This window comes from Podarcis pityusensis (assembly GCF_964106645.2).
Source record: "Podarcis pityusensis genome assembly, chromosome: 11".
Classification (NCBI taxonomy): domain Eukaryota; kingdom Metazoa; phylum Chordata; class Lepidosauria; order Squamata; family Lacertidae; genus Podarcis; species Podarcis pityusensis.
Genome location: NC_138036.1, coordinates 34,447,047 through 34,519,135, shown reverse-complemented (window position 1 = coordinate 34,519,135; position 72,089 = coordinate 34,447,047).

Sequence of the window (72,089 nt, the reverse complement as noted above, 5' to 3'; positions counted from 1 at the left end):
TAAAAATTTAATAATAATAAAAAGTCAGTTTGTTTCTTTTAAGTTAAATAAAAAAATTCTAAACAATTTTTATTTGGTATATTCATTCTGGCCTGAGAGAAAATCTGTATGACTGTGGAATAGCTATCATAACTTGTCATAGAATGATATACCAGTGTGTGGACTGTTTCTACATCAAACTTCAACTAGCTCAGGGCCCCAAATATGTTATGTAAGTGAGGTTGTGATCCAGGAAACAGGGAATATCTGAGTTAGGAAGATAACAGGTAGGGCATCTTCTGTAGGCACTGAACCAGGAAGAGAGACTGTGATGAGGGATGTGTGCCCAAGCTGGGAACCCTTTTTCTTTTGTGAACTGGCATTCTGCATGGAAAAGATCATAACAAATTTCCAATGCTCTTATAGATAGCTGCTGGCATGTTGCAAACTTTAGGAATTTAAACAAGGTCACAGCCACACTGTATAGATAAAGCACATGTAAAGCACATACAAAACACATGTCTCCCCCCAAATAATGCTGGGAACTGTAGCTTTGTGAAGAATAAACTACAGTTCCCAAGACTCTTGGAGGGGGGGAGCTACACATAAGGTGTGGCTATGCCCCAATTTATGCTACTATTGCATGAACCCCTGGAACACCATAATGAGGGATGCTTGAGGAAATTATACTTTGCAAATTCGGATTTATTTATTTATTTATTTATTTATTTATTTATTTAAGACCTGATCTACACCGTTTGAACTGGTTTGTGGAAGGCAGTTTTCTTGCAGATTTCACACTTTTCTCAATTTTGCAATACAGTTCTCGGCTCAAAGAACACGTCAAAATGTACCAATTTTCTAAGCTGGAAAGAAAATAAATTTTAAAATGTTTTTTATGTGGATTTTTAAAATTTAAAAAAACCCTACAAATTAATATGCAAGTGGGATATAGTTGACTTATTTGTTAAGCTTACATGGACTGGAAAAAGACTAAACTGTCTATCCTTACCTGTATTGATGCCATTTCTACATTATGCCACCCTGGCTACCAGTACTGTCATCTCCTTGCTTCAATGCTTGCTCTGTCCTGGGTTAAATCTCCTCCACTCTAACAGGAGGTGTCGGGGGAAGTAGATTCCCTAAAATGATTCTAAATTATTTTACAAATCATACCTCATAGTGAGTCAATGCTTAGCTCAGGCATAGGTAATAATAATAATAATAATAATAATAATAATAATAATAATAATTTATACCCCGCCCATCTGGCTGGGTCTCCCCAGCCACCCTGGGCGGCTTCCAACAAAGTATTAAAATACAGTGGTCTGTTAAACATTAAAAGCTTCCCTAAACAGGGCTGCCTTCAGATGTCTTCTAACAGGACCAGTGGTCAGGGATGATGGGAAGTGTAGTCTCAAAACATCTAGAGGGCTGAGTTTGCCTATGCCTGGCTTAGCTGATTCTCTTATCAGTTTGTAAAGCAGTTCTATAAAATAGATGCTTTTTCCGCTCAGCAATTTATTTCCATGCTAAATGATTGTTCTTCAGGCACAGAAGCAGTCCTTTTGGAGCTGCCATCACATTTATGAAACTAGGGTTTTACGATCCCAACTTGTTTGGGAAAATGAATGTTCAGCTCATATGTGTCATTATTGTCAGAACACAGATTTCGAGAGTCACCATCTGTGAGTGTTCACACTTGGAGCCTGATTAGAATCAAATTTATTCGATCAAGGAATAGAAAGAATGTGATGTGACTGATGGGAATCAATCAAAATTCAGGGTCAAATGAGACGAGCCATGATTGTTCTCTTGATGTGCCATTTCTTTTCCTAAAGAAAGAAGCTTTGAAGGTATGATTGGATTGGCACATGGCACTGGGAAAAAGTAAAATAAGCACTTTGCCCCCCATTCCATTTCCCAACTGGAAGCCCACCCCCCCCCCCATTCCAAGCTGACATTAGCTCTTGAATGGGTGGCGGCGAACAGGTAAACAACATAGGGAAGGCTTAACCCACCTCTCCCTAGCACCCTGGTCCCAATTCAATTCAAACTCCAGAAGAAGTCAGTAACTGCCAAGTCCCCTTAAAAATCAATGGGTCAAGTTAGAAGTGACCAACTTAAATCCTGTTAATTTCAACAGGATTTAGGAACGGCTAGTATTCATTGGATCAGAGCTTAAGAAACTATTTCAAACAACTGTGCCACCACATTGAGAAGCATGTGGGCTTAGAACAGGGGTCAGCAAACTTTTTCAGCAGGGGGCTGGTCCACTGTCCTTCAGACCTTGTGGGGGACTGGACTATATTTTGAAGGAAAAGAAAGATGCAACAGCACCATGAGCCACGGTGGCTGCTTACCTGTGTCTTGCAAGCAGCAGGGGCTGGCGGCGGCAGTAGAGGGATGATGAACGGCGCACAAAGGGCTCCAGAGAGGGGCTGCTTAAAATGGCGGCCGCTCAAGCACTGCTGCTGCTGACACCAACAAAGCCCAGCCCCCTTCCTCCTCTAGGCAGGGCGGGGAGAAGCCAGGAGGAGGGAGGGAGGAGGTGTCGCCACCGCCATGTGAGGGAGAGGGAAAGAACTTGCGTGCTGGCGATCCGTGTGGCGATTCCCAGACCGTCCGCGGACCGGATCCAGAAGGCAACTGGGCCTGATCCGGCCCGCAGGCCTTAGTTTGCCTACCCATGGCTTAGAACATTGGAATGTGTTCAGTCGGATATGCTCATTCTGCATCACCACACTATTTACTTACAAAAGATCTAGGAAGAGAAAAAGAGTGGCAGTTCATTGTTTCTGAAAGTGTTGTGCATTTATTTTTGAATAGCAAGCATGTGTTGAAATGAGAGGTGGGTGCATGCTTAAGCAGTTCCGTTATCACATGGGGCATCAAAGTCAGCCCTCAATAGGTCAATTTTGCTTTGTGTTTCTAAGTAAATATTTCTGAACAAAAGTGTAGGTGCCACAGAGTAATACCTGGCATTTCTTAAACAGGTAGAACACAGAATTCCACAGGGGGCAACTCATTTGGAGTTTATACTATATTTTAGCCTATCAGGCAGCTGTTATGTGTGTCAATTCCACTCTTCCACTCTGTGTGAAAATGGTTTTTGTTGGCTCTTCTACCATCATCCCCTACCAAGGATTGAGCAAGACAATAATTGGTATGTGGTGAGTCTGAACAAGCCAAGCTGATAGGCATTCAGGTAGACAAATTACCTGAATGAGCAGTGATAAAATCAGGTAGGTTGTTCTACAAAACATATGCAGGGAATATGCTTCTCTCTCTAACAGCAGTGTTTGCCTCTTTGATATTTGTTCCAATGAAATTTCAAGAGCCTTCTATAGGTCAATATAATTCAAATGTTCAAGAATATGTGTTTATTTGCTCTAATTAGCTGGCAGCTTGAATTATCCGACACACTGTATCTAAACACCTGGAAATATAAAAGTAACCACCTCCAGCAACCTGTCTGGTTTTTTTTTACTACATGCAGTTTAATAAGTAACCTTGAAACCCAGTCCCCAGTCAATTTATAATTGCCAAGATGAAGCTACCCAGACAATATCTACACTGTTGTCCCTATTCTTTCGTATTCTAGCTGATGTCAGATTTTTATAAATCTGCCTGGATGAAGGAATTGCTGCAAACAGTTTTTAAAGTTGGAATATCTCCATCTCATTGATTACCTATGAACTGCGAGTAATGCAGATGCATTGCTTAAACCACAACCGTTTACTCAGACTTTCAGCTTTGTTGATGTGTTAATCTGATCTACCAATTTGTGGTGTATTTTGCATTTCTTTTGTGAGTGTAATTTTATTGTTGGTTAATTTTTTCTTAATGCTGGTGGTATAGGATTTTTTTGCAAATAGGTAAAATAAATAATTGCTAAACAGAGACTAACGGACATTGACTGATGAAAGCAAAATCACCATGGTAATTTTATATGCACGCAACCTTTCCACAAGGAGAATCATGCTCAAACCAAATCTCAAAATCAGCCATCACAACAATTTCATAAAAACATTTAAACAGCACAATAGCAACAACAACAACAACCCAAGTCAGTACAGTGGTACCTCGGGTTACATATGCTTCAGGTTACATACGCTTCAGGTTACAGACTCCGTTAACCCAGAAATATTACCTCGGGTTAAGAACTTTGCTTCATGATGAGAACAGAAATCGTGCTCCGGCGGCACAGCAGCCGCAGGAGGCCCCATTAGCTAAAGTGGTGCTTCAGGTTAAGAACAGTTTCAGGTTAAGAACGGACCTCCGGAACGAATTAAGTACTTAACTTGAGGTACCACTGTACTATAAATATACCATATTGGACCAAATATAAGTTGCACCCGAATATAAGCCGCACGTTTAAAATTCCGTAGGCACTCACACCCATTCCGTTTTACTGTACGTCTGTTTCAGCAGCGAAATCATAAAAGCCAATTTTTGTAAGGTCATGAATTTAAGCCGCACTTTAACTTTTCACGTTTGGAATTTGGGAGGAAAGTGAGGCTTATATCCAGGCCAATACGGTACTACACCAAGATGACATTAACAGCACCACACATGGCAGCAATAGCAAAAATAGCAAGGGAGCTTGAGAGTTCCACCTTGACCCCAGAAACACCCCTTCCATTATTTTGCTCACTGTCCCTCTCCTGCAGCAGCTTCTTATAGGCAGAGAGTGTTGAAAGGAGTGGTTTGACAACAGTGTTGCACCCACTTTTAAAGCCTTCTGTGTTGAATAGTATGTAGGCAGGCAGAAGTGGAATAGGTGAAGCTTTTCTCATTATTGCATTGCACCAAACTTGTTGAATGTTTGGCTGCCCTGTAGCCAGGAAAGGCACGGGAGCCCAGCTAGGGATAAACAGGAACAACTCCAACTTGATGACCTAATTGCCTTATTAGAAGGGAGTCTATAGTATGTCTTTTGGAGAATCTATGTTGGCTAGGCTATACAGATGAAGCACTAAAATACCATTTCCCATAGACATGAATAAATTGGATGTGAGGATTGTAAAAGGGTTGGGGAGGGGAAAATAAAATTGACAAGTGTTCTGTTCAAAAAAGGCCTCTGGCTGATTAATTTTCCATCTGGTGCTTGTCTGTGTTGGAATTGTTACTGGTTCTTTTGTCATTTTTTTATGATTGAGTTAAACTCGGGTTGTTTTTTCCCCCTTTTCCCTTTTTTGTATTTGAATATTCTGGTATTCTGATGTGTGAGACATCATGAGTTCCTCAGAAAGTCGACTGAATATAAGTTTTTAAAATAAGTACAAATTCTGAATAAGCCTCCACTCTCTCTGGAAAGCAGCAAAGGGGGAAGAGTTAATGCTCTGCTTGAGGTCTTCCCAGAGGCATTTGCTTGGTCACTGCAGAACATGGAGTGTTGTTTTGGGGGCACCACTGGCTGGATCTAGCAACATCTTCTTACATGCCCTGCATTTTTGTAGAACAAAGCATAAGCGTCAGAAGTGCACATATAGAATGTCCCAAAGTAAGCTAAATGCTAGCTAGCACTGCTGGCTTCTAACATGCTCTGGATTTTTGTAGAACAAGTGCATTACTTTAACAGTTCCAGTGACAGCCATTTGTCCTCCCTCCTTTGCTAAATGCTGGAGGATCCAAGACTATAGTTTTCCTGACCTAGAGCTGTTAAAGTAATGGACACTATCTCTAGATCAGGAGCTGCAATCCCTATCTGTTGAGCATGATTAGGGACAGGATGCTTGCTTTTAAAGCACTTACCAAGCATCATGCAAGCTTCTTGCGATCAAGAGTGGAAAAAATGACTGGAGCGGTCCCCTCCACCCTGCTTCAACAGATTCTGTGTTGGTCTGAAAGATAGTAGGTTCCTGGTTGTTTTCATTGTTGTTGATGGTGATATCATGTACAAAAATGTCATAAATCATATAAAAATAGAATATGCACTTGAAAGTCATCACAGTGTTGCTAGTTGACAAGGGAACAAAATCCTTTGGGCTATTCAAGTTTAGGGTTTTGTCTTTGGACAAAACTGACTTGCAGGCATTGTGCTTTAGGGAAAGATGTCAGGGGCAGAACCTTTGCTAGTTATCTGATCCTAGGATGTCCAAAACCATCCCACTTTTGTTTGCAAACACAGCTCAAGGAACTGACAGGTGAGCTGAAAGCTCTTATTTACCTGTCCAGCGACAGCCAACTGATTTTTCATGTTAAAAGAAAACCAACTTTCCCTTTTAATGTAGGCATTTTTTATTCTGTTTAACGCAGGCTCGAGTGCTTGTTCTTCTATACATTCTTCCATTTCAAACTGGAAAATACTCAAAATAGATCAATTATGTTGGAAACCATTTCACTCAATAATAGGCCTTTTATGGGCAGTGAATCTTTCAGAGAGACATCTACTTGTTATCTCTGAAACACATATTCAGCAGAGTGCAATTCATTGACTTCCAAGAAAAAAAGAGAGGCTACTTTGCTTCAGTAAACAGAAAAGCAACACTGGAAGAAGAAATACTGACAGAATGAAACCTATGCTACCTTTAATTTGTAAAATAAATAAAAAATTGAGGAGAAATGAGACCCAAAGCTAGTGTGGAACAATGAAGACAGGTGCTATTTTAAATTAGGGTGGTGTATATTATATTTGGAAATGTAAAATGCTAAATTCTAGAAGAGTTGTGTCAGGGCTGATTCAGATGCTAAAATGAGAATATTTTCTGAATCCTTCCTAATAAAGAGCACAATCCAGCCAAATATATGCACAATTAAATCTTATGTTCCTTAACATCTATATAAAGTCATCAGGGAGGTTAGGGAGCAATGCCATCAATATGTAGATGGCACCCGGATCTGTTTTCCCCTCTCATCTGAAGCAGGTAAGATTGTGCAAGTGTTAGGGAGCTGTCTGGAGGTAGTAATGGGCTGAAGGAAGGCCAATAAAATGAGTTGGAGTCCAAGAGGTGCTGGGAGTCTTGACACAGGGGTAGATAGCCTGTTCTGGATGGGATTCCAATCCCTGTGAAGGAAGAGGTGTGTAGCTTGGGAGAACTTCTTGATCTAGCTATGCACTAAAGGCCCAGTAGCCCAGAAAGCCTATTTTCAGCTTCAGTTGATTCACCGCCTACAACCATTTCTGGATAGAGATAGCCTTGCCGCAGTAACCCATGCTCAGGCAGGAATGAGCAGTGGAGAAGTGTGGTGCCACCTTCCTTGTCTCCTGGCAGTGCTGTCACTGCCATGTATGGAGGAAAGGTAATGAACATAATGAGTGAGGAAAGCCCACATCAGCCATCATCTCATCAGTATTTATAGGTATTGCATTTTTGGCCCTATGAATTAACATCAGTATACAAGTTTCTGAGCATTGAATGGGTTCTGCTTGACCATATCAGGGAGCGGAAGGTGTTAAGATGCTGTGACCATGGCATGTAGCCAAGGCAGAGACAAGATAGATATGCTATCTATGATTAGATTAGTTGGATTTTTACCCTTCCATTTCCCATGGGTTCAGGAAGATTGCAACATCTTTAAGGTCAAAAGATAAATGAAGCTGTTGAAGAAAATAAAATATATAAACTGTCAGAACAACACTCCAACCAGATTAAAATTACAAATTAACCTCCCTCTCCTTTCCCTTCTATGTAGCAGCCTGGTAATTGACACTGAAAGCCAGCCGAAAGAGGACAGATTTAGGGCTGATTCACACATTTATGTACCTTACTGAAATATGTCATGCTTGAGGTAATAATATGATGGCATTTGATTTTTGACAGCTGCTCACACATTCAAGATCTCCTGATGCTATAGGCCTGGTTATCACAAAAGGAAGATAAGAAAGTCAAGATCTTCCTGGCCTGCACTTCTTCACATAGGGCTCATACAAAAAAGTGAATTCCCCAATATACAAAGAATTGTGAGAAGTTCCCTTCGCTCACATCTACTATTAGTGAAAGGGTTTTTTCTTCACCATATGGGGGACCATTCAACTATAAACCCCTACACCACAGACTGAAATCAGTGACGAATATATGTATAGGCTAAGTAGGCTGAAACCCAGGGCCTCTAAATCTAGGGGGCCTCGCCAGCCTACCTGCTCCCCAGCAGGCAACCCCCACTCTCCCAAAATTGCAAACCCAAGTTGTCATGTGAGGGCAGGGCAACTCAGGCCCAGCAACTATGAGACTCAGGACTAGCCAGTGGGGCCCAATTTGAAGAAGTGGGGCCCAACTTTAGTGGTTGTTTTTTTGTATGGCCCCAGTTCACAGCCAAAGTCGGCAAAATCTTATAGATATAAATAAAATCCATCTGGATTGCCCTGGCGCAGGGGCCGTCTTAGGAACGGCCCGCGGGGCCCAATTTGGCCAAATTGCTCCAATTGCCTTAAGTTCAGCCCTGATGAGACTGTGCAGGGGTTGGACTGACAAGCCCTGCACCTTCTAGTTCCCTGGTGTCACCATTCAAAGTAAAGACTCAAGGACTTGTTATGGAAATAAGGGGGGGGCACTTATTGGAAATCAGTTTTGTCACCGATCACCCTCTAAACCCTGGGAGGATGAGCCCAGCCACCTTTTATTCACAGTCGCATAAGCACTACCCTAGACCATGGCCATAAACCTGTACATTCAACCACTGAAATATACACCCAATATTTAGAAATGGAGATTTATTTTACTGCTTTATGAATGAACACTATGCTTTATGAATGGACTCTGTATTTTGTGAATTACCTAAGAGCCACCAATAGGGAGGTCTAGAATCTGACAGTTAACCAATTGGGTACTACTAAACAGCGATCCCTATTACTGAAAGCAGGCAACCAGCAAGGAACGCTTCAGCTCAGCTTTTGCACTGCTGACTGAACACCCCCTGCTGTGCAGATAATGAAGAAAGCTCATACATTGTATCCCTTCTGGCATCCTGGCCAACTCTATTATGCTGGTGTAAACGCTGGTGCACCAGAAGCCCAGAATAGCAGCAAATAAAATCCACTCATACATCAGTGACTGATAAGACTTGTCAACCAGTTCTTCCAAAGTCTTCCTAAATTATAAAGCTTCAAATTACAGGCTAAAAGAGAGCAAGCCTGGGAAGAGCAAGGCACCAGCAGTGAAAAGGCCCTGCTCCGTGTAGCTCCTGCCTTGTCATTTGATAGGGTGCCCACTTGCCCTCCTTCTTGACATGGAATGCTCTCTGTTGGAGTCTCCAGGTCCAATATAAAGACCATAAGAAGGGAGAGCAGGGACCTTGACGTTCCCAACAGCTGTTAAGCAAGCAAGCAAGCAAGCAAGCACACAGGTCACCTTTGTCACAGGATGCCAATGTCCTGGCCAGGCCTGCACCCAATCTTGTTTTTGTACAATCCTGTTTGTTCTCAGTAATCAAAATTATATTATAAACACATACAAGCAGAAAAGTTGTTTTTCTTCATTTTCAAGGAATTGTATAAAACAAAGTGGCACCAATAAAGATAAGTTCCAGGGTGGCAACAGAAAGCAAACTAAAAATCCTTTTGCAGTTCATCTGAACTATCCAGCAATATCAAGTTATAGGAAAACTGGTGCTAATTCCCCCCCCCCCCCAAAGAGTTAAATGATACCTAATCAGAGGCAGCTACAATTGTAAGTGGAAACAAAATATCTGTGAAAGGAAGAGGAGCAGGTTGGCTTGTGTGTTGCAGATAGAAATAGTGTTTGTAATGAAGTGAGAGCTGTAGTTGCTCACATTAACAAATAAGAAAGTTTTGAGAATTTGCATGCTAGATTAAAATTAATTCATTGAGAATGGGAGTGTAAGAAAAACACTGGGGCATAATTTGAATAATAGAGTGCCTGGTATCTGGTGGGCAATCTCCTCCTTTATTTCCACTCTGTGGCTGCAGACCAAATCACCTGTCAGGAGAGCTATGAGATTCAGGTAAGGGTCATATGCCTGGTCAATCCCAGCAGGTATTTAACAGGAAGACCAAGCCTGTGGCCTGTCCAGCATTCTGTGCATTGAAAGTGACAAACTTAGACAAACAAATTGTGATGAAGTTTTGGATGCTTTTGCTATGAGGAAGGCTAGGGGGGAAATATTTTAGCATTACTGTATTTGATGGTTGTAATTTACTTCTTAATATGTATTTTAAAACTGACTTTTTAATTACAACATAAAGTGGATTCTAAAAGTGCCACACTGTCAGGTAATCAGGATCATATTATTTATACTTTCCAGGCTATATAATTTGTAAACTCAATGTTGTTGTTTTTTAAAAGAATAACATTACAACTTCGTTTTTCTAAGAAATAATGCTTATTCCACAAAAGGTTTACAAACTTCAACACTGCAAAAGTTTTTCAGTGTTAATTTTATACATTTAAAAAAATCACCATGGTATTTAACAATAACATCTTATGTCCTTTACAGAAGAAATTGTCAATTGCAGAATTTTACATACCCATCATCATCCTTGGCTTCACTCAGTTTTGTTTATAACACTCTTCCATTTTCTTCTAGTCGTGAGGGTGGGGAATGGGGAGGGGCCTCACAAGTGGAGAAGCTTAGGCCCTCTCTTCATCTAAATCCGGCCCTGACTGAAATGGTACAGCACAGGAATAGGTTTTACCCCATTGTCTGTTCAAGAAAACCAGGCCCCAGTTATTGAGTGATGCATCATTGATAGGGATGTAAGATGGCTTCTCATTCCATTCTGGCACCTGTGGGAACATTGGCCTGATGCAGTGGGCTCAGCCTAAGTGGTTATGTTCCTCTCTAGGTTTCTGATTGGATCCATACCTGCTTAGCTTCTGACAATGCTTTAGCATTGGATTCTCCCACTGCATTTCCCCCCTCCAAAATTGATTCGAGAGAGAACATAAGATGAGACATAATTTTGATTTAGAAGAACTATCAGATTTAGAAATTGGAGTAGCTTGCATAAAAGGCCTTCAATGCCATCAATAATACACAGCGGTGGCTCCTGACGTAATGTTACTTTATCCTAGTTTGGGACCTGAGCCAATGCTGAGTTCTTATTGCACAAAACAAATTGTTCCATTATGAGTAAGCAAGACAGAGTCCATTTAACAACAAGCGCTGAATACCAATGCTCTCACTCGGAAACATTTTTGCCTTAAAAAGAAAGAAAACCAGCTTGAAGAAGACTTCTGTGTAGCTCAAAAGTTGGCATACTGTTTGTGACCATTGGTTGATCAGAACAAAGACATTGCTTTACTCTCCCTATGACTGCTATATAATCTGTAAAATCAATATTTGTTGCCATCAGAGTGGTTGTATAAACATTTGAAGGCTTCCTCCAGCGCCTAAAGAAATCAATAGAAATATCTCACTGAAGCTGTGGGCCTTGGCTCAAGCATTATCTATGTCCTCTGAGTCTCCTTTCTCTTTCCCTCTCTTGTTCCTCTGTCCCATTGTTTCAAATTCATTTATAACAACTCTGCTCTAATTAGATTATTAATCCTTAGTTAAGTGTCAAAGCAGTCACACTGCAGTGTGGGAGGGTTCCTCTTTCTGAGAACTGTCTGTGGATCAAACTGTGTTGTCACCAGATTCGAGTCTTCCAAGTTCTTTAAGCAACTGTCTATGACTCGCAGCTACATTACTTTAAAAGGTGTGATAAATTTATTTCAACACCAGTGTGGAAACAACTACAAGTTGTATAGAAGTTAGGCAGTCTAAATGCAAAGGGGGTATATAGTTACGGAAATGTGTTTAATTAAAATTTTAACCAGACAAGCAAGGAAGTGTTTAGATTGTATATAAGCTTTTAAAAAAGAGGGAATATTTCTACATAGCTTTCTGTATAATCAGTACAAGCAATGACTTCTTTATATAGCACCACAAATTTACATAGTGCTGTTTGAGTTTTAAGCAAATGCTTTAAAAACTCTCTTTTATAAGGCTGGCCTTGAATGATAGACATAAAATACCAAGCAGTCATTCAAATAATTCTTCCCTACAGAGCCTCAAAAATGTCATGAATCAATCATCTCTTTCCTATCCTGCTTATCAAGAAGATGTCTAAAATATAAGAAAATTGGATTACCTTAGATGGCATGGCACTGATTGAAGCTCATTACAGTCTAATATGAATGCTAATCTTAAAACAGTCAAATTTACTTTCCTGATTATGAAGACTTTCGATTAGAAGTTAGCTTCCATAAAATGGGAACATCAGATTTCAAAACACATTTGGATACATGTAAATTGGTACATTCGTATCTGAAAACTTTCTGATTCTGGTTCTTTAAATTTATATGCCACCCTTCATCAAAAGACCATGGGGCAGTTGAAGGCATTGAAGACAGATGTGATGTTACATGACACATAAACAGAAACACAGTCTGGTTTACTCTGGCATGCTTCCATTTGTATGTCCCTGGAAACTTTCCCCTAATCATCCACACACCATTTATTAACTTTGTCTGTTTCAAATGGTAATAGCAGTACAGTGGTACCTCGGTTTACGACTAGTCCAGTTTATGAATTTTTCGGTTTACAAACTTCACAAACCTGGAAATAGTGTCCCTGTTTGCGAACTTTACCTCTGTCTACGACTGGAATCTGAATGCTGGAAGGGCACTGGCAGCGGGAGGCCACTTTGGGGAAAGCGCGCCTTGGTTTACGACCGGTTTTGGTTTACGACCGGACTTCCGGAATGGATTAAGGTCATAAACTGTGGTACCACTGTATTGTTTAGTTTAGTGCATTGCCCAATAGTTCTCCTGTGGACCAGAAGAGAAATCACTGTTGAGATGAGTGCAGAGAGAAGAAACACCATGGTGCATCTGTATTAGTGAAACCAGACACCTCCATCTGCCCCAACTGCAATGAAGCATGTTTCTCCTGGGGGGGGAGAGGTGCTGCGTTCAAAACAGTGTGAAAAGGAAGAAAACAATCAGCAAAATGATCATAGGTTGTTGCAGCATTTACCTTGTTTTCAGAGTGGCCATTGGGCATTTGTGAGCATCATTCCTTTCATCACTCAAATCAACTCACCCGTAGTCTGTATTCTGAAATTTCCTGGGTGCTTGTGTTTCCTGGAAAGCAAACAAACCATTACATCCTCAGCTGTAAACACAGGAAGACAGGGCTGGCCCCAGGATCAATAGCACCCTGGATGAGGAGTGCCTTTGGCGTTCTTTGTAGTCATCTTTGTAGTCATCTTTGCAGGTCCATCTAAAGGGTTTATGGGGCCTGATGCAGGTGTGATGATGGAGGCCCTGCTACTGTTTCCTTACAAGGACCTATGCATGTGTGTACCAAGCTAAAAGACACTTGTGAGAATCAATCGCATGCATGGATTACATGTGAGGATTTTTGCCTACGCCTCCTCCCAACCTTGGGATCAGGCAGAATTACAGATACTTCTCTGGAGCATTGCCTCCAAATACCAACCACTTCAGACCATCCAATTGTCCCTATTTTCCAGGGACATTCCCACATTCACAGAAGCCGTCCTGGTTTCTGATTTGATCCTGGAATGTCCCACTATCCCATGTTGTTTAGTCACTTAGTCGTGTCTGACTCTTCGTGACCTTATGGACCAGAGCACGCCAGTACTCCTGTCTTCTACTGCCTCCCGCAGTTTGGTCAAAGTCATGCTAGTAGCTTCGAGAACACTGTCCAACCATCTCATCCTCTGTTGTCCCCTTCTCCTTGTGCCCTCAATCTATCCCAACATCAGGGTCTTTTCCAGGGAGTCTTCTCTTCTCATGAGGTGGCCATTGTACCAGCCTACCAATTGTACATGGATCTTACATTCCAGGTTCCTATGCAATATTTTTCTTTACAGCATTGGACTTTCCTTTCACTTCCAGGCACATACTCAACTGAGCGACATTTCAGCTTTGGCCCAGCTGCTTCATCAGCTCTGAATCTACTTGTACTTGTCCTCCGCTCTTCCTCAGTAGCATGTTGGACGCCTTCTGACCTGAGGGGCTCATCTTCCAGCGTCATAACTTTTATGTGCCTGTTGTTTTTGTCCATGGAGTTTTCTTGGCAGGGATACTGGAGTGGCTTGCCGGTTCCTGCTCTAGGTAGATCACGTTTAGTCAAAATCTCCAATATGACCTGTCCATCTTGGGTGGCCCTGCACAGCGTAGCTCATAGGGTCTCTGAGTTATTCAAGCCCCTTCACCACAACAAGGCAGTGATCCATGAAGGAGCACTTTCCCATAGGAAATAACAGTCTTTATAGCTCTTGATTCCAAGGAATCGCATGTGCATCTTTGAAAATTGTATAAAGTAAGAGACCAGACATTAGAATGAAAGACTCAAATAGTTCTGGAAGGGCATCAGGGACAATCTGCCTTGGGCTTCATGTATCGGAAAGCCCTCAGTGGTACCAAGGTGACAAATTGCAGCCAAACCTCTAAGATTATTCCTCCATTGCACAATGTGCCCTTCGCCTTGTGTGACTCCTCTTCCTGATTACTTGTCAGCTGCTGCAAAGAGTTCCGGTTAAAGTTCATTGCAAATAAATTCTTGCTTCTAATTTCTGGGTAGTGGTGTGTACGCTTGACATTTCTGAACACAACACTCCCATTTTGTAGCTTGGCTCTTTGGGACCCAGTTGCCGTATTAGCAAATATTCAACAAATATTTGTAAATAAGACACCCAGAGCACTTTATCTCCTAAATATGATCTGAAATGATATCTCAATAGAGGGTTTTCTTTTCTTTTCTTTTTTTAAAAAAGCCCACAACAATCATCACCCAGTTTGGCTAGCGCTCTCCTCCTTAGAAGTGAGACTGCTGTGAAATGTGAGGATAGCACTTGATGTGTTACTATTTGTTGTGAAGTGATTTAATAAATGTTTAAACAAGTCAATGCTGCTGTGACAGCATTTCTTCGTGAGAAGCTGTAGCTTAGATATTTGTCATGTGTGTGGTCCTGGAACGCCCCTCCCCCTTTTAACGTGTAGCAATGCAGTGTTCCACTCCAACAATAGTTTTTTCTGAGTTTATATTCAATTTTACTGTCAGAACAAAGGACCAAACCAGAAAAGGAATATCCAAATCAGTTTAAGGGACTTACCAAGAATCTCTGGAGCACCGTGTTTCTGTTAGTTGTGACATACTATCCATATATATTGTATTTTTTTCTTGATTTTCTTGAGGCTTTTCTTAAACTCAAGAGGTGTATAAATTTCATAAAACAAATAAAAATGTACGAGTGAGGTTTGCCATTTGATTTTAAACTTGAATTCAGGGCTTCTTTTCAGGGGGAACTCACAGGAACTCAGTTCTGGCACCTCTCAGGTGGGCACCATTGCCGTTCTAAGAGAACGAGGGAAGTGTTCATGGTGAGTTCCAGCACCTCTTTTTCTAGAAAAATAGTACTTGCTTGAGTCTTTTTTAAACAACAACAACAACTTGGATTTTTATATACTTTCTCCATCTGAGGGCCCTGTACTTGAAAGTACTCAGATCCTTTTCACCTGCCTACAGGGCAATTCTATGCATGTTGTTTTTTAAAGGAAAGCCCATTGTGTTCAGTGCCACTTAATTCCCAGGTTAATATGTTGCATTAGATCGCAACATATCAGTTCATAACCCTCGATGGCTTTCATCTCTTGATGTTTCCTGCTACAACTGGTGCAAAGAGGAGCGAAAGATATCAGAGTTTGGAATAAACAGCTACTGGAATCAGTGGAATGGAATATCAGAAAGGCCTCCCCGATTTGGCTCTTACAATAGCTTGAACAATATTAAATAAATAAATAAATAAATAAATCAGGTTTCTTATTTGAGAGATGGGATATTGGACGGAAGCAATAGACAATGCTTTCAAAAGATTATACCTGAATGAAGGGTATGTGATTCATTCAAGACGATCTAATTAATTTGCATCTATATGACTGGAAATCATGTGGAATATGGACACACACACACACACACACACACGTGTATAGTGTTATGTTCTACCCAGGGCCGGATTTAGGTTTGATGAGGCCCTAAGCTACTGAAGGTAATGGGGCCCTTTATGTGTCCAGCTGTCCTTTGTCAACAACAAATTGCCGCTATTTTTTGTGTTGAATATTTGTTATATGGTAATATATGGACCTATCAGGTATCTAAAGCCATTTGAACATGCAGAATGTAGGCACCCTATATATAGAAATGAACAAACCAGTGATATTTTAAGGAGCAGGCTAGCAGGCGGGGCCCATTACTTACATCAAAGGATCCTACACAACACAAAACACTGTTGCTGTATGTAGGTCTTATTTCATTTGTTTTTTTATCTTTTATTTTGGAAATGTACATCCAGTTTTTTTCTTTAAATTTTTTTGGGGGCCCCCAAGAGAGTGGGGCCCTAAGCTATAGCTTGTTTAGCTTATACGTAAATCTGGCACTGGTTCTACCCCAGTCTCTGAGCAGCAAAAGACTGGACTTCCCAGGGTTTGGTTTCCTTGCAGTGGGAACTGTGTTGTCTTTAGCATATGTAGTTTTATTTACACATATACACAACCCAAGCATACGATGAAGGAGCTCACAACATCAATACCCCAGCAGATCTTGCTTCTCAATTAGATTTTTCCAAAGTGCAGCACAGAGCAAACATGTCTCTGTGTGTCTCCAGCGTCCTGTACTCAGGTTCCTGCTTTTTCTCACTATGGGCTGTAGCCAAGGTATGAGCTATGGTTTACTGCTTCTGCTTTGTCCGGAAGAGCCCGGGTTCATAAATCAGTAAGCCAAGCACTGGCTGAATTCATAGCATCATGGTAGCAGTAGGACCAGAGGAAGAGTAAAATGACCACAGTCTTCTCATCAGAAGCCCAGGCGGTTGTTTGTTTGCAAGTTATGATTTGGCTTGGCATTAAGTGTGAACCATGCCACAGTCACATCAGATTAAATTTACTTCAAAAAGATCTCACTCTGCTGGCTATGCTGTGACAGGCCAGCTTCACCGTCAGGACTGCTCTCCCCATAACTGTTGTCTGGGAGAAGCTATTCCTCCAGACGCCTCAGTGGGAGAGATAGGAAGCAGGGCTCATTTCATCAGCTTTGCTATAGGTCCAGCTGCCCCTGAATACCTCCTGTCCCTGAACTGTGTCAATTGGCCACCACAGGAACAATTGTTTATAAATTGGTGCCTGAGTTTTGATTTTGATTTTCCTCTTCCCCCACTGTGTCTTTTTTTTTTTTTTTTTTTTTTTAAGAAGATTGTAAGTCTTTTTTTGGTAGGGACTTGTTTGTAGATTCAGGAAGGTAGCCGTGTTGGTCTGACGCAGTTGAAATAAATTAAAATATTAAAAAATTGTCCAGTAGCACCTTAGAGACCAACCCAGAACAAACTTGGTTGGTCTCTAAGGTGCTACTAGACAATTTTTTAATTTTTTTGTTTTGTTTGTATGCTCTGGGAACCTTTTTGGCTGAAGAGCAAGGTACCAATGCTCTAAATAAATAAATATTAATAAATCTATGCTGCCATCATGTTTCTTTCGCTTCAACCAGTACCTTTCAAAGTGTTGGGACTGCAGGGAGAATAAATAATTATTTCTTTCTTTTAATTTTTTTAGGCAAGGACTTTTATTTATTTTGATGTCTTGCTAATTAAAACAAAGTTTAGAAACAGTGAACAGGAGAAACTTGACAAGATTCCTCGTGGCCTCTGACAAGGTTCTTTATGATCTCCATTCATCCACATGACTTCAGGGCAGCCGTTTTCATCATTTCATCTCTGCTGCTTGGCAACAGAACTGGAAATTAGTAGTATAATACCTCTCAAAATAGGGGAGGGGGTAAGAGGATGACATACCTCAGAAATAATAAGCCAAAAATAATTATTTGTTTGCTGTTGAGGTGGTGCTTTTGCAGAATCCCGCAAGCTTTACCAGTACAGAACTCCCATTAAATTAAAAGGGTGGCTCTTATTTCTTATAAAACTGAACCCATTATATGGCTTGCTGAAAGCTAGATATGTTGACTTGAGGCAGAACATGAGAGAACCCTGCTGGATCAGGCCAGTGACCCATGTAGTTCAGCATCCTGTTCTTACAGCGGTCACACAGATGACTGTAGGACCTCAGCACAAGAGCACTCCCATTTCCAGCAACTGGTATTCAAAAGCAATACTTCCTCTGATTGGTTCTGACACTGCAGGGTGGTCAGCTGCACCAATGGAAAAAGAGAGTACCCCTACTCTAAGAGCAGAAAGCCACTGGGCATGTCTACAGTAGGAAAACAGGAAAAGGCCTTATATGGAATCAGATGAGTAGCCCAACTCTGTTTACACCAGAGGTCACCGAGCTTTTTAGGGTCATGGACATATTTGGGTTCTCTTTCCTCTCCCCTGAACCAGCTCCCCCAACACACAGAGAGAAAGAAAACACACTTTGCTTTTCCAAGAGATCTGGGTAAAATAATTCATCTGTGTCTTGAAATGCTCATAGAGATTAAGGAAGAAGTGGGAAAGCGTGTTGCACTTCCAACTTCTTTCTTCACATTTATGTATTTTTTTCCTGGGAGAAAACAACCACACTAACCATTGCATGATGAAGTGGGAGAATATAAGAGGGGAGGTTAAGATGAATTCTGAACATTAGAAGAAGACCTCAGGACTGAGTGCCATTTATGGTCTACACTGATTCACAGCAGTGCTGTAGGTTTTCAGACAGAAATCTTTCTCAGCTTAGCCTGGAGATCCCAGGGATTGAACCTGGGACCATTTAGAGTGATCCTAGAAGTGTTTGCTAAAATATGGGAACGAGATTCTGTGTGATGGTGGATGGGTAGAGGAAGAGAGATGCAGCCTTTAGAATCATGGCTGCCAAAACTGTCAGGTATTTTCAGAGCCACTCAGTCCACAGAGCACAGAAGGAGAGTTGCTGCAATCCTTTTGGAATGCAAAATGATCTTCTTTGATTGGTCTTCTATATTATTCTAATTTTCCTCCTTTCCTCCTTTCCCTATCCTTCACTCATTCCCCCACAAAAACAACAATGAAACAACCTGAAAACAATGGCTGATTCTGGAGAAAATTAAGTAATTAATTAACAAACAGCACTACCAAGTTGGGTAAAGCAAGTTTTGTGGAATTTCAACTGCTGGTTTTCTTAGTACACTGACCATAATTTGCATAGTTTGGGGGATTTTGAATATAACATTCTAAAGACTACACACACACACACACACACACACACACTTTTTTTAAGGCTGCAGCATGTACTGTATGTTTTTCAAGACTGACACAGGGTTGTAGTGTTGAGCCAGCTGTTGACCTCCCTTGCACTACTGAAAGTGAGTGGGTAGGATGGGGGAAGCTTTCTGCCAGGCCTAAGCGATCATATTTCCCGAGGATGTGAGCTCCGTCTTTTGCATGTGCAAAGAGAGCAGAGAAGCTCAGAGCAGCACCAAAATGGCATCTGTTCTTTATACGAAAATGAAGAAGCTGCAGAAGGTTTGTGGAAACTTGCTGAGGCTTGTTGTCACTTAGCAGGAAGTGTTTAGGAGTTTGTGAAGAACAAAATTACAATTTGTCAAATGTTGCAAACCTCAGAGTGCTCACACAGCCTCTGATTTCACTGTTTCTATAAATAGGAATTCACTTGACATGATTTCAAGATGACCAACTTTTCGCTTACTGGTAACGCTCGGTTCTGTTCTTCTAACTTTTAGACAGAAAGTCCATACAAACAGAAAATGATGTTTAACAGCAGCATGTGTAATTTGTCCAGCCATTCCTAGGGAACTGTATCAAGGGGGACGGAATCACTTTTCTTTGTGCAGATTCAAACATGGTGTGCTCTGAAATTCATATGAATAAAACCAGGCCTTTTTTTTCAGCCGGAACTTGCCGGAACTCAGTTTTGGCACCTCTCTGGTGGGTGCCATTGCCATTCTAAGAGAAGAAGGGAGGCATTCATAGTGAATGCCAGCACTTCTGTCCTTGTTTGTAAAGTTCCTTTTATACTGCAGTGCCTGTTCTGTTATGGGACTGTGGCTTCTTGATCAATATATTGTCACGACGCGCTAAATTTTTAATGGCGGGAAACAACTGTATGCTGGGATGCGACCCAGATCAGATTCTCAGATTCTTAAACCTTTATTGGCATATATACAGAATGGGATGCCACCCTAAATGTCATCACATGAACTTCCAGTGCAAAACTTGTGGATTATTTTTTTCCTGGAAACAACATGGAAATGACCTTTAAACTTTCCACTAGATTCCACTAGATTGCCAGAAGTGCCTTTTACATCATATGAATGATCACATAATATGCAGAAATTATTAGGTAAGGAAATGTCAGGGAAATAGAATAAGGTGCTGTTTGAATCCAGCTTTAATTGGTGTCAGTTTTATCATGGGGAAAAAGATGTGTTTCCATTGCAAATGCACTGCCACAATACAGCTTATAGAAATGGTGCTTTATTTAACTGGAGACTATGGCAGTGTTCAGATTATCGGGGAGAATAGGAACCACCTAATGAAATCTATAAGGCCTGGCCCATGAATCACCTCAGTTTTAGCAAAATTCTGCCCACTTCCCTATCACTTTCTAAAGATAGTCAGTAAGAGGGCTGTCAGAAAAGTTAAGGAAATTATCAAAACATGGAGTCTCCTTATAAACTGCTGGAATTTGAAATGTCAATTTAATATGACCTGAAGTTATGATAATTTCCGGACTTCCGGGTTGGCGCCTCTGGCAATGGCGGATTTCCTCCGATCGGGAGGAATCCGCTCCGTGGAAAACAGGGTCTGAACTGCCACGGCGAGGCGGAGACCCATCAAAAACCACAGGCGGGAGAAGCCTGTGGACGTGGGATTCGGCTGGCACCTTTGCGCCCCCCCTACTTGCGGGGAAACCCTGTTTTGGGGATCCGGAGCGACGTGGGGTGAGTGGCGCGGTGCTTTGAATCGACTGCTTCTTTCACGGAGTGAAGCCACATTGCTGTTGCCGGAGAGCGCTGACTTTTTCCTGTGGACAATTGGATTTTAAACAACTGCCCGTGAGTAGAACGGAAAATTGGACTATGAAATTTCTTAATTAGGCACCGAAAGCGGGAAGGTCTAAACAGGAAGTCCGCCTTCCACTTTTGTAGATAGATTGAAGCAAAGACACGGCAAGCTAGAGTTTAGAAAGTCGTTTGTAAAGGATTAAATTTTCATCATTTAGAATTACTGAACCCCCCTTGGAAGCAGGAGAAGAGGGGGAAACCTTTTTTAGACTGTTTAAACCTGCAGAAGAGAGAGTAAAGAAAGGCAATTTTCCACCATCTTGAACCTGGGAGCGGGGTGTCAGGACAGACGTTTTGGGGAAGTTCATTGACTATGGACAAACGTTTTTGACAAATAGTTAAAAGAAGAGAAACATATTGATTCCATTGTTCCCTTTCGCATTTAAAAGGAACAAAATATCGACAAAATATCCGAAAAAGGAAAACTTTGTTGCTAGAGCTGCTTTTTTTTTTTTTTAAAAAAAAGATGGATACAAATAGAAATTGTTTCCCCTAGAGGGAGCTTGTGAAACTGTTATTAAAGTCGAACTGGGGAGCTTTGCAGCTGTAAAGATTAAAGATCGTGGGACCAGATTTCGACCTTGAACAAGAATGTGCTCAGAGGCTCTGGTGCTTGCCTTTTGCAAGACAAGTGCTTTATTGGAACAGTTACATGAGAAGATGGATTTGATGACTGTTGCGATCGGAAATTTTGGACAGGCAGTGGGTACCTATATAGAACCCACTCAGGAATTAATCCAGGAATGTGCTTTGACAGATCAGATGAGGGAGGAGGTTGTTGCTGGACCTCGGGTGGCAGAGATGGAGGGAGCTGTGGCCCAGCAGGAACATGAGTTGTTGGATTTGACGAATGAACCTGGAAAAAGTCAGATTTGGAGAGATGGAGTTCTGTTTGGCTTGGAGATGGGGGGCTGGATGGACCCCCCTATGCAGGGATGTTTTGACCTTTCAAGTCTGGCTTTGGGCCGGGGGGAGCTCGGAGTTGTGGGGGCCCTCAACTTTGGAGGGACCTTGAAACATGCCTTTAAATACCACATGGATTTCAGTGTTGACTATGGAAAAGGGGCTGACTTGTCGAGAAGGGACAAAAATATTGTCAAGCTGGAGTCTCCCCGAGTGAAAGGAGCAGAAGACAAAGTAAAGTACAGGTATAAACATGAAGAAGACCTGCGGAAGGGACATGGAAAAGACTTAAGAGCCTAGGATATAAGGTCACCAGGTTGATGGACTAGATGGATGGGATAGAAAGGACTGACAAAACCCGAGACCAGGAAGAAGAGACGATGGATGAAGATTGGAAGAAAGTTTTAAAAATTTATTTAGAAAAGTATCGTAAAATTAATGAGTATTAGAAAAATGTTGGAATGAAATTATTTGGCTTTAGCAGAAATGTTAAAAAGAATTATGTAAGAATATGTTATGGTTAAAAGAATTTGGTATAAATAAGATTTAAGTTTTAAGTTTTAGGGTTTTTTTATGGTAAGATAAGGTTAAAATAGATTAAGGTAATTTAATGACAGAATATTGTGAAAAATGGAAAGGATTTGCTGAGATAATTAACAATTAGAATACAAAAAAGGGAGGTGTGAGGAGGTCGATGAAATAAGTTAATGAAAGTTAAGGATCTGGGAATATTGGATTTGTTTTTAAATTTTTTGTTTATTTTTGCTTTTTGCTTTTGATTTATTGTGTGTTTTGTTTTTTTCTTTTTGATTTTGGTTTTTATTGATTTGTATTGTTTAATTGTTACTTTTATCTACTTTTTTCTTTCTTTTTCTCTTTCTCTTGTTTTTTCCTTCTTTTTTCTTTGTAACTTTAAAATTCTCAATAAATATTATTTTTTAAAAAATGAAGTTATGATAATTTCTTGATGTCTTCCTTGTTTCTTCATTATTTAAAATAATATATGAAATAATCATTATATAGGGAAACATCTGATGATTTTATGTACAAAAAGCAATTGTTTTGCATTTTCTTTTTTTCTTTTTTTACAAAAGTAAGGGAGCCAGTCCCCTTCTAATTGCCTTGTAAGTCAAGCACTGAGCATGGCTGATGACAGGGAATGAGGTGGCTGAGAGAAACAGAACAGTTTAATTACAATAATGGAAATAATGCCATTTTCATGGAAAAATGAGTATTCTGAAGGACACACATTCATCAGAGCTGTATTAAAAGGAAAGTAAATGTATGAGGAGATGCAAAGCATTCCGCAAAACACAAAAGAGCGAATCACATTTCAAAGATTGTTGTGATTTTCTCACACTGGGCAGGAACAAGGCTATTGTTATGCCACTTCAAAATTTTCTAAAGCATCACTTGAGGCAGTGTGTGAAATCAAGAGTTGGGTTCATAGCAGAGTGCCCATACAATTGCTTCATCATGTTCACCAGTTGCCAAATAATCTCCAAAAGTATGAGTCCCCTTTAGCCTTAGAAACTATGAGAATTTTCTTATATGGAGACAGCCTTGGCAATAAACTGTTGAACTTGCTTACATTCCACACACACACCAACCAGTTCACCTAAGACATTTTCTCCTTGTCAGCATTGGGGAACAACATGGGGAAAATATATCATAGTTATCCATGAGGAAGACCTTTTCTGTGGTGTTTTTAAACCTGCTGTTTAACTCCTGCTTTTATACCCTGCCATTCTATTGGTTCTTCCTTCCTTTTTCTTTCATTGGTTTTTCATGTTATTGTGTCTTACCAAATCTCACCAAAAACATTTTTTGCTCCAGGGTAGCCATTTTGCAAATGGATAGTGTAATTCCATTTGTGGGAAGACTAGCAATTCAGTGGAATCTTCCATTTAGGGAAGGAGAGGGGAGGAGAGTCAGGCTTTGCCAATTTCCCTTCCCCCTGTAAACTCATGCACTTCACTCTTGTGCTGTTCTGGAGCAGATTGAGGGGGTGATAGCCTGCAAGGGAAAGGGGGAATAATAGAAAATTGTTTCCAGCCTTCCATAAGTTGGAGGTTCCATGAGTTGAACTATTTTTTCAAGTTAACATACAGAATGTAATCCGTTCCAGAAGACCATTCAAGTTCCGAAACATTCAAGAACCAAGGCGCAAAGGACAGAGTGCAAATTCAATAGAGAAAATGGGAAAACATGCAGCAAAAGCCATTCAGATTCCAAGGCGCATTCGAAAATGGAAGCATTTACTTCCCGGGTTCCGAAACATTCATCAACGGAGACTTTTGAGAACCCAGGTGTTAATAGCTCCAAGAAGGTATTTGAACCTTCAAGCTTCCAAGAGATCCCAGGCTTTGGATTCAAAGGATGCTGAGCCATGGTTAACTGCCATGAAGGCTGAGCTTGATTCCTTAGAGAGGAACAAAACATGGGAGCTAGTTCCGACAGTTCCAGGGATGAAAGTGCTTGACAGCAAATGGGTCTTCAAAGCGAAGACAGATCAAAATGGCAAGATAGTCAGACACAAAGCCAGATTGGTAGCCAGAGATTGGTAGCCAGAGCCACTGTAATTTGTTCAAATATAGATTTTGATAGCCAAGCATTCTTGAAAAATTATGAAAAAATCTCACAAGTGCATGGAACACTTCAGGGAACATAAACTATAGGAAGTAGAATATGTCCATTTGCCAAATCTTACACCTTAAATTGATGGGCTTGATCAGGCCTCATTAAAAAGAGGGAAAGTGCCTCTGCTGTGTTACCTCTTAAAAATTGGCATGCCTGAAAAAGACAAATGTTGTCCTAAACAAGAGATTTTGTTTGCATTTACATGATCCCCACTTCCTTATGTGATGAGTCGTTCCTGGGAAATTGCTACAGGGCTTAATTTCTTCTTTCATCAATAGAGAACAGGAGAGTTATAGTGTCTTTGTAATATTTATTTTATTTCTAACTATATGCAGAGCACAGTGGATGCAAATATGTCTTGAAACTTTCCTAATTCTGTCATATAGCCAAGGACTCATTCTGTGGACAGCACAGACAATAATCCTACATTAGATCTCCAAAGAGAGCATCTCTACCCTATATTGATCCCCAGGTGAGGCTGGTGTCCCTCTTGTCATGGCCCACAGTGGCCCTTGATGCCCTGACTGGTGACAGAGGCTGGACCAGGGGCTACCAACATGGTGCCTTCCAGATTTTGTTGGTCTGCAGCTTCCACAATCCCTTTCCATTGGCCATGCTAGCTGGGCATGATAGGAGTTGTAGTCACACAGCAACTGGAGGACATCACATAGGCTACCTCAGGCCAGAGTATATTACCCTTTGACTGAGCAACAGTTCACAGCTTGTCCACCACCATCAATTCAAAACTGGAACCTTTCAACTTCTTTGTCTGCTCTGTTTCACAACTGAAGAGTGTGGTGGTTATTACATCTCAAACGCAGGAGAGATTCCCATGTCTAAAGAGAATGTCTTTTGACATTAGCTTCCATGAAGGAAACATCAGCTATCATTATCCAGGCCAGAGCCTGACAAAGGATGGTCTTAATTTACCATGTGAGGAATTTCCAATTCGTTAGATCTTTGTAGTATACAAAATAAGAGACGGTGTGGATGTTTCTTTATAAAAGCCACAGCGGATTCTCACCAAGTCAGTAAATGAACTTTTAAAAGCTGGAGAGAGAGAGAGAGAGAGAGAGAGAGAGAGAGAGAGAGAGGTGTATCTTATGAAATTATGCAACCTGAACAGTAAAGAAGCAGGTGCTGCCTGAGTCTCTGTGATATGTATGGCAGCTACCTGGGTTGCAAAATGATTGGTTGTCAAGGTTAGGACTTAAAGCCAAAGAATTAGCAGCTGCGGTTTACAAAAAAAAAGAAAAAAAGAAGTTTCAATTCATCAGTGGGAAAAAGAAAGAAGGAAGAGTTTATCCTGCTGCTAAGCAGGAATATGTCATTCGATAATAAAAAGGTATGGAACATTGAAAGGGGAAGGAAGGCATGTGTATCCCCTGGCTTGAGTCAAGTCAACATAAACCGTTTTTGGCTGAACAACCCTCGCTCGAGCCAATATAAACCATTTAAAGTTTCAGTCAGCCTTTCCCTTGGCAACGGGAAGGAAATCAGGATGGGGAACTGTTTGCTGTATGAGCTAAGCCAAAGCTTTGTGAGAGGAAGGACTTCCTAATTGATCGAGCTTCCCCTCCCGTCTAGTCTGGGCATGTTGAAAGACCATTCAGATCTTGGTAAAGCCAACACCTTGTGCTGCAGTAATGGTTAGGCAGGGAAAGTCGCTCAAAGCTGCTGCAGTCTATTTGCAGTCCCAGGACTTGTTCTTTATCTTATCTGTTGTTCATGCCAATGTGCCAACAATATGCCAGGTGCCTTGCAGACACCAGCGCTCATTCAGAGACAGAGCTTGGCACAGTTTTGCTCTAAAGCCTGCTTTCAGTGCCAGGAGTCAATCGTGAGATGTGAGAAGTAATAACTGCAAGAAAGGAATGCCTTCTGGAAGCAAAATAGTGGCCTCTACAGAAAATGGTGGTCACTTCGTGTTAAGGAATCCCTTTTCTTCTCTTGAAATTATGTCACTGTGGCTCATATTCTGTGGAGTGTCTCCTTACTCCAAGGAGTGCGGAGAGCTGGGTGCACCTAACATAGTGTCTGGATTTCAGGGTATATTCAGTCTATCTTGGGCCACATACTAGTACATTCTGGCAGACAGTTTGGGAATTGCTAAAATTGGAGTTTAGGCTTCAATCAATTTGTCTGCAAATAGCCAGTTTATAATGCGAATGCAAAAGCTACACTGGCTAGAAGCAGTGCCAGATTTATGTATAGGCTAAGTAGGCTGAAGCCTAGGGCATCTAAATCTAGGGGATCTCTCCAGCCCACCCGCTCCCCAGTGGGCAGTCTCCCCTCTCCCAAAATTGCAAACCCAAGACTTTATGCAAGGGCGGGGCAACTCGGGCCTCTAAATATAGGGGGCCTCGCCAGCCTGCCCTCTCCCCAGTGCCGCAGTCTCCCCTCTCCCAGAATTGCAAACCCAAGACTTCATGCAAGGGCAGGGCAACTCAGGCCCAGCAACTATGAGGTTCAGGGCTAGCCAGTGGGGTCCAATCTGAAGCAGTGGGGTGCAACTTGATTTTTTTTTTTTTTGGTAGGGCCCCAGTTCACAGCCAAAGTCAGCAAAAAAAAAAAAAAAAAGTCTTAGGAACGGCCCGCGGGGCCCAATTTGGCCAAATTGCTCCAATTGCCTTAAGGTCAGCCCTGATGAGACTGTGCAGGGGTTGGACTGACAAGCCCTGCAACTTTTATGTCCCTGCTGTCACTATTCCGAGTACAGACTCAAGGATTTGTTATGGAAATAAAGGGGGGCACTTATTGGAAATCAGTTTTGTCACCTCTTCCCCCTCCAAAACCCTGAGACAATGAGCCCAGCCACCTTTTATTCACGGTCTCATAAGCACTACACTACAGCATGGCCATAAACTTGTACGTTCAACTGCTGAAATATACACCCAATATTTAGCAATGGAGATTTATGTTACTGCTTTATGAATGAACACTGTGTTTTATGAATGGACTCTGTATTTTGTGAATTACCTAAGAACCACCAATAGGGGGCTCTAGAATCTGACAACTAACCAATTGGGTACTACCAAACAGTGACCCCTATTCCTGAAAGCAGGTAACCAGCAAGGAACTCTTCAGCTCAGCCTTTGCACTGCTGACGAAACACCCTCTGCTGTGCAGATAATGGAGAAAGCTTGTAAATTGTATCCCTTTTGGCATCCTGGCCAACTCAATTACGCTGGTGTAAACCCTGGTGCACTAGAAGCCCAGAATAGCAGCAAATAAAATCCACTCATATGTCAGCGACTGATAAGACTTGTCAACCAGTTCTTCCAAAGTCTTCCTAAATTATAAAGCTCCAAAATACAGGCCAAAAGAGCACAGGTCTGGGAAGAGCGAAGCATACAATGGGCACCACCAGTGAAAAGGCCCTGCTCCGTGTAGCTCCCACCCTGTCATTTGATAGGGTGCCCACTTGCCCTCCTTCTTGACATGGAATGCTCTCTATTGGAGTCTCCAGGTCCAGTACAAAGACCATAAGACAGGAGAAGTTCCCAACAGCTGTTAATCAAGCAAGCAAGCACACAGGTCACCTTTGTCACAGTCAGGACGCTTATGTCCTGGCCAGGCCTGCGCCCAAATTTGTTTTTGTACAATCTTGTTTGTTCTCAGTAACCAAAATTATATTATCAACACATACAAGCAGAAAAGTTGTTTTCCTTCATTTGCAAGGAATCGTACAAAACAAAGTGGCACTAATAAAGAAAAGTTCCAGGGTGGCAATAGAAAGCAAACTAAAAATACTTTTGCACTTCATCAAAACTATCCACCAAAATCATGTTATAGGAAAACTGGTGGTATTAACAATAATCCTTCTAGTTCGTTAATTGGTTCGGCAACTTCCATGAACATGATGTGTGGTGCTAATTATTTCCCCAAAGAGTTAAATCATAACTGATCAGAGGCAGCTACATTTGCAAGTGGAAGCAAAATATCTGAAAGGAAGAGGAGCAGGTTTGCTCAAGTGTGTTGCAGGTAGAAATACTGTTTGTAATGAAGTGAGTAGTTTACTTGCTCAAATTAACAAATAAGAAAGTTTTGAGAATTTAATTTCTAGATTAAAATTGATTACTTCAAAAACACTGGGGCCTAATTTGAATAGTAGAGTGCCTGGTATCTGGTGGGCAATCTCATCCTTTATTTCCACACTGTGGCTGCAGACCAAATCACTTGTTAGGAGAGTTATGAGATTCGCCCTTAGACTACTGCAATCCATCAGAGGGAAGACCAGTGAGGAAGAAGGCGCAACAGGCAATATTTCAGCTTTCTGCACTCATCTCCATAGGGCAGAGGTTTTCAACCTTTTTGAATCCACAGCTCCCTTGACCAACTACATTCTTTCTGTGGCACTCAGGAGCCCAGAAATGTCACCCCTTGCCTGCAGAGCTGGCAGCCTCACCCTTTTCCAAACACCCTCCCTTGTAGAGTGTTCCCTCAGCCTCCTCCTCTCCTCTCCCCCTCCTTGGGAGTCCTCTGGGTAGCTGCAGCAGCTGTGCCATCTCTGAGCTGCCCCACCCCACCCCAAAGAGAAGTACCTCCTCACAGAGGGGCCTGGGAAGCCCTCCTGCCCCTGGCCAGCCCCAGAGGCACCATTCGCCTGGGGAGCTTGTAGCCAAGGCTGCTGCAACAAACAGCTGTGCAAGCCTTTGGGAGGCAGAGATGCAAGAGGGCATCAGAGGAGTGAGAAAGGAAAGAGAGAAAGACACCCCAGGTTGTCACGGCACACTAGTTGAAAACCACTGCCAATATGGCATAGTGGTGCTTTGCTTCCTTTTTTTAGTTGAGTCCCAGTTTGCTTTTGGAATGTGAAACTCAGCTGATTCTCATACGCTGTGCCTCCTAAGGAGCCATTGTCATCCATTGTTTCAGTGAGCTGAAAATAATGGGAATGTCTCATTGATGTCGATAATGGCTTTCAAGGAAACAATTCTGCTTAAATTGTGTGGCACCTGTGGAAAACTATAGAGCTGCGGTGGTAAAGATGTTCTGTACTTTCACTGAGCTCCTTTGAGGCCGTTATGATAATGCATGAGGAACATTAACAGTGTGTTAACAGTGTATGTCATCTTTTGCCTACAGTGGTAAAAAAGAATCACACATGAAACCTGAACAGTTGTATAAAGGGGGGGGGGAATATGAAACTCTTATCATACACACATCCTGAGTATATATAATGCCTCATTTGCAAGAAGGCTGTTTTTTTCATATTCTGAAATAATTAAAATTAGTCTCCCTCAAGAACTCTGCTCATAATCACTGACATGGGCTATAATTTCCATTCTCCCCAAAAGCATTTTTTGAAAGAATGGAGAAATCAGCTGCCATTCTACAGCCAGTATAATTGTGGGTATGAGGGTCAGGATTCAGCTTTCATTTATTGGTCCCCATCAAGCTCATCATGGCCTCCAAACACTGATCCAGCACCTGCACAGCCTCTCCTGGGTCAGATGCAATTGAGAGGTAAAGCGGAGCGGCATCCGCGTATCGATGGTATTGTGCTCCAAATGCCCATATAGCTCCCACTGGCTTCATATAGGTATTAAAAATCCTAGGGGACAACATAGATATCTGAGGGGCCCCACAGCACAAATGCCCTGGGCCCAGTCTTCTTGTGCTACTCTCTGGCAGCAATCTAGATAGGAGGCAGTAGGTGCCCAGGAGAGGCCATTTGGCAACAGAACAAAATGGCTGGGAAACCTAAGGCGAACAGCTGTGAGATTGCTGCCACCCATCATCTGTGGTGGTCACATGATTCTTCCCAATTATAGGGCCATCCCTGAGCATGGGCAAGTGCTATTAGACATTTGCCCATGGAAGTTATGTGCAAATTCAAACCCAAATTAGCACTGGATATAGCCATTGACCAAAGAGACTATGAACAGCCACCATACGTCGCCTAAATCTTCCTCATGAATCTGTGTTGCAAGGGCTCGTCTAACTCTCATCCTCTGAAATTAATGTGAGTGTTTTATTAGATCCCTTAGATTTATTTGTTTAGGTCAGGCCACTAGTCCTTAACTGAGACCACATTTTGGCTATGCATTGTTTATGGACGTATAATTGCTGTACATAACGGAAATGAGTTCATGGCAAATAAAAAGCTTTAGCTTAATTTTCTGGCCACTGTCAGCCCCATCAAGGCTATTTTGTCTTCTTTTTTTATTTATGGCTCTTGGTGATATGAGTGTTAAATAAAATATACGTCTGCCTACAGTGAATTAAGGGCCTAACAGGTGAATGAATCCTTGCCAAGATAATGCTGTGCTTGTCACTGCTTGTGCACTTGTAAGTGGTACATTGGAGAACATTCTGATTGTATCAACATTCTATAAATAGGCACAGGTTAAGAGCTCATTCATACTGTCAAATTCCTCCATAAGGTTATGTACACACAGGTATGTAACTAAGGACGGATAGTGCACTGAGCTACTACACATGATCACAACTTCACTTTCCCCCATCGAGCTGCCTCCCCACATTCAATACCTGAATTCCTTTAGCTTTTCTCTGCATAGACAGGTATAGGAATTTGACCGTCAGAATGGGCCCTATACTGTATATTCTTGCCCTCATTGGGTAAATGATTACAGATGATAACGTGCTTGAATGTAGGGATCCTCTAGTTCTCCCTTGGGTCTAATATGTTGCCTCCTATGCGTGCCCCTGACACTGGGGGGCATGAGGCCACCCAGTGCAACAATATATGCCCTAGACTCAATTGTGCTAAGGTTTTACAGTGCTCTGATGCATAAGCACGAGGTTAGTGACATGCTATGTGGGTATAAAGTTCTCTCTCTCTCTCTCTCTCTGAAATATTTTTTATTTGGTTTTACAAATACAAAGTTATAAACATCCAAATGTATATCCATATACTGAGATTACTCCAAATCTTGGGACTTCCCTCCATGGGGTCCCATATTAAACATGTAAAACTGCATATTCATCCAAACTCTAACTTTTATATCAATCCATATTATCCATGGTAATTGTTACGCTACAAGTGAAATTAAAATCCTGCCAATGTTTCCATCTGCTTACAGTGGTCTTCTAGATAACATAAATTTCCCCCATTCTTTTACAAAGTTTTTGTCCTCTTGGTTTCTGAGTTTTCCAGTCAGCTTTGCCACTTCTGCATAGTCCATCAGCTTGGTTTGCCATTCCTCTCTGGTAGGGACCTTAAGTACTATAATTTTTTTACACCTAAATGAGAAAATATGCTGGGGGAGGAGGAAAAGAAAGCATATATTTTGAAATTAATGAAATTGTATTTGGGGAAGCTTCACCTGCTGAACACCTTATTTTTTGAAGACACTCCAAGTATTTTTGAAGAGTAAAGATGTTCTATCATTATATGTTCACTAGAATATTTGTAGCGAATCTTTCAACTTGAAAGTCCCTAAGGTATCTCCAAATTAAGCACCTTGTGGTCTAAATTACGCAGAATATCTTTGCTTGTTTTTTTAAAAAAATTGGCCTTCATGTGGGTTTTGCATTCTAGCAGACATTCTGTTGAGAAAAGGCCCTTCCATCTCCCCATCAACATCCATGCCTGTGCAAAAAGCTTCTTAAATACCATATTTGAATACTGAGACTTAAAAAGCTTCTTTGGCGCATTCAAACATTTTGCATATGCATGGATGTTGATGGGGAGATGGTGGGGCTTTTTTCAAAACACTAAAAACAAGCAAGTATCGGTTTTATTATGGCAAATACATTGAGGATTCCCCCCTCCACAAAGAAAGAGAAAACACCAACCCGGAAACCATGTTTCAACCTGAAACTAGACCTTGGCGAAATCTCAGAACAAACATGTTTCTTTTTTATTTTATTTGTACAACTGTATTAAGAAGTTGAGCAGATGTGCATGAACTTATTTTTGCTTAATGTCATTTTACCATATTCAAGTTACAGTGAAGGCTATGAACAGAACGAGGGGAAATAAAGCTTTTAAAGTAATGCTTATAACCCAATCCTGTTCATGCTCACTTAATTCAGTGGGATTTATTTCCAAGTAAATGTATATAGGATTGTGGGCTTAAAATAAAAATGCCTGGAAACTACCACATATGATTGTTCCATTCATTCCTTGCATAACAAATCAAAACCCTTCTATATTTATTAAGTTTAATTGTATTCTTTCTGCCACCGTAGACAAGAGGCCCAGGATGGGTCACAGTAATACAGTTCTCTCACACACACTATGGCTGGATCTAGATGCATCAAAGAAGCATTTCCATATAAAGCGTTGTAAATTTAAACAGGGAAAACAGGTAGAGGAAAAATGGGACTCCATGTTGCCATCTGGTGGCACAATGTTATATTGCACATACGACGCATATAATTGGGAGATGTTGGGGTTTGAACCTGGAACCTTAAGTGTGCAGAGCTGATCATATGCATTGTCACTGCATGATGGCCTGTCTGTGTCAAACAGTAGAATCATAGAATCATAGAGTTGGAAGAGACCACAAGGGCCATCGAGTCCAACCCCCTGCCAAGCAGGAAACACCATCAGAGCACTCCTGACATATGGTTGTCAAGCCTCTGCTTAAAGACCTGCAAAGAAGGAGACTCCACCACACTCCTTGGCAGCAAATTCCACTGTCGAACAGCTCTTACTGTCATGAAGTTCTTCCTAATGTTTAGGTGGAATCTTCTTTCTTGTAGTTTGGATCCATTGCTCCGTGTCTGCTTCTCTGGAGCAGCAGAAAACAACCTTTCTCCCTCCTCTATGTGACATCCTTTTATATCTTTGAACATGGCTATCATATCACCCCTTAACCTCCTCTTCTCCAGGCTAAACATGCCCAGCTCCCTTAGCCGTTCCTCATAAGGCATCGTTTCCAGGCCTTTGACCATTTTGGTTGCCCTCCTCTGGACACGTTCCAGTTTGTCAGTGTCCTTCTTGAACTGTGGTGCCCAGAACTGGACACAGTACTCCAGGTGAGGTCTGACCAGAGCAGAATACAGTGGCAGAATACAGTAGAGCAAGGCTGGAGGATGTGTGGCTCTCCAGAAGCTGCTGGACTACAAATCCTATCACCCCAAACCATTGGCTGTGTTAGCTGAGGCTGATGGGAACTGTAGTCCAACAATGCCTGGCAAGCCATAGGTTCCCCATCCCTGGAGTATGGAGAGGCGCAGAAATTTGGGGAGACAGATTTGTGGCTAAACTATCGCTGCATAGCTCCTCATGAAGACTCCAACATCATTCTTGGACGTGTAGTTGGAACTCAGCAGTGTACTTTTGCACAGCTGCCCAAGATTTTCCACAGCGCTTGTAGGAAAAGTACCTTTCAAGCAAGTTGAGCCAGCTTCAGAAAGGAATCCCTAAGTTTTCATGCATGTTGATGGAAAGGGAAGTGTTAGCACTAAACAAGCTGAAAGATACTAATGCTTTGCCCAGTGATTTTAAAACGATTCCTGCGGTGTGTTGTAACTTAACAACTGCTGACCAAAATCATTGATTGGTTTAAACCAGCGACTCCGTCCAGTTTTCCAAAATGATTTTCCAGATAATTCCATTGCTCACACACATCTATTCAAGTTCCTAGCATTTACCTCAAGTGAACCAAGACTGGGACAAAGATAGTAGAAAAAGGCTCCTCTTGTACTTCTGTGAATCCCTTTCCAGACTGTTTTAAGTTCATTACCTGAGACCCACTTTCCTACCCAGGAATATAATGCTAGAATGTTATTTTCTCATTTTGTTCTTCAAAAAAAAAGGGGAAGTTGGAAAAAGGGATGAGACGAGATTCAGAAGAACAGTAAGGCCTGTGTAGATTTTAGTTGTTTAGTTGTTTAGTTGATAGGAGTTGTAGTCGCACAGCAACTGGAGGACATCACATAGGCTACCTCAGGCCAGAGTATATTAATTACCCTTGACTGAGCAACAGTTTACAGCTTGTCCACCACCACCAATTTAAGACTGGAACCTTTCAGCTTCTTTGTCTGCTCTGTTTCACAACTGAAGAGTGTGATGGTTGTTGTTTTGTTTAGTCGTTTAGTCGTGTCCGACTCTTCATGACCCCATGGACCAGAGCACTCCAGGCACTCCTGTCTTCCACTGCCTCCTGCAGTTTGGTCAGACTCATGTTTGTAGCTTCGAGAACACTGTCCAACCATCTCGTCCTCTGTCGTCCCCTTCTCCTTGTGCCCTCCATCTTTCCCAACATCAGGGTCTTTTCCAGGGAGTCTTCTCTTCTCACGAGGTGGCCAAAGTATTGGAGCCTCAGCTTCACGATCTGTCCTTCCAGTGAGCACTCAGGGCTGATTTCCTTAAGAATGGATAGGTTTGATCTTCTTGCAGTCCATGGGACTCTCAAGAGTCTCCTCCAGCACCATAATTCAAAAGCATCAATTCTTCAGCAATCAGCCTTCTTTATGGTCCAGCTCTCACTTCCATACATCACTACTGGGAAAACCATAGCTTTAACTATACGGACCTTTGTTGGCAAGGTGATGTCTCTGCTTTTTAAGATGCTGTCTTGGTTTGTCATTGCTTTTCTCCCAAGAAGCAGGTGTCTTTTTATTTCGTGGAAATGAAGCCTAAGCACACCTAAATACATTTGCACAGCCTTCCTTCCTTTTGTTGTCTCTTCCAAGAACTAACTTTAGCTTGTGAGCTCTGTAGTGCAGAGACCTGTCTTTTGCTTATTCTTTTCTATAAAGTTCATCAGAAGATACTAACATAATAAAGCTCACCATCACGAAGTTCACAATTCTCATCAAGAACAAGGCTTTTTCTACCAAGAAAGTTCATGGAGGAGCTGGCTAGCATGCCACTGAAGAGAAGATTATCAGATGTGATGATTGCACTGAGTTTATATGTACACATGAAGTTATCACATGTGACAAAGTATATGACAGATGCATGCTATTTCTTTCACACGAATGCCCATTATGCAGCAATTTTGTCAGTTTTGAAGTGGCTTACTGAAGGCAATTTGCTCATCAATCATGTTTGGGGACTCTTATTTTAACCTGGTGTAATTTGCATGATTAAAATTGTTGATACCCTTTTCAACTCTTCTTCTAGTGTTTCCTTTCCTTTCCTTTTTTGTTCTCTTCTGTCATATTTTCTCACTTTGTTGCGCTTCAGAAAACTTCACTGAACTTGTTCTTTTAAAAAGCCTGATGAAAAAATTATAGCCTTATTCCTGAGAAGAATGAAAGCTCTCCCCCATTATACAGCCTATTTCAATAAAGCTCTTTGGTGATATGACCAACTGTTGTCCTGGTATGATGGTAGTAAATATTTATCACTTCATTGAATAGATCTGATGAATGTTGACGGGTTTCCTACCACATTTACTATAGCTGGACTCTGATGTCTAATCACAACAGCAAAGTACGACAACATAATTCAGTTTATCCATAATACATGCTACACCAGTTGTCATGGATGAGTTTAAGATAGAACTTTCCCACTTTTTCCCTTTTTCATCCAAAGCATTTGAGTTGATTTGCTATCTATACAAGAAAACAAAAGCACCATGGATGCCAAAGTGACTAAGAGCTTCATCTGACCAACCATGTGCTCAGCAGTGAAGCAAGTATGCCTATTTTCAACTAACACCCTGATAGGAGTAGCCTTGATGAAGCAGCAAGTGCTGCAGAAGCTTCATTAACATCTGTCATGCTGATATCTGGGCAGGTTTGCTCAGCTATACTCCATATCAGGGACAGTTCTTTGCTGCTTCTTGGCCACTGCCTCAACATTGTGATCTAGAGTTTAGTATTGTGGTGTCCAAATGCCACCCCCCTCCCTGTCACTAATAATTTCAGCCTTGATGTGGTCTGCCTGTACATTAAGATCTTCACATGACTCCCTTCTCCAAGTGGGCGAAGCACATTTTTTCACCACATTGTAAAGACTTATTTTGTTATTTTCCAAGGCAAGTTTATTGGTTTCTTATGGTTTCTGTTTGCTTCCTAGTTTGGGATTTTGTTGCATCTTACTTGTATTGTTGTATTGTGCTGTTTCATTATATTGTATTTATATTCTTGCACGCTGCCTTGGAATCTAATGGATGAAAAGCAGTATATATGTTTTTAAAATAAAGAAATAAAGAAATAAAATAATTTCAATGCCACTTAATGACATTGGAGAAGACTACTTACCACTACAAATTTTCTAGAGATGGTGGTTGCTTTTTTATTTGACTCTGAAGAAGAAACCTTGCTGTAGTGGACCCACTGAATAAAGGAACACAAAAACCACACATGCAACAAACTTTCTATTCTGGTCAACAGTTTTCAATATAGTGGCTTGTGTGATGTAACATTTTTACTCAAGGCTTTACACTAAAGCAGGGATCAGCAAACTTTTTCAGCGGGTGGCCAGTCCACTGTCCCTCAGACCTTGTGGGGGGCCAGACGATATTTTGGAAAATATATATGGATGAATTCCCCACTCATAACCCAAAGATGCATTTTAAATAAAAGCACACATTTTACTCATGTAAAAACACCTGACAGGCCCCACAAATAACCCAGAGGTGCATTTTAAATAAAAGGACACATTCTACTCATGTAAAAACACTCTGATTCCCAGACCATCCGTGGGCCGGATTGAGAAGGCGATTGGGCCGGATCCGACCCCTGGGTCTTAGTTTGCCTACCCATGCACTAAAGCCTTGTGGCTAAGTGTCTCTTGCACAGCACCAGCAACTGCTGCCTCTCCTGTACTCTGCTTCCTAAGGCCCCAATGAGGCTCCTGGGTCAAGGCATGGGAAGGTGGCAGTGGAGGGTATTCTCTGCGCCCTGGGGAGGGTCGATCCTCACTTGGGATGGGTCTGGACCTACCAGTCCCAGAATCACCTATGGGAAACTGATGCTATTTGTGTCTTTTCTGCCAAAGAGAAAGACCCACCACCACAAGACCAGTCCGATCCTCAACTGTAGGCCCAGTCCCAACCATAGAGAAACAACATCCTCTTCTGGGGCCTGAGGGGTGCCAGTCCCTGCCACCCCCTTCTGTGCCTTGCCCCAAGCAGTTACACAACCCATGGAAAGCAGGGGAAAGGGGAGGTGGCAATAGTGGCTGCAGAATGGAGGCAAGGAGGGCCCTGTGGCTGCCTTTTCTCCTACATAGCCGAATGTTATCTACACTAGCTTTGGCTTTCTAAGGTTTCAGCCTGGTGACCTTGTGCATGCAAACTCTGAGTTGTACTACAAAGCTATGGTCCTTCCTCAATAGCTTCACCCATTTTGAAGCTCTCGAATCACCAAATCCCCACCCCCACCCCATCCAGTTCAGTATTCTAATAGCGTCATAACATAATGATCGTAAATCCTTTCAGTTATCTCTCCCACACTGCTGCATACAAATCCACATGACAATCAATGTCACACATTCTTTCTTTGTGGATTATTCTCCTTGTTAATTTCACACATTTCACCCTAAGCAATAATAAAAAAAAAGTCAGCTCTTCTTGCCTCTCAACAGATGCGAGCACACAATCCCCTCAATTCTAGTTTGAGCACACGGTAAATATTGAATATAAATGGGCATAAAATCTTTTTTTCCTTAATAAAAAAACCCAAAGAAACAAGTAAATTTGGAGAATCAACAGACATCCTAATCGCTATCATGCTCAAATCAATCAAGGGGTGCTGGAAAGGCTGTTCAAAACAGAACACAAATGCTAGGCATTGTTCAGTCAGATGAGTTAATATATTCAGGAATGCTATAGTGACAGCCTTGCCTCAGTATACTTATTTTTTTAATAAAAAAATAGAATTCCCCCCACCCCTTTAGCTCCTAATACAAAGAGATTATGGCTCATTAAAATAATAATAATATTAATAGGTAAGACGGGTTCTTTGTATTCCACAAGTATTGTCAAATTAGTTAGTTTCTAAAGCAAGGGTAGGCATTGTGGTGCTCTCCTCAGATTGTTGGACTTCAATTCCCATCAGTCCCAGCCAGCATGGCTGATGGCCAGGGATTATGGGAGTTGTAGTTCAACACATGGAGTTGGCTATCCCTGTTCTATAGAGGAAAGTGACAGGATTTGGTTTCACTCTTGCCCAAAAGCCATGCATGGAGACTTGGAATCTCTGTTCCCTAATCCAAAATGTTTGGGGTCTAGCTCTGAAAGGAGAAAAGCAACTTGCATATGTTGAGAGGCATTTTGTTGCACCTATTCCAGGGCCGGGTGCTGTTGACAATCAACACAGCCCTAGCCATATTGACAGTTTGATTCACAGAGTAAAGAGTTAGACACCACTTCCTTTCCCATATAGTGTATCACAGGAGGAGGAGCAGGACCACATCTGCTCCTGAACTGACCCCAGGTGCTCATGGCATCTAGGCAGACAGAACCTACCCATGTACAAGTTGAATGTGCATTGGCTTTTCCTCTCCAGCATAGGCTGTTGAGATCACTGCCCCTCTCAGCTGGTGCTTACTTTGGTGGCCCGCTGGGTATTTTAAGCCTGTGTGTTTCATAACCCAGGAACACTCGAGCTTTTGGCTTGAAACTCTCACTAACCAGTGGATGAACTTTGTTTCTGGGAGGCCTCCGATTAATACCCTTTGAAAATTTATGAAGTGAGAAGAATGACTTAGCGCTAGGGAAGGTCTTCTGTGTGTGCCGTAAGCGTGCCAGAAGCAAAAATCTGGTGAAGCGCTAATGCTCTGGCACAAGGCACTGCATGTCCTCTGATTCAGTGTTCAGACCCTGGCTAACCTATTTCGAGACAGGCTTGCATGGTAATTTTCATGTCATCTGCCCTCATAAAATATAGATCTCACCATCATATTCTGGGTTCTTAGTGCCCAGGTTGTGGAGAAGTAATTTTGCAGCTCCCAAAAAGAAGATCTGTTTGAATGGAGAATATATATATATATATATATATATTCAGATCTTTCATTGCCATGGCACTGCAGCTGCTGTAGGTCAGAATGAGATGGTGCATGACGCTCACTAGCAGCAGGGGGGAAGCCTTGAGGCCTTCGCTCCATTTTACTTACAATTTATTCCAGGAAAACATGAACTGAAGTCCATCAGATGTCAGAGCTAAATAGAGAATGTAATGATCTTAGCATCTGATGTTAAATGTGCACCATTCCTATGTAGAAAATGCTGGTCTCCTCAATTAGGTTTGGAAGGCATTTTTCATGTTCTATGTACGGCTGCTAATATTCTGCAGCGATGAAAGCTGGGTCTGTCTTGATACATTGGCTTTGGGAACAGGCAGCTAATAAAATGGAGTCTGAGAATCATATGCAGAATTTTGATGAAGGCCTTTTCTACATATGTGAGAGTGGGAGGTATTCTAAGGTGTCTTCTTTGGAAAAATTCTTATTGAGAAACAAGGTCTGCCTAGCTATGCAGCTACTTTAGACACCTGCACAAAGTTGTTGTTGTTTAAGTACAATTTATACACCATACACTTTGGGGTGTATGAAGAAGAAGAAGAGTTTGGATTTGATATCCCGCCTTTCACTCCCCTTCAGGAGTCTCAAAGCGGCTAACAATCTCCTTTCCCTTCCTCCCCCACAACAAACACTCTGTGAGGTGAGTGGGGCTGAGAGACTTCAAAGAAGTGTGACTGGCCCAAGGTCACCCAGCAGCTGCATGTGGAGGAGCGGAGACACGAACCCGGTTCCCCAGATTACATGACTACCACTCTTAACCACTACACCACACTGAGGTGTTAGGGGAAGGGTAGTGCTATGTATTCAGTGGTCTGTGTTTGCTTGAGCTTGAGTCTGGACTAAGGATTCTGAGCCCCTGTGTTCTGATTTGACACATGATATCCAATCACAGAACATTTCAGGATTTGGGACTCTGACATTGGCCCTTAAACTCTGACTTATGATTCGCAGCTTGGAAGTTTAGACAGCCAATCACGTTGTAAGTGGGTGTGGCCCAGGCCTCCAGAAATGTATATAAGCAGTTGCTTTGCCCCTGTTGTCCAGTTATGTAGTTCAATAAAGGTTATTGCTATTATCACTGTATCTTGCCTTGTGGGAGCCCCTTCAGGTAGCACCTCTGGTGGGGGAAACGTCATGCTCCTTCTGGAGTAGTTTGTCCACCTTTGGGCCTCACCCTTCACTCATCTCTCACTTGTGACTCCTAGAAGCTGTCAGCATGCAACAGCAGCCACACCCCGGAAATGGCTTCAACTGGCCAGCTAAACCAGGTGAGGGTAGCCGATGAGTTTCAAACCCTCAGTGAGTTAGGGACTTCTCCTGTATGCAAATACAGGCTCTAGCAGCAGACAAGACATTGGGTCCAATGGTCGAGATGGCAGCTTCTGCCTAAGCTGTAGAGGAAAATGAGGGGTTGATGAGGTTCATTAACTTATGAAGGTAGCCCATCTATGCAGGCTATTATGGGTCCATAGAAGGGGACGACAGAGGACGAGATGGTTGGATAGTGTTCTTGAAGCTACCAGCATGAGTTTGACCAATCTGCGGGAGGCGGTGGGAGACAGGAGTGCCTGGCGTGCTCTGGTCCATAGGGTCACGAAGAGTCGGACACGACTAAACAACAACAACAAAAATAAGCTGGAGCAGCTGTGTGGTGGATCATTTACACCTGAAGAAATTGCACAGCCAGAGTTTCTGAACAGGGAAAACATGAGAGGAGTATGTTTTGATCACCAGGTAATGCAAATGCCCCATTAAAAAGTGAATAAATGAAGTGTACCTGTACCATGATCAATACCCAATGTGGAAGCTGCCTGAATTTGATTTGTGCACCTTAGCTTAGAAAATAGAGGCAAAGGATAATATCTTACTACTTATTTATAGATTAGTTGTAGAACTGCCAGACAAACTCTAACAAACTATGCAAGCTACCTTGGACGGCAATATTAAAATGTTCAGTGACAGAAGATGCTGAAGACTGAGAAAGAGACAGGTTTATCTATGTTCAACAAACAATCAGGCAGAGGACCACCCGCTGAAGTGGTAGGGATCAGGAGAGCTGAAAAGTCTTTTCCATTCAGCCTTCAGTGGGAAACAGGTGAGTAATGTTAAAGTAACAGTTGACAGTCACCCTTCATTCCTGGAAAAATTCACGGCAGTATCACCCCAAATTCATCCTCTATTTTCAAAGTTCCATTTTCATTATAATTTCTTTTTAAAGGGAACCCCATTTGTAAACATAATTAGATCAACCAATCATACAACTTATGCATTACTTAATTACACAATTACTCCCATAAGTATACCTAATTACAATCAATTTCTTAATAGTGCAGTCAGTTCCAAAATGGGACTAGCTAAGTGTTATGTCTTCCAAAATGTTCCACAGATACCTTTTGTCTTAATTTGAGCTAGGAAACATTGTTACAAGGAGCTAGCTGTTACAATTTTGCTAACACTCAGTGATCCAGTTCACACAAAAAGCTAAGTTGGACCATGGCTTAGAGCATGGGTAGGCAAACTAAGGCCCGGGGGCCGGATCGGGCCCAATCGCCTTCTCTATCCGGCTCGCGGACGGTCCGGGAATCAGCGTGTTTTTACATGAGTAGAATGTGTGCTTTTATTTAAAATGCATCTCTGGGTTATTTGTGGGGCATAGGAATTTCTTCATTCCCCCACCCCAAAAAATAGTCTGGCTCCCCACAAGGTCTGAGGGACAGTGAAAAAGTTTCCTGACCCCTGGCTTAGAGGGAGCACCCAAGTGTGTGGGTCTGTGGAGAGGAGATTGTGGCTGCTTTGCTCTTCTTCCAGTTCTGCTGCTGATGCACCATGGTTTGACTTAGTGTTTACCTCACTCCTGAGAAACCATGAGCTGCAATCAAGGTTGTTTCTTGATTACATCAGCCCCTTTCTCTTACCAGATCCCTTTCACAGAACAAACTTCTAGACCTGTGTTTCTTAAACTTTGTTAACCTGGGCCCCCTTTTGGTTAATATAAACGCCCCCATGTCTCCAGGCTCCTCTAATTATTTTATTGGAATTTTGAAAAAGGATTGAAATATCACTACTTTTAATCACAAGTAATATTTTTGGACTTAGTAATAAAAATGCATCACCTCCCAAATTATTTCCCCCCATAATAATAAAAAAAATCCACATGAAATTTCAAGGATCGAACCATCAGTGATAAAATATAAGGCACCTGAAAGAACATAACGAGAGCCTGCGGATCAGGTCAATGACCCATCTAGTCCGGCATCCTGTTCTCACAGTGGCCATGCAAGCTAGCACATTTAATGTAAAAGTAAATGATCCCTGGACAGTTAAGTCCAGTCAAAGGTGACTATGGTGTTGCGGCACTCATCTCGCTTTCAGGCCAAGGGAGCCGGCGGCGTTTGTCCACACACAGCTTTCCGGGTCATGTGGCCAGCATGACTTAACCTCTACTGGCACAATGGAACACTGTGACAGAAGCCAGAGCGCATGCGAACACCATTTACCTTCCTGTCACAACAGTACCTAGTTAGCTACTTGCACTGGTATGCTTTCGAACTGCTAGGTTGGCAGAAGCTGGAACAAAGCAAAAGGAGCTCACTCCGTCGCGGGGATTCGAACCTCCGAGCTTCCAATCAGCAAGCCCAAGAGGCTCAGTGATTTAGACCACCAGCATCCCAGTAACATTTAGTGTGGTATAAGTTTGCATGGACAAGAGTCTCTTGCAACAGATGCATGAACTATACAGTGTGAAAATAGGATTTAAATGCCAATTAGAATTTAAATGTTTGTGCAGCAACCCTTTGCAATAGCATGGCTATATAAGCAACTTGAATTGGTTATATATTGGGAAAACCCCTTGGAGCATCAAATTTTAGTGGCGCCTTGGTGTGATGTGAATTTCAGTGTCTCCTGCCTCTCACTTTGCATTCTGCCCCCAAGGCTCCATGCCCAGTGCAACTGAACCGGCTGCACTCCCCTAAATATTTATCTGTCTCAGTCCAACACCATTGGTTACTCTGGAGACAAATAGATAAGAACATATGAAAATAAGAGAGGACTGGTTCTCACTCTCTCTCTGTCTCTCTCTCTCTCTGCCCCCCCCTGCCTTTCTCTCTAGAATAGTCTCAGGTTCTCAGAACAATTGCAATTCAAAATATCAGGCAGTATCCATGCTCGAAGCTTTCTTTTATGTTTCTGCCTTGTTGCTTCATGTAACATCCCCTTATGTCACAGCCCATCAATGAGATGACAGGTCTCAGAGCATCAGCTGACACCTGATACACCAAGACTGGAGAAAATCCCTGCAACAGCAGCTGCAATTCTTGACCTAAATGATGACTCTCAGAATCAGGCCACAGGGAACAGTGGAGCTGAAGCAGCCACATTTCAAATCACTCTTAGTAAAAGTCTGTGCTTTGTTGGGGGACGGGGTGGAGTAACAGAAAGGAGGCAGTGGGGAATGGCAGGTACTTGCCTGAAAAACACAGGTAGAATATCTGAAGAATTTTTTGGTAGAATATCTGAAGACAACCATGGGATATATTCCTGGATACAGTAAAATAAAGAGGTGGTAGAAATCCATTTCCATTTAAGTCAATCACAGTTGTACTGTACCTCGGTTGAGCTATGGATTGTCCCTCTTTTCAGCCAATATATCACCCCTCTTATTATTTTATACACACCATTGATATTTGTGGAGTGGCAGTAGATATAAGAGTTTCCTCTCCCTCTCTAGATGCAAGATGAGTAGAAAAAATTACACAGCCATGGTTACACAGAAAATTAAACTATATGATTATTACTAAGATCATATCACACCTTGAATATCGCAGGCCAGTGTAATATATATATATATTATAAGATATTTATTAAGATTTTTTTAAATATTACAATAACACATGAAAAAGAAAAAAAAATACAAAATAAAAATGATTAAAAATCACTCAATTTTTCCTTTGCTTATTTTTCCTTAGCTTGTTTCCCGGACCTCCTCATACCTCCCTTTTTTGTATTCCAGTTCAGTTTGTTGGTTCAGCAAATCCTTACCCTCTTTATTTGTCCTAATCTTTGGTCTTAAAATAGTAACGTTAGATTTTTACCTCTTAACAACCCATTTTTCATATTCCCTTAAAGCATTACAGCTGGAAACCACTTAATTTCTATCCAACATCATTCTAACATTCATTAATTTTACAATATTTCTGTAGATAATCTTTGAACTTCTTCCAATCTTCTTCCACCGACTCTTCTCCCTGGTCTCGGATTCTGCCAGTCATTTCTGCCAGTTCCATATAGTCCATCAACTTCATCTGCCATTCTTCCAGAGTGGGTAGATCTTGTGTCTTCCAATACTTTGCAATGAGTATTCTTGCTGCTGTTGTGGCATACATGAAAAAAGTTCTATCCTTCTTTGGCACCAATTGACCGACTATGCCCAGGAGAAAGGCCTCTGGTTTTTTCAAGAAGGTATATTTAAATACTTTTTTTCAGTTCATTGTATATCATTTCCCAGAAAGCCTTAATCCTTGGGCACGTCCACCAAAGGTGAAAGAATGTACCTTCAGTTTCTTTACATTTCCAACATTTGTTATCGGGCAAATGATAAATTTTTGCAAGCTTGACTGGGGTCATGTACCACCTGTATATCATTTTCATAATATTCTCTCTTAAGGCATTACATGCCGTAAACTTCATACCTGTGGTCCATAACTGTTCCCAGTCAGCCATCATTATGTTATGTCCAACATCTTGTGCCCATTTAATCATAGCAGATTTCACCATTTCATCCTGAGTATTCCATTTCAACAGCAAGTTATACAATATATACATTTCAACAGCAAGTTATACAATCTTAGTTTTGGGTTCTAATAGTTCTGTTTCTAATTTTGATTTTTCCACCTGGAAACCAATTTTCTTATCCAACTTATATGCCTCCATTATCTGATAATAATGAAGCCTGTCTCTGTGCCTTATCCATGTTTGTAGATACTACTCCATTCATGTCCCCCATCAAAATCAGATTGTAATCCAAATAATCCAATAAGGTCTCATGCAACTTTTTAAAGAATTCAGATTTCCCCTCATTCGGTGCATAAATTCCTACTATCAAAAATTTCTCTCCTTGAACTTGAATTTCAATTGCCAAAAATCTTCCTTGGTCATCTTTAAAAATTAATTTCGGTGATAGTCTCTCCTTTGCATATATCACAACTCCTCTTTTTTTGACTTTGTCAGATGAGATAAACTCCTCTCCCAATCTCTTATTAATCAGTAGTTTCCTGTGTAACCTTGTTACATGTGTTTCTTGTAGACAAATCAAGTCCAATTGTTCCTTTTTTAGTAAATGAAAAACACTTTTTCTCTTTCGAGGAGAGTTCAAACCATTACAATTCCAACTTAACAGTTGCAGAGCCATGATGGGGTTACTTCACTTTACCTCCAACTGCGCCAAGTGTCTGTTCTTGTTCTGTCAGTGGTGTCTCTTTCTCTGGACCATGCAGTCCAAAAGATAAATTTGCTATGTCTAGTATTCCTTTTTCCAGTGCTTTTGGCTCTTCTCCGGATTCCACTTCTTTCTGTAGATCTTCTCCATGATCCTTCAGAAACCTATCTTTGTCATTGACTGATCTTATTTTTATCTTTCTTCCTTTATATTTAAAGGACAGGCCTTGAGGGAATTCCCACCTAAAGATGATTCTGTTTCTTCTCAGCAGGGCAACCAGATCTCCGTAGTTAAGCCTTAAGTCCAAAAGATGTTTTGGAATGTCCTTGAATATCTCCACACTTGAATCGTAAATTTCCAAAGTCTTTTGGTAATGCAGATTCAAAATTTTGTCTCTCTCCTCTTTTGTTCGAAGGGTAATCAAGCAGTCTCTCACCTTATTCCTCCTTCCTCCTCTTCCAAGTCTAAATGCACTCTCTATCTTAAATTCTTCCTTCCCCAAATCCTGTTGCCAGAAATCTGCGAATTCCTGTGTAAGATAATCAGCCAAATTGTCTTTCTCACGTTCTGGTACAGCCCTGATTCTTAAATTTCTTTGTTTCTCTTTCAATTCAATCATAGACAATGTCAAGTCGTGGTCCTCCAGTTGCTTATATACCGGTGGTATCTTCTCTTGAGTAGCAGTTGCTATATCTTTTGCTTCTTCAGCTATCTTTCGAGTCGAAGCAGATTCCTGTAGTAATTTTTCAATAGACTCTGTGTTGGTATTCATCTTCTGTCCCAAATTATTGATGCTTGTAGTATTCTGGTCAATTTTAACTGATGCTTCAGCTACTTGTTTATTTGTTTCAGCTACTTGTCTAGCTAAATTTTCCAAATATTCATTAATTTTTCCAAGTGCCTGTGCCAAAACGTCTTCGGACGACATAATTTTTGGTTTAACCTGTGGAGGTGCAGCCCCTGGTATTCCAGATGGTCCAGATGTTGAAGCCCTTCGCTGCAACGCAGTATCTGTCCGATAGGGTCTGCCAGACCTAGTAGTTTTTTCCTGCGCCAACTCTAACTTTCCTCTTCCATCTGCCATAACACTCTCATGAGAATTCAAGGTCGATCCCACAGCTGGAAATTTGTTTTGGAATGGAAAATCCCTCTAGCCCAGTTGTTATTGTAGCAATGTCAAGCCTCCTCTAGGGGGACACAGTAACAGCCAAAGCTTGCAACTTTTAAAAAAGAAAATAGTCCTTATAAGTCCCCCAATTCACATAAAAACAACAGTTTCAGTTGCACTTAATCAGTTACTTTAAAACCAGGAGAAGTTCAGAAACACTGTATCTCTTTTGCAGAGTTAGCTGTCAAAAGTCCTCTGCTTACCGATAGGCTTTCCACAGAGTGGCATTCCTTATCTCAGGGCAGTCTGTTCCCAGGTTTTAGGCGGTGGATTTTAGCTTCCTTTCCCCCTTTTTTTGCAGATAAATACAGTTCAAACCTCTCCCCCCTCCTCTCCTGCAATCCGGAGGGGAGATCTCTTTCCAGATGTTAAGATTTAAGTCTTTTTTCAAACGTCTTTCTGAGTTTCCGGTTACAGTCTCTTTGCTTTGATCTATTTACAAGAAAGGAATGCAGACTTCCTGTTTATACCTTCCCGCTTCAGTGCCGAATTAACTTGTTTTTTCCCTTTAAATCCAATTTAATCCTACTCACGGGTAGTTGCTTTCAAAGTCAAATTGTCCCAGGAAAAAGTCAGCGCTCTCCGATCACGGCTATGTGGCTTCACTCCGCGGAAGAAGCAGTCGACTCTCAGCACCTCGCCACTCACCCCGTCCCGCTCCGGAGCCCTTAAAAGGGTCCCTTCGCAACTTGGGGGGGGCGCAAAAGGTGCCCGCCGAGTCCCCACGTTCACAGGCTTCGCCCGCCTGTGATTTTTAAAGGGCCCCCGCTTCGCCACAGCGGTAAGACCCGATCCCGCGGAGCTGGTCCCTCAGAGACTCAGAGGGAATCCGCCATTATCGATGGCGCCAACCTGGAAGTCCAGGCCAGTGTAATATAGGTGCTGTAATATAGTAGCAGATGTGAATAATTTCCTAAAGTTAATGTTAGATGTAATGCAACAAAAGTTTTTTTTGAGGTTGGGATTGAATTGCCCATTGTCACTTTCTTCTTCTTACATGACTACTGGTGAAGAACATTAACTGCTCACATGCCCACTAATAAGATATATAAGATCTCTCAGATTGGTGGACACAGGAGACGGAGACTTTTTTGTGGTGGTTCCATTTGGAATGCCTTTTGTCAGGATGTACACCTGGTTTCCTCCATGTAAAAGAAGGCATTTAAAGACCTTGATGGTTCAGCCTGATTTTAGCTGATTTGATAGTTTGCAGTTATGGGTTTAGCTGTTACTCTGCTTAAAAAATATTTGTATTTTGCTTTGGAATGTTGTTTTAATGCCATACTTTTGGTGAACTGTATTATATATATATCATATTTTGGCTTTCTCAATGGGCTCGAGAAGCTTTTTTACATTTGAAGCCAATGTGAAACTATTACAAATAAATAAATAACTTCTGAATTTCTAGCCAGACAGAGTTTAGACTTTATTAAAGTGCATTTGAGTTGCATGCCTTTTAGCTTTGCTTCATAGTTTGCAGCTATATGTCTGAATAACAGATATGAGAACACTAGGAAACAGCAGGGGCACAATACTATTATCTATTACATTAGGCATGTATGAAATTTATGAAATAGCACATGTCTTACAGATTTCTTAGATGAGTTTGTGATGAGATGCACATGCATCACATTTCAGAGATGTCACAGAAGCATGGCATACCTAAAATGCTAAGGGATGTTATGACAAATGGTGGTGAGTCGATTCACACACATTTATTAAGCCATCTTCCTGCAACATGACATGGTCTATGGTGATAACCAGGGGGATTTGCTCGGAGCTTAAAAAAGACTCCAAGCAGAGGTCCATGACATACATTTGCATAAAATCACATCTTAGATCTTTTTATTTCACTTACCTGCTGCCTTTTGAACTGTACAAAGAACTGAATACCAGCAGCCTGGAAAGAGCTGGGAAAAGAGAAAGATCTTGAAATGTCTGCAAAAGTACCCCGCCATAGTTGCTCACTTGATCTCTGTAGGGAGCTCATTTCAGAAAATGGGCACACAATGGAGGACGGCCTCACCCATAGATTAGTAGACAAATGTCTGGAGACTAAGGCTATCAAACACTACTAGCCAGGATGGCTATCTTCTGCCTTCACTGTCAGAGGCAGTCAGCCTCTCAATATCAGCTGCTAGAAATCTCAAGTGGGGAAATTGCTATTGTGCTCAGGTCTTGCTTGTGCAGACCCTCCAAGTGTCCCTATTTTCCAGGGACAGTCCTGGATGTACTGAAGCCACCCCAGTTTCTGATTTGATGCTGGAATGTCCTGCTTTTCCTTAGGATGTCCCTATTTTCATCAGAGAAATGTATGGAGTTATGTGACCCCCAAGCCAAGGAGATGAGTAACTATACAACCTTTAGAAGACATCTAAGGCAGCTCTGTATAGGGAAGTTTTTTTTAATGTTTAATGTTTTATTATGTTGGTTTTTTTTAGTCTGTTGGAATCTGTTCAGAGTGGCTGGAGCAACCCAGTCAGATGGATGGGGTATTATTATTATTATTATTAATTCATAACATGGAGAAATGTTGGAGGGTATGCTGGTGGGCTTCCCATAGGCCTCTAGCTGTCCAATGTAGGAAAAGGATGTTGGACTAGATGAGCCTTGGGCCTGATCCAGCATAGCTCTTCTTTTCTTCTGACTTGTAAATTTGTGTGAAGGCGCATGCACCAGGTTTGAAATAGTATCTCCAACTTGGTGTCAGGCTCAGGGAATCTGAGCTGGCTGCCAGGGATAGAAGACAGGAAAAGCACTTACCCAAGTCTTTTATTCAATATTCACAGAGAGAGGCTTAGAAAGGTAGCCTCTTGGAGTAATGGCATTGCTCTGAGTAAACTCCTCCCCCCCTTCCCTTCTCAGTCGTCATCATCACCCCACCCCCCTTACGGTGGTTGCTTAAGGCCAATTGCTTCTTAGCTGTTTGCTCTCCTACTTTCACTGCTTGCCAGGTTCTGGGAGAAGGGGGGTCTGGAATGCTCTCTAGTGTAAGGTTACCAGATTTTTTTCAATGAAGCCGGGGACACTTTTCAACTTCAGTTGGAATGATAGTGGAAATGATAGGGGACTGATTCGCAAATCCGGGGACTGTCCCCAGGAAATGGGGACGTCTGGTAACCTTACTCTAGTGAGAACATGTCAGCCAGCTGTTCCTGCTCTGCTTCTTCCCCCTCCTCTTCTCCATTATTTCCCAGCTTTGCCACTCTTCTATCTCTGAGCAGTGACACTCTGCAAGCCACCGTTGTAAATCTATACTGTCCTCCTCTTCTCAGGAAGGTTCAGGAGGAGGGAGAGGAGATCTCCACCATTCCTCCTTCGATGTCCAGTCCCTGACACTAGGTCTTGCAAAGTGCTTTCGGGATGTTGTAAAACAACAACAACAACAACAACTGCTGTGGGGGGCAGCATGGAAGGGAACTCTAAGGGTGGGCAAAGGCCTTAGTTCAGAAGTGGAGCATCTGCCTTGCATTTCCAAATTCCTGGCATGTCCAAGTAGGGCTGGGAGATATACTTGCCTGAAACCCCAGAGAGCTATTGTCTGTCATTGGAGACAGACCTGAGCTAGACAGACTGTTGCTCTAACCTGCTATAAGGCACCTTCCTGTGATCCCAAGGGAAGGATGGGAAAGATCCCAAAATGTGGAGGAAATACAGCTGTGGATTTAAGTAAAATCGCCAGGCCCCTGGGCAGGAAATCCAGTTGCACTCTGTCAGATTGCTACATGTCAGATTGTATTTTCTAAGGTGAGAATCACTGGTTCATTGTTCTTCTTTGTTTGGGAAGTGTGGCCTTGATTTGGAATATTAAAAAAATGAAGAATAGAGAACTCTTATTTCCACATAGCATTGACTGTGTATTGATGGTTCAAGGAGCATTTTCTAAGCAAAGAATGAAATGGTGTTATATGGAAAACCATGTGGTTGTGTGGAGCGTGCATGATTTAATTACAGCCCAGAGGTGCCACTTTCTTTTAAGGGATTAACATCTGTGTTCTGCACTGTAACTGGGATTTGAAGTTCAATGTGAACGAGCTCTGTTTATTTTTCAGATATGTTTGATTATTCCCAAGCCTGTGCTGATTGCCCCTCTGGGTATGCAGTCCATATTGTCTAACTTTTGCAGTGGATAACTTAATTTCTGCTGTGCTAGTCTCGAACACACCTGCGTAAAGATTTAACAGCTTGTAAAGCTGAAGATGTTTCCCTTGCTCCCTGTTGCACAACCATTATGGCCACCCAAGGAACCATCAAGAAAGACAACGTAATAATAGCTGGAAACGCAGGCGGGAAAATGTCGGCGGTGGAGGTGAAATGTAGTAACACTTTGAGGGTATAATGAACAGAGCAAGTGAAACAGGTCTGGTGAACTTCACAGTTTTCTGGAATTAGTAATTGGAGAAAGAATCCGAACAGGTGAAAGGAGCTTAGAAACTGACGCCCTACACACACATACCCAATCTGCCCACAAATGCCTGGTGAGTACTCTGAAATTTAAACTGCAAGGAAAGCAGACAGGTTCACAAGTGTGATTTAAGAAGACTTTTAAGAAGAGATATTTTACTGGCCACATACATAAATTGCATCAAAAGAGCAGAAGTGAATGATTAGCTGAGGCTTTGACAGCAATGAGCAGTGTCAAGGAAGCATTATAAGCAGGACCAACACCCAATTCTACAAACCTCTGACAGCGTTGTTCACTTATTTGTATGAAACAAACCCCAGGCAAAGCTTCTGATCCTCTTGCTACACCACCTTGCCAGCACTAACACTGTCATAAAGCTGTGTTAACTGGTTCCTAGAAGATGCTTTTTGGAGTTGCTAGCATATGTCATGGCCATGATCTGTTTCAATGTCCAGCTATTAAGATAGGACCACAGCTTTGTAGAAGAGACCTGAGAAGACTTATGGCTGGGGAACCTTCAGTCTGTCAGCCAAATGTGACCCTACAGTCTTCTTTATTTGCCCCCCAGGACACTTATCCAGCCCACACCTCCTTCGTAGACTTGCCAGATTGTACCCTATAGTTTGATTCTGGCATGAAAATATCTTGGCTTGATTCTGCCTACTTTGGACATTTCCAGTTCTCATAGTTGACTGACACGAATAGCAGGACTGATCAACCACAAAGTACACACTCAGGCAGAGGAAAGTGTGACAATCCTCATCCCAATTGCTCATCTCTGATATAGACTGGAAGTCTGAACGGCACACAATATCATTGCACCTAAACTACAGTAGTAGCACCAACATCCTGACCTCTTTAGCACGGTTTTTCTGTGGTTTTTATACCCCGGCCTCCATGAATTTAGCCTTATTCTTCATTATCTGCTCTCAAGATTTGAAACAAAAAAGGTAGCATTCCTTTCTCCAGACAAGGAGTGATAGCTTTTGTTGGTATGTTTGCTTGTTTTAATTCAAGCGTTGTCATGCTTAATTGAAACTGTCACAGCCATTCAGGATCCTTAAAAAAAAAACCCACCTTTATTAAGGATCTGCAATATAGAAATGTAATCAGTTAATTAATTGGTTGAAAGTCAAAACAATAAATTTGGCTAAAAGATCTTTAATAGGCTGACAGCTCTAATTTTCACTCATCGGAAGTGATCATTGTTCAGCTAAATGTGATTCAGTGTCGGCTGGTGCATGAAAATCCCTTCTTCATGGCATCCTGTGTTTCTCTATTGTGCCCATTTGCTATGTGGTGCCTTGACTCATTCACCAGTGGAAGGAGCTGAAATTTTGTTTCCTACCATTAGGTATGGGCGATTCCATCCATTTTCATTTCTCTCAGTTTCTTATTTTTCCACTCTTCAGTTCAGTTTTCCACATTTCCACATCGGTTTGTGAATGTTTTTTATTTTGTTTTAAGATTCCTGTGAAAACTCATCAGCAAATTTCTCCTATTAAGCTTTCTTGATTCCTTCACACTAATTTTCCCAGCTTGCTCTGGAACCTATCAGAGATGACAGAATGCAAACAGGGTACAAATTATACCATCATCTTTGTATGTGTTTTTGATTAATAAATATACTCATTTTGTTTTTGCAAAACTATTTCCCCTAATATAATGCTATTTTCATGAATATATGCATTTTTATACAGCCTTTTCCCCAGTATATGCATTTATATATGCACTACATGGCTGGAAAACTGCACTGCTAAATTGGGAGGAATGTGAACTTGGAAGGATGGTTGTGTTTCATTTTGTGTATTTTTCTAAATATTATTATTATTAATTTTGCATGCACAGATTAGGTTAGGATCACCTTTAAATGCACCCCCACCATCCATTTTGGAGACATTTGTAGCAGGGTCAAAGGGCATGGTGGCAAGGAGGCACAATTGACCAATGATTTAATCTTGATCATGATTTGCTCAGTTTGAACTGGGTGAGTCTGCTTTGGAATCTGCCTAGTAGATGCTACAGTGGTACCTTGGGATAAGAACTTAATTCGTTCTGGAGGTCCGTTCTTAACCTGAAACTGTTCTTAACCTGAGGTACCACTTTAGCTAATGGGGTCTCGTGCCGCTGCCGTGCGATTTCTGTTCTCATCCTGAAGCAAAGTTTTTAACCCGAGGTACTATTTCTGGGTTAGCGGAGTCTGTAACCTGAAGCGTCTGTAACCTGAAGCATCTTTAACCCGAGGTACCACTGTACTGAGTTCTGTGGACCTTACACCCAGACTGTCCCAACTAGTAACTCTGCATAAGATTGTCATCATGTGGATCCTAATAAACTGGATAGTATGCTATTTGGTGTATAAGCAGTGTCCCCCCCCCCCCCGGGTACTTCAGGGTACATAGTACAGTCACCTTGTTTTTTAGAAGGAAAATACTGTATATAGGTGTGTGAGAGTGTATGTGTGCATACATATTATAACGATAGATCCATTTCCTGCATTTTGGACTTTCCTTGGGGGTGATGTTATGGGAGTGATGTTATGATGAGCTCCTGCAAGGCAATGCTGACTACTAACCCCCTTGTTAATATTTGAGAATCATGTTGGTCTGCCACACATAACATAAAGTTCTTCGCCCAGCCTTCGACAAGCCACTGGATGAATACTGCTGTGAAGACGCCTTTGTCTTAACACTTTTTATCACAAACTCTGAGGGACATGATACAGCAGGCAAATGGCTTGCCCTCTACCATGCCCTTGCTATTTTATTTTTGGCCCAAGATTTGGGCAAGAGCTTCTGCTTTGGCATTGAGAGCCAGTGTGGTGTAGTGGTTAAGAGCGGTAGATTCGTAATCTGGGGAACCGGGTTCGCGTCCCCGCTCCTCCACATGCAGCTGCTGGGTGACCTTGGGCCAGTCACACTTCTTTGAAGTCTCTCAGCCCCACTCACCTCACAGAGTGTTTGTTGTGGGTGAGGAAGGGAAAGGAGATTGTTAGCCGCTTTGAGACTTCTTCGGGTAGTGATAAAGCGGGATATCTAATCCAAACTCTTCTTCTTCTTCTTTCCATACATCCCTTTTGGACACAAGCCAATGAAGGAAAAGGATTGTCTCATAAAGTCTCGAGACAACCTTTTCTCTTAAGCATTGCATTCCTCAAATAATTTCCTAGCAGGTACCGGTGTTGTTGCAGAAGAGGTGAAGCTTTATGCCTGACTGAAATTGCTCTGCAATTTGGGTGGGCATGGGGGTGGTTGGGCAGGAGGTGGGGGAGGGAGAAGGGGTCAGAGGTTTTAGGCAAATGAGCACTAATGTCAGTACTCAAATGAGTACTTGCAGTATATTCTTCCCCCCTCCCACCACCGGAGCAGCAACAAAATGGCAGAGATGCCAGCTGCCTCATCATACACATACACAGACTCCTACACAAACTATGCTTTGTACATCAGATGTAGCATAAATACCATGTCATGTGGCAGTTGCCATGGTAACTTTTATTTAATGAATAGCAGATGGAATAAGCATGTAAAACTTACAAAAGTTGTTAGTAATTCGTAAGTAACAGCAGATCTTCTGCTGCTGTAAAGTTTATTTATTTTTTTTTTTTTACTGTTTCTATTCCCCCCCTCCATACAATTATCAATCACTCCCTTTCTTCCTGCTGAGTCTACCCCACTCTGAGATACATGCTCTGGTGGTGCATAATAAACAGCAGAAGCTAATTCTTTCTCGATAAGGTTTCTATAATAATACACGGGGCAAAGTATACTGTATCAGAGGATAAAGCACAGTGGATAAACCATGTTACATTTGCAAAATATTGTTGTGTTTTGTTTTTTTTAAAAAAAACCATGATTGTGTATGTTTGTGAGAACGTGTTGGGGTTGCACTAATATACTGACCAGTGTCTTCTCCCCCTAGAAAAATAGGTGCTGGTACTCACCATGAAGTTGTTAGTGTCACACATTTTAACAACAACAAAAAGAGGTGCCGGTACTGTGTACCCTTGCGTACCCCCCTGAAAAAAAGCATTATCATGAAGCTTCTTTGTAGAAATTAAAGGTATTTTAATGAAAAGCCACCAGGGTTTAATGTAGCAATGAGGGCTACATTACAAATGAATCAAGGCTATTCTTGGTTAAAATGCTGAACTGGTAAGCATGAAAATCTCTTGAATAAAACTGCCATAATAAACCAGATGTCAGAAAGGAGGAGGTAAATAAATATTATTTGGCTAATATTGGGAAACTCAAAGCCTTTATCTTATTTTCATAGTGTTACACATTCAAAGCATTAAACCTTAACCACAGTAAAAGGTGTTCAGGAACATCAATGCTAATTGTACATTCTAATATTCCGTGGGATTTCTACGTAGGTAATAGGAACAGTTGATTTAGGCCGTTGAATTTAAAGTCTTAGAAGTTATTTTCTCTCACTGAGAAACAGGGAGGAAATAATTACTGCATTCTTCTTATCTCTCTTACTAAATTAACCCTTCACTCTGTGGGAATCTAAGTGAAAATTAAGTGCTCTCAATTCACGAGCGCTCCATATTTTTCCGCCTTAAATTTACATTTTATTACATGTGTAATTGCAGGCTAATTTTGTTGAAGTGGTATATTGCTTAGAACAGCAAAATAGCTGTAATATGAGTGCGGGAGAAAATGCTTTACTTTGAATGAATTTGAAGGCTTTTTCAACCCTGAACAGGAACTCATGAGAGGAACAGCAGCATTTGGGTGAGGAACGTTACCTTCTTTCAGCATTCAGTGCTCTAAAAAAATGTCTGTGCCAAAGAGTCATTTGCTTCCTACATAAACAGTACTTTCCTCCTCCTCCTCCTTCATGGTGCATTGAACCATATTTATTTCATCTGCATGGGAACATGTATGCCTTCCATAAACCACTATGATAGGGGCTTGTTTGAAGACTAAAACCCCAAATTTGCTTTGGGTGTCAGGTTATTTTAGCAATATTTCAGGTCAACATTTTATTGAGTTAAAGCAATACTTTCAATTAGTACGATGCAAAATTTACAGACACCAATGTAACAATCTTCTTTTCTCTGTATGATTCCACTTTTTCTGGTCCTCTCAGACACTCCACTGTGCCTTCTCAGTTTTTCTCCTCTGTGTCTTATCTTAACTCAGGGATGGTACACTTCTGTCCCTCCAGATGTTGTTGGACTCCAAGGGATGATGGAGTTGTAGTTTATCCACAGTTGGAGGGCCACAAGCTCATCACCCTTAATGCATCTCCTTCTAGAATATAAATCAGTACTGATAAATAAACATATCCGATAAAGGTCTATTTGGTTACAAAGTAGAGTGAATGCAGGCTTTGTGGTTTAAGTTCATCTACATGAAACAAGTCCTCCTCGACTGAAAATTTGCCTTGTTCTTTTCCATGAAGTGCAGCATTATTATTTTTTAACAAAAAGGTGCAAGAAATACAGTGGCTTAAAATAAGAGGATGCCACATAGTTTCCTAATCTCCATGCAACTTTTTATTGGTTGCATCTCAAGCTGCTTTCTGCTCTTTGGGAATATGGTTGAACTCATCCCATTTATGTCCAACTCGTTATGGCATGAATTATAATTAAAAAAAAAGAATAAAAAAGAATTTCATTTAACTGAGTACATAACAGAAGAGGGGACAAGCAATGTGCTAAAGAAAACAAGAATTACAATAAAACCAAAAATGTAACCCACTTCATTAGAGCATAATTCATTCTTATGATCTTAAAATATCATCATAATTTAAACCATCACACCCTTAAATGTACACATAAATTCATCTCTGGCAGATGTGTTAATAAGCCTATGTAATGAAAAGCAGATCCTACAAAAGCCATGGACTGGCGAAAGCTGAAATCAGTGCAGAGGATTCATGGCAAACTAAACTAGTGAAAGTCTTGAAAAGTCTTAAACGGCCAGGGACTTGAAAGGCTACTGTGGACCAGGACCAGGTGAGCATCCTTGTTTTCTACACAATGAATGAAGATTCCCATACCAATAGGTGGGCTACACTAGCCTACCCTTGAAAGAATAATGGTGCCTCCAGACGATCCATATTTTGTGGGAAGGATTCAAGAGCATATCAGAACTTTGTGTTTTTTTGCAGTTTATGCAGATCAAAGTGTTTAGTCACACAAGTACAACACATCCACTTTGTGGAGGGAAACCAACCCTGGATTCTTTGAAGTTAGAAAAGTGATGGGAAAATGCACTATAAGGTGTGGGAGGATTGAAGGATTAAAGGGAAGATGTGTAAGCACCCCACAAGCAAACCAAGACAAATGCTCCTTGTTTTTATTATCATTATTTATTAAATTTGTATACCACCCTTTGTCAGGGACTGGATTGAGGAGGAATGGTGGGAGCACCCCATCCTTTTCTGAAGCTTCCCAAGGGCAGGAGGACAGTATTGATTTAGAACAGTGGTTTGCAGAGGGACATAGTCCAGAGGGGAGAAGCTGGGAAATACTGGGTGAGGAGCAGCTAGAAGAAGAAACACCAGGAGAGAGACAGCTGGCAGATTCAGTGTTCTTGGACAGCATTCATGACACACACATCCTTCCCCTAAGACTAGACGGGCCTGGAAAGTGATGGCACAGAAAGCGCAAGGGCAACAAGCTCAGATTACCCGACGTAGGAGATGCGTAGATTAATGGGGATGGAGGTGGTGAACCTTTACTGGGAGCAATGCCGTTTTTTAGCGTGATGTGCATTCCTTTGTCTCTCGCTGTAATTATTAAAGAACTTATCTGGTAAGAACACTCCTTTCATTTGATCTGCTTATTTACTGCCACCGGGGAAGGGATCTAATTCCCTGAAGCCAGACACCTTTCAATTGAAGATCACAGGGGGGTTCACACTTGAAAACAACAGCTCCCTCCTAATACACACAGCCAACAATAGCCATCCAAATTGATAGCCACCACCTACATCTTATGGGGTGTTTAACTATGGCAAGAAGAAAATTGCACATACACCACACCCCAATGATGGTACTGAGGCTGTACTTCTACACAGGTGACTTCCAATTTATGGGGGGGTGCACACATAAGTGAAATTGCATAAATTTGGGAGCACCCTCTAAGCACCCTCCATTTTATCCTCACAACAATCCTTTAACATAGACTAGGGTTAGTGCTAGTGACTGGCCCAAGATCATCCAGTGAGCTTTGTGGCTGAGTGGGGATTTGAAGCCTAGTCTCCCAGTTCGTAGTCCAACACTCTTAACCACTACAGCACACTGGCTCTATAAATGAAAAAAATGAAAAATAAATCTACATCTTGCCCTGAAATTCTTAGTTCTATGGAGATACTGGACAGCATTTACCAATAGCTTCTCTGAATTTTTCTTTTTCTTTCAATGCAACTGTTAGTTCAAGCATACTCAGTTGTTTCCATCATTTTACTACAAAATCTAGTATATTAGGTTTCCAGTTACTTTTCCAGGACCTTGCATACAGACTGCTAGCCAATGTGGTGGCTGATTTTGATGGTCAGGTCTTGTGTAAGTTTTCACATATTTCAATAGGCACTAAAGGGGTCTAATGCTAATTCACAAAGCTACCATATGCCAAAAGCCATTCGTTTATAGCATTTCTACCATAAATGAAAGTAGTCATCCTTATCTACATTGCAATGCCAGCATTTGCAGTTCTCGTATTCTTATGTAACATAAAACAAATGCACAGATTTCCATCTGACAAATCCTGGAGAATATGCAGTCACAGTGATGGCTCTGAGTCTGTCATTTGTTCTTAACACTCTGCTGTTTTTCACAAGAACTGCTTCATAATTTACACCTTTTTTTGTATGTAAGACTACAAGAAGAGCCCTGCTAGATCACACCAAAGGCCCACCAAACGGCCTCGGCTCAGTATACCTGAAGGAGGATCTCCACCCCCATCGTTCAGCCTGGACACTGAGATCCAGCGCCGAGGGCCTTCTGACAGTTCCCTCACTGACAGAGAAATGAGGTTACAGGGAACCAGGCAGAGGACCTTCTCAGTAGTGGCACCCTCCTTGTGGAACGCCCTCCCATCAGATGTCAAGGAAATAAACAACTATCTGACTTTTAGAAGACATCTGAAGGCAGCCCTGTTTAGGGAAATTTTAAATGTTTGATGGCACAAACATTAGTGTTTTTAATATTCTGTTGGGAGCCGCCCAGAGTGCCTGGGGAGGCCAGGCCAGATGGGTGGGGTATAAAATAATAATAATCCAGTATTCTGTTCTCACAGTGGCCAACCAGATGCGTATGGGAAGCTTACAAGCAGGATCTGAGGACAAAGCACTCTCCCCACTTATGATTCCCACCAATTGATGTTCAGAGGTGTACTGCCCTTGACCGGGGAGGGAGAACACATTGCGCTCATAAATGTGATCTTAGTGACAGGAAGAGCATCACATATACCATCACACATGAATGGTGCCACCCTGCTTATTTTGTGTAGCATGGTGGGAGGTTTTGAATGGTGATCACTTTCCAGTTCTAGTCATGTGCGTATGTAGTAAAATACATCCATGTGTGTTCGCTTGAGCTGTATATATGTTTTCATGAGTGGGAATCCTGGTGATATATGAAGGCAGCACCACGTTCCTCCTTGGCTCAGTCCTCTAGTAAGAACTATGTTTTTTTGCAATAATAGACAACATTCACTTGAAATGAATCCTTAATTTGAACAACCAAGTCCTGTGAGAGGAAAATATGTCAATTGTTATTTCTTTTTTTTAAAAAAAAAGACAACAAGATTAAACACCAAATCCCATCACAACAGGAGAATTATTTCAAATCAATGGAAAGCTAAAAGCAAAAATTTAAAGAATAGCTTCTGGACATAAATCAGTTTTCATTTAGCTTATAGGACTCTAAACTGTACGGCATGCAATAAACTCTGGGCAGTGTTTCTGCAGCAGCTTTCTGCTGAAAAACCTTTATAGATCATCAGTATACTAATAAGGGAGCGAACTGAGCAGTCTAAGCAAGATCCTCAGATACTATTAGTTTCATTGACCCGACTACGATTCAGCAGTGACTGCTTCATTCATGTCACTAACAAAAGTCAATGATTGCAACTGTGGGATCCTCCTGGGCAGAGGATGTGATGAGAGCCTCATGGCAAATTGCTCTCATGCACAAATGTTTACTGGAGAGGGACCCAATTGTGAAAGGAATAGGGAAATCTGAACAAAAGAATCTCTATCTCTTGTCTTCACAGCACAAGCTTTCTATATACTTCATCTGAAAACTTTACAAACAACTTTGAGCTGATGGAAAAGTGGTATAAACTAGCAAAACTAAACAGTATATTTTCTAATTTGATATAACCAATGATATGTAAAATGTTCTTCCTCTTCTTGCTATCCTACATACAGGACAGACAGATTCTGTGCAATATAAATTCTACTGTTTGCCTGTATAGGTACTTCTCTATATTATCTATGCACACAAATGCATTCAAAGATGCAAGTAGAGAAAATTAAATCAAATTTTTCTCAAATCTTACTTCATTATAAAAATCCTACTACAGATGTTTCTTGTAACAATGGAATCTTAAATAGATCTTCAATTTTCCTAGTTTTTCTTTCAGGTGTTCAGATAATGTTTCTTTTTATAGGAATCTAAAGCTAAAATTGCAAATTCCCTGCATGCATTTACTGGCGTAGATCTATTGTGCTTTGATAATTTACAATCCACAAAGACATGATTCATAATATTTTGGTTTCCAAAACTATTGTGAACTTATTGTTTTATGTAGCCTCATTTATGTTTTCTTTGTTTCAAAGGGCAATCTATTACAGAAACGAAAAACCTAGAGAAGTTTCTGGTGAGATCTGGAACCTGTAGCAACTTTCACAACTGGCTGTTGCTATGATGTTCATGAACTTCGCAACAGCAGTTGCTCCCTTCGACATCTTCTGTAAAAATCCCCAAATAGGTCCCCAAATCTGTGGTGATGCTAAAAGAGGAAATAATTGCTAAACCTTTAGCGTAGGAAAAGCACTAAAAAAACCCCTTCTAAACCACAGTGTAGGAACTCAAAGGGGGAAGTAGACTGCTGGCCTATCTGAAAAGCCATTGCACCTGGCAATGGCAGAAGCTTCAAAGCCTCATTAAAGGCTTGTGTGCAGAAACATCTTTCTCTCTGCAAATGGGAGGGAAGAAAGCTCAGCACTTGAGCAATCTTTCCAACAAACCCCATTTGTTCTGGAGTCCTAACGTGCACATCTGCAGTGAAGCAAGATTAAGAAGCAATGCAGCCATTGCCATATGCTCCTAGTTCTCCTCGATGGATTACTGAGAGATAAATGTAGATAATAAGAGGTGAAAGTCACTGTGGCACGGTAGAGACTGAAGCATGGAGGGTCCCCCCCCCCATTGGCAATAGCCTACTTCATCAGATGCACATGATGAACTTTGGCACTCAGCATGTATGTGCTGAGTGTTTAGGTAGATAATGCACAAGTTACAACAGAGGGGCATGATCCAGTCAAAGTGAAGCACTTGTAGGTTCCTGTAATTCAGCTGGAGAAATTGAACATGTGCCAAATTCACTGACACCTTGAAGTGCTTAATTCTGGCTGGATCATGCCCAGGATTGGCAACACATATTACTTAATTCTTCATAGCGGCTAATATACTGGCTGTGAGACACTTCTGTTGGTTAGAACATTATCTACATTGATCTTCTGTTAATGGGCCACCACACCTGCTCAAATATGTGCTCTCATTTGCCTCCTTGAAACTGCTCCAAGCATTGCAATGAAATATTATTCAGAAAAATAAAGAGCGAGTCACTGGGATTTGCAGTATTCTATACAACAGTCATCTTAAATGTTTCACTGGCCAGAAATTAACGATGGCTCGGATATTGACAAACATTCTAACCGCTTAGTGCACGAGGAAGCAGAGACCCAGATAATATTGAGAAATGGTAGAATGTATGTGAGGCAAATGAAAAGTCTGTTTTTTACTTACTTAAAAGATTTATAGTCCACTTCTTCTCCATGTGGTCGAACTGGCTTAAAATAAGAAATGAAAGCAGCAAATACTTTATATGCATTTTGCAATGAAAAGCCTCCCACAGGCCTTAGAGATAAGCGGGATGTGCAGTTGGCAAGGAAGCTAAAGATTAAGGCAGGTGTATTGGGAGGCAGGGCAGATTGAGAGTTGAGAGTGGGAAGATTGCATAAAGGCCAGATTGTGGCAGAAAGGTAGGCTGTGAAATGGTTTAATGCAAGGACAGGTGTGGGAAGCAGGTAGCTGAAAGAGAGATGTGCAGAGGAGTTAAGAGAACTGAAGTATCATGAAAAGGGGAAGCCTGGCAAAAAACCTCATTCATGGCTTGGCTGTGTTCTGATGGCAGGCAGGAAGGGGCTTTTTATTGACTGCAGGTGTCCAAGCTGTCATATCCGAGTTCTGGTTGTTGTTTTTTGTATAATATTTACCATATTTCTTAGTAGGCAGAAGTTCAGCTACTGAAGGTTCTACTGAGTTAGACTTCATCCCCTCTTGGAATTGAAAGGATCTTTCCGAAGCAAATGACACACTGACTATGCCTTTGGGACATCTTGCAGAATTTTTATAAGTAACAACATTCAGGAGTCGGGATGGAAAATCAAGTGTATCCTGTCCAATGGGAATTAAAGTAGCTGTTCCAGATGCATAGAACAGAACTTGGAACAAGTCCAGGAGACTGGGGCTAACACCCCCTGTGCTTGCATAAAATGCCATGGGATCTTTTCACAAGACTAACTTGCAGATTGCAAAGCAGTTACCTTAACTGGCTCCTGATGTGCTATATCACAACTCGCTCAGATTTCCATCTGTGGTGTCTGTAACTACTGTTCATATGCTGGAAGTTCATCGGCAGAAATAAATAGGCTGGAGATTGGCAATGCTGATGCTAATGCAGGATGCTTTTATCATTTGCCAGGCACAACCATTTCATCTGAAGGATGCTTTAAAACTGTAAGAATGCCCAGAAAACACTACTTAATAATCTGGGATTGTTTGGCATGAGTCCTGCCACCAACCCACCATCTTATAAAATTATCTCATTGTTATATTCCAGCTGCATACATTGCTTCATGAAGCGTCAGTCAAATAGTTTTGGGTCTGGTTCAGATTTCACATGGAGGTCTGATAACAGATTCATGATACAGTATTGATGTTTCTTTATAAAGCATATCCTAACTTATCCTAGTATTGGTTTTCCTTTTCTGCACCCCACTCAAACGCTTTTGTCTGGCTGGAGTATGTTCTTGAACTATGCTTATGCCTCTTGCTCAACTGGATGGAGACGGAGAGCTAAATGTGGAGACACCACCGGTTTTTGAATGGCTGGAACGTAGCCTGTTGAACAAAGGTAAAAGTCACATGGTTGCCCATCAAACTTTCACCTCTGGCCCTACCCACAGCTAGCATGTCACCTCCAGAAGGTTGTCCATTTAAAAAACGTGACCCTCAGACTGGAAAAGTCCCCCTGCCCCTGGCTTCAAAGCTTGGGACAAAACAACTACAATGCTGTGTCAGAAAACTGGCTTATTTTAAGCCATAAGCACTATTCGGAGCTTACAGCTCTGCATGGACACACATCTTTCTAAGATGCATTCTTGTTTTATGACTTCCATACGTGCCAAAGATGGGCTCCATCCTGCCAAGTGAATACTCTTTGGTACCTGTGCCTTGAATAAGATGCAATTTAGTTAAATGCAAGAGGTGTTATAACATGGTAATTCTGACAGATAAAGAACAACTTCATCACCATCACCATCATTATTAGAATAATAGAATAATAGAGTTGGAAGGGACCCTGAGGTGCATCTAGTCCAACCCCCTGCAATGCAGGAATATGCAGCTGTCCCATGCAGGGATCGAACCTGCAACCTTGGCATTATCAGCACCACACTCTAACCAATTGAGCTATCCAGTAAGGTTCTTCTTCTTCTTCTTCTTCTTCTTCTTCTTCTTCTTCTTCTTCTTCTTCTACTACTACACATGGGCAACACAATACTACTATCTGTATAGCAGAGCACCTCAACAAATAATTTCAGCAAGTAATGCAATATGTCACATCAGTGGATGGCATAACACAAGAGGTCTGCTTAAAAAAGAAGAAACCTATGGCTGCATGCATGCAGATTGGTGCAATGAGGGCTGCACTGGGGGTTGGCGCATTTCCCTTTTAGTTTTCACAGGAGACACCAGTTCCTGCTACCATCTATCCTCTCCTCACAATACAGCCTAAAATGTGTGTGGCAAAGTCAGCCCTGGGTGAAATGCCCCGTATGATATAATTTCAGGTTACTAGGTGTATCTGCTTGTGTCACTTGGCTGACAAAAGCCTTCCATTAGAATGAAGCATTTTGCAGCAATGTTTCCACTCTGCAGCCTCCCCCCTCCACACACCCCATAAACGTGTTCCAGAGGGTTGGGGGATCCCCTGGGAGAGATGGAGAGGGAGAGCTGGAGGCTTCACAAGGTAACAGGTGGAAATTTCTTTCCTCCTCGTTCTGCTGATGGAAGCCTTACTTTCAGCTGATCGACAGCAGTGATACAACCCTGTGTTCTGAAAAAGGATAAAAACTAGGATGGTTTCAGATATAGTTACATACAATTTTTTTAAACAAAAATACTTCACTATACAAAGCCTAAGCAAAAAAGGAAGAGTAGCTGTATTTCTACTCCAGCTAATAATTTGTGTGAATTCAATCTGCCATTATTTTCAAATTTGTTGCTTACATTGGGGAAATGAATAACTTCAAACACTAGTGTAAAAAACAGCCCTTCTTTCTTTCTCAGTACCTGAAGGCATGACTCAAAGTGTTTCAACAAATATGTAAATGTATATGGTTGTTGTTGTTTTTTTATAAAAAAATAGAATTTACCTGCCCAAAAAATCCTTGTTCTTGCCCCCCAAACAATTAAGTGGAGTTTCGTAAGGGATAAATTTGGCTCTTGATGTTAGTAGGGAAATGGGATGAGATTTATGTCAAGCTGTTTTTTATGAACTTGAATCCAATTTCTAATCATCCAGATTGCCCTGTACAATAAACTCTTGATTATGACTGCTGGCATTTACAGTTTATAAGACAAGATGATGTGTAGCACAATTTTCTTCATTCATCTCTTCTTCTGCCACTGCTCCTAAAAAGACTTTATATTTTTCTGCTAGCTTTGTTTTTAAAAGTCAAGTAAAATTATTGACATTATCAAGCATGTCACATATCCCCAGTGCACATGGAGTATTTAGTTGATTGCCATGGAGTCTGTCTTTGGACGGAGGATTTAGCTCTTGTTGATGGTCTAGGAAAGTTGACTTTCTTGTCTTCAGGAAGCCACATCTACGGATGTCACTTTCTTCTTCCAGTAAAAGGAAGCAGACATCCCAAAGTGGTGTTTGTTTTAGCCAAGTACACTGCATGCATCTGTTTTATGCTTCTGATGCCTTCCTTTTATTTTTTGCTGCCAGTTCTAATTTAAAAAGTAACATAGGAAAAAATCAGGCGCTGGCCTAGCCTGCAGTCCTGAAAAGCAAGCCACATGTTGGAAAGTTCAGTCAACATAATATTCAATATACAGTACAATATATGGATATACAGACAATATACAATATACTGGTGTTATATTAGCTGCAGGACCTCAATAATATCAGGATATTGTGTCATGATTTGTATTGTTAACAGTGAATGACTGCCTGTATTATGTGGCATGGGAATATTGCATCTTCCTCTGTGCAAAAGTCTCCAATTTGTGCCTTTGTGCGAAGGACTGACTTTGGTAACTAAGAGACTGTAAACCTTGGGGCTTTACCAAGCTCTTCTTTCTGAAAACCTTTCAGCTGTTACCAAATTACTTCAGTAAAAGAAGAAGCATAAGCATAGAGTCAGAATACATTTGAACAGGCTCTGGTCTTATATCTCTAAAAGATAACTGTTCCCTAACCATAAACCACCCTCAAGATTTGCTTATCTAGTCTTTTATTAAGAGAGTCTGTTTATTTCATGTCTATTTTTATAAGAAACATGTCATATGGGTAGGGATATGGACCCTGACTCACTTTCATATTTCATTGGTTTCAGTAAGAGAACCACATACTCACCCTCCTCATTTTGAGTAGATTTTTCCTATGTCTCACTAAACACTCAAATATCTGCTGCCATTATCCCATTGGTTTGCATTCCATCCTCATGAGTAAATTGTTTTCTCCATCTTCCATTTTGATTATTGCCAGCATTTTTAGGTATTTTTAAATTGACATATTTTATCTTAGTGGAATCTACACACTTATATAAAATGTTCTGAAAATACTTTTTTTAAAAGCGTTTTTAAAAATACAGTGGTACCTTGGGTTACAGACACTTCAGGTTACAGACGCTTCAGGTTACAGACTCCACTAACCCAGAAATAGTACTTCGGGTTAAGAACTTTGCTTCAGGATGAGAACAGAAATCATGCAGCAGCGGCATGGCAGCAGTGGGAGGCCCCATTAGCTAAAGTGGTACCTCAGGGTAAGAACAGTTTCAGGTTAAGAACGGACCTCCAGAACGAATTAAGTTCTTAACCCAAGGTACCACTGTACGTTGAATTTTCCATAAGGCTCACCATCACCATCTAATGTCACATTGTATATTGCACTTAAAACACACTTAAAATGTTTTATTTGCAGCTGCAAAGCTGCTTTTACCAACAATGCAAAAATTAATAAAACCTCCCCAGTTTTCTTTCCTTGTTGCTTGCTTATAACCTTCAGTTTGTTTCCATTCTTCCTTTGGTTGCTTTAACGGTACACAACTTTCTCTTTAAAATATTATTTTGAAACCATGATAGGAAGTAACATATGCCCATTTCCCTTTTTTGCTTATGTCTGAACTACACATTCAGAAATACCATGTGGTGCATCTCTCCTAGGGCTGTATCACTTCAGAAGGCAGTTTGGGGCAGCAGGTCCCAGGTGGCAGCTGGTGAAAGCAGGTCCCTTGTTCAGAGTCACGAATCTTGTAAGAAAAACCTGACTTCCTGTTGCTCAGATTCTTCCCCCCCTGATGGCACTTGGGAAGATTTAGGGTGTGGAATAGCCTGGATCCTCAGAGGTGCCACACTCAGCTGTTTTGTTTGGAGGCTGCAATATGTTTCTTTATGAAGTGCAAAGGAAAATGCATTTTACTGCCCCATTCAAAATTAATGGAACTAGTCTAGAGAATTCATATTTGCATTGGCATCCTCTTTTGAACATCATTATTGCAGCTCTCATTAAGGGCACCAGTAGAATAGACTTTTTAAAAAACTCAGATAGGAGCCAGGATGTGGGTAGATCAGATTAGGATTGCCGTGCTGGGGGAGGGAGAGTTAGACAATTCCTTCCATGCTTTCTTCTCTAATTAAAAACACTACCCCCAGAACTGTAATTTTTTTGGGGGGGCAGCTCATATTGATTGACATCGTGCTTCACATCAGGATGGCCCCATCAGTTTTAGAGAACATAGCATCCATTTCTAAGCCTGCAAACATCAACCTAGCCTTTAAAGGTGAAGATATGTAAATTCTACAGCTTGTTCCACCATTTCTAATAGCAATCTTTAAGATGAAATGGTGCTGGCAATTTTGTTGATGTTGCAGCGTGATGCACAATAGTGCTCTTTTGTTTTGAGGTAGGAACATTAGTATGAGATTACTGACACACAAAGAAAAGTAAACCTATAAATTCTAAAGAAACAAAGAGAGAAGAGACGGACAGTAATGAGCTGCCACCACTTTTATTCACTATGCCTGGCTATAACTATACTTCAGAAGATAACTCCCTGAAGATTTCTAATGTTTAGCAGAACATTTATTTTCCTTTAGTGGCTCTCAGATGCTCCTTCTCAATGGCTTGATGGCTCTCAGAAGAGAGAGATCTCAGTATATCACCACGGTATCAACTTCTTCTGACTGATTATGGGTGGGTTGGGACAGTCATCGAACAGCAATGGCTGATGTGGTGATTTTGGGGCCAGAAAGGCAGATTAGGGATTTTGCTGATGTACTGAAGACCACTGATGGGCACATCAGTTCATTCCTGAGCTGGCTGAGGTGGTCCATGATATGGTGTTGGAGAACCCATGAATGGTAGTCCTGGAGAATTTCCAAAATACATGCTGAGGCTGCCTTAGAAGGACCAACTTGGGACTTCATGGCTGCCATTACAAGCAGGGGGCTATCTCTAAACCTCACTGGTCCAACATATTGTGGGGGATGCACTCTGGATCTGATCTTTTCTATAGAGCAGGATATAGGTGGTCTGAAATTGAGAAGTAGGAATTGTAATAACCCTGTTGTCATGGTCAAATTACTTCTCAAAGAAGTTTAGATTGAGAGTGCCTTGCCCCTCTACACCAAATTCTTATTCACTCTGGCATTTTAATTATTGTAATTGGTCCAGGTATTTTCCATGTGTGGGTGTGGGGATGTTATTAGCCTTCTCTGTTGCTTTGCTCTTTGTATTTGGACAAATCTTGTAATTGTTGTTTATTTTGTGTTGTACTCTACCTGGGTCTTTCTTAGTATAAGACTGAATACACATAACTAGCAAGAGAAGGCTTACTTTTTCTGGAACCTTCACCTTTCTGCCTCATGAGGAGGTGCCCCAAACAATGTAGATCAAGACTGGGGAATCTGTGGCCCTCCAGATGTTATTGGACTCCAGTTCCCATCAACCCCCAACCAGCGTAGCCAATGGTGGTGAATGAATGGAGATGGTGTCCAGCAACATTGGGGGGGGGGAGAGCATAGGTACCCCATTCCTGGTATCGCTGTCCAGAGGGCATATATTTTCAAAATCAAACTCTTACCAGAAGGATGTCTGTTGGTGAATATTTAAAAACAGAGACCCATAAATATCATGGGTCTGCTGTGGAAAGTTAGGTTGTCAGATGTATGAGCCAATGTGATAGATAAACATTTTCCCTACACTTCCCCCCCCCCCCCAGTGCAAAATAAAATGTCGAAGAGCAGTGATAAGAGTAGAGGGGTTACACAAGAGAATTCTGTTCCCCTTCATTTTAGTAAATGTACTTTGTTCATCGTATCCATACCCTTATGAAAACTCTCACTTCAGAGTGTTTGTTCTGGGCTCACAAAGCTGTACAGGTGGTGCTGGCTCAGCAGGAAACCTGCTCCTTGCTGAAGAGCTGCCAATTACTTGCTGCGAAACTAAAACAGAAGAATAAATATTGCATGTTGATGGATGCTTGTCAGGAGACGTAGGGGTACTTTCAACAGGGCTTGTCAGGTGAAATACCTTCAACAAATCCACATGCTCAGTGGCAAAATGGAGAGTTTGCTCCAGCTGCTTCACTGGCAAACCTCGAGCTTTGTCACATAAATTTAAATTATAGATGACATAGTGGTGGAATGGAAATGGATTGCACCTTTAAAAATAAATCCCGTGAAAAAGCTCACACGCTGAGGACTTGGCCGTGCCACGGAAGAGCCTCGGAATGATCCCTCACCTTTCTCCGTGTCTAAAACTGAGGAGATGCCGGCTGCCTTCCCCCCCTCATGGCAGTGGCTTTTCTAAGCACTCCAGAACGAGCTGTTCCTGTTTCTCAGCTGCTTGCGGAGAATACTGGGGATGCAAGTTTGCAACTATAACAACAAGCTTGCTGAGGGCTGGCATATTTTCAATTGTGTCAGCAGTTCAATACTTTTGCAGTGTTATTCTACCACAGGGTGAGGGGGGAGAGGGGGGGGAGGGAAGTGTGGGAGTAACCCTTCCAAACGCAGAAAAGATTATTTGACAGAAAGCATGCAAGGGGTGTCAATAAGTGCCGTGAAAATGATTGCCTGCATAGAAGATTTAACATTAAAACCTTCAGTGTTATTCCCTCATAATAAATCGTCAAACAAGGGAGGTGACGGGGGGAAGGAGATTGCAAGAAAATGTCCGGCATCTGATAAATGGGGGGAAGAGGAGAATCTTTGTTTGAAATATGCTGGCAGTCTATGCAAAAAATAAAATAAAATGCAATGGCTAAAGTGCACTCTGCTGAACAACACTTTAAAAACAGGGTGCCCCCCCATTTCCTCTTCCTCTACCTGATTCATTGAAAACTTGTGGGAATAGCACTTATAAAGACTGTGGTTTTCCATCCTGAAATAACAGAAAGGAACATTTATAGCTGATTTGCTGTTGGTTGTGAAATACTGATGTAGGTGTGGGTAAAGGAGAAGTTGGGAGTTCATTAGAAGCGGGTGATGCTAGCTGCTCACAGCATACAGGTCCACTGCGTTTCTAGAAAGAGAAAACAAAGCAGAACATTTTATTTCTCACTATTAGGACTCACCCTCAATACTACTGTAAATGGTTCCCCCCCCCTTCACATTTATGGGAGGAGACAGTTCTTTTTAAAAGCACTTATAGTAGCCTTTCCCAACCTGATACCCTTCAGATGTTGTTGAATTTCAACTCCCATCACCCTTGACTGCTGACTGGGTTGGGGGAAGATGGGTTCATAATAATCAGCTCTTGGGGAGACAGGGCTGAAGTGATCTCATGGAGAACACCGTGTGAAGGAGAAGTCTGATAATAAAAGAGACTTCAGGAAAGAACATCCAAATGCCAAAAATTAGGGCAGAATCAAATGGTCTCCAGCAAAAGTATTTCATATGAAAAAGGAACTCTGGGGGAAAATGGTTCTTGAAAGAGCTTCCTTTTCCAAACAAGTTTGAATGTTTGCAGCCCAGATCAGCTGCTACTTCAGTGAAAAACACAAACCCTTCTTGATACTAGTAATAGAGATGTCATTACACAACCAATCCTATTTCGTCACTGAGCAAAGCATGGGACATGGCTGCTCCCATGGAACATCTTAGAGTCAATTGATGTAGTTTACTATCACACAGGCAAGACCATATACCACCCTCAAACTCCCAGACAAGACATACAATCCAGAGCACAGCATTTCAAAAGCAAAGGCTCCAACAGAAGCCTATTCCATAATAAATTTGTTCATTATTAAGGCATCACGTGATTTTTTTTTCTTTTTTTGCCACCAAGGCTATCCCTCTAGAAATAAGAAAGGTGGGCCATAGGTATTGCTGAACTGCAAGTCCCATCAACCCTAGCCATTGGCCATCCTTGCCGGGGCTGATGGGACTTGTAGTTCAGCAACAGCCTCAAAGGACCCCCCATCTGCTGCAGAGCAAATGGGTGCCCAATTATTAAAGTAAGTGACCAAACTGCATGTGGTAAGGAAGGGCAAAACAGCCAGAGAAGACCTCAATGTCAAACAGCGCAAAGTCCTTCCTGACTCCTGTAGACCACCAGTGGAAGGCTAAGGTTATAAAAATCCTATAAGCTCTGATAGTGCAACTTAATAGCTATGCCTCTTACGTATATGCAAACTAGTGCCGTTTGCTATGTTTCTTCTTCTTATTCCCCAGTTTTCCCACCTAAGCTATCAGTGTGTTCTTTACTGCAGTAGCTAAGTGAAGCACCATCTGACTGGTCCCTCATGGCCAACGTCCTCACCGGAAACTGCAGCTCTAGCTCTGAAGTTCCACTAAAACGTGTGGCATTTCCCCCAAGAGGCACAGTGTTCCTTCTCTGCATTGGTTGGACCATTTGCCACCCAAAGGGACCCATTTCCTGCTTTCTTGCCTTTTTTTTTTTTTTTTTTTTTTTGTTCTCACAAAGTTGAGGGGGAAA